The 70,000-nt window shown below is 37.5% G+C and overlaps 1 protein-coding gene across 1 annotated transcript; it reads left to right on the top strand.

Moving 5' to 3' along the window:
• Nucleotides 1-27,087: 27,087 nt before the first annotated feature.
• Nucleotides 27,088-65,455, top strand: LOC136826884 (SET and MYND domain-containing protein 4-like). Its single transcript, XM_067084416.1, has 5 exons — nucleotides 27,088-27,241; nucleotides 40,785-41,675; nucleotides 46,370-46,491; nucleotides 62,335-62,814; nucleotides 62,952-65,455. The coding sequence occupies exons 1-5, from the start codon at nucleotides 27,217-27,219 to the stop codon at nucleotides 63,477-63,479; spliced, it is 2,046 nt and encodes a 681-aa protein (XP_066940517.1). The 5' UTR covers nucleotides 27,088-27,216; the 3' UTR covers nucleotides 63,480-65,455.
• The last annotated feature ends 4,545 nt before the right edge of the window (nucleotides 65,456-70,000 follow it).

Below are 70,000 nucleotides of genomic sequence, written 5' to 3'. Positions count from 1 at the left end.
TGAGGAAATTGTCCATATATAGATGTTGTTAGCATATGCCGTCGCATAAGAGTATTCCGTATAAGATCATTCTTTGTTAGCAATGAAATAATAAAGAAAAGGAAAATTAAAAAGTATCGTTAATTTTGAGTTAATTGTCTTGAGAAAAGAAACTCATGTTATAAACATTTTCATAAAGGATATTTCTCTCTTCGAGGCATTCAGAGGAGAAGCATACTGTGTAATCCTCGAAGACTGTGTCATTTGTGTGCCAGATGCCTCAAAGTCAAGAGTGCCAAGCTGTCAGCACAAAATGGGTTAATGAATCATGCATTAAAAATGGATTAGTTAAGCGGGTCTGCGCAATTCACAAATAACAAAAGTTAGTTACTCATCTTTTCGGGATATTGCTATCTCTAAGAAGGAGCTATTGTGTTCATTTCTAACATTCGTTCTTTACTTCCACCAGACTTTGTATAAATACTATTCAGTTTTATTTTCCAAGCACAAAGACCTTTACAAGTAGCAGTCTATACCTATATCTAGCCAGACACGAAGAGAATCTGGAGAGGAAAGAGAGATAAGGACAGTAGGACTTAACCATGAAAACAGTAGTATACTTGCCTTTTAAAATAAGACAGGTTATAAGAGCCTGGAAAAGCAGAAACAGGAAGAGAACCCCAAAGTTGGGAGCAAAAGAAAAGAACCGTCTATTCTGAGGATCACCAATCTCAACGTAATATATTTTTGAGAAGGGGGCGAAGGAGCCATCCTTTACACGCTGCTTAACGATGTGTTCTTTGTGTAAATGTCTTCTAAGTGGTGCATCAACTTTCTCCCATTAAGAAGTAAGTATAATGCAGTTTTCATGATTCAGTCATACTCTTCTTATCTCACTTTGTGTTCCGGTAATGAGCAAAACTTAATTTCTATACTACGACGATTTATTAAATCAACTTCTGTGAGATGTGTTCTTTTAGTGACTGGTTAGAATTAGATCTGCTAAAATGCAGTCTTTAAAATTATGACTTACTATTTAAACATTTTCTATCGATATCAAAAATTAGAGAGGTTCAAGATATACCACACATCTGAGATGTCAAGAAAAAACGAAAGCCGAAAAACTTCCGATGGATACTCTCTAAGATAAGATAAGAGTCAGGGGTATGGGATGGAAGTGTTACCTTTGTTCGGATGTTAGACCATTAGTAAATTTAGCTTTACTAAATTAAGAAAAATAGACGTTAGGAATTCCTTCATTTAGGCTGCATAGTATGATCCAAGACGCTGAAGCAATAAATCTCTTCTAATTGCAAACCTAGTCGTTATTATTAAGATTGGGCTTGACTTGTTGAATAGTCATCCAATTTTTTTTTTTACTTTATTTATAATTTTTCTTTAAAAAAAGCCTCATGATAATGATGACACAAATATTCAGAAATTCTTAGGCTTTCAAAAAGGCCCTCAACAACCTGAAAATTTAGTTAAATCATATCTTGACATTATTATGATTTAATATTTGAAAGAGGACAAAATCTGACCTTCATAGCAAAAACTAAAAGTTGTAAAAGGTTCCAACAACGCTCGTTAAGTATTTTGCTTAGCCTATTACAAAACATCATTTTTTCAAAAAGCTGATAACAGGGCAGGGTACGAAAATTGCTGCACTTCATTAAGAAAATTTTATCTTGTTATGGAGGAGTCAAACGCCATTGATTCATGTCATTAAGAGGCTCTAATTCTTAAGCTGAAACTTCGTTGCCTTTGAAAAGTTAAACCAAAACTGTCGTCAGACTTCCGGAGGCTGCTTTGGAGACTGCAAATAAAGTTGAATGAGAAATTTTATATCAAACATTTGAAGAGAGACTTCTTGGAGATCAAGCAAAGGAATAATAAATATTAAAGATCTCTTCTTCTCCGCTCTCTCTCTCTGTTGTACGTTAGATGTATTCCCTTTCCTCGCAATGACTTTATTATACATTAATTCCAAGTAATAGCTGAGTCTCAGAAAATTCATGTCATTAAGAGTATATACGAAGAAATCATATTTCTCCGAAGAACTGAATTTTGATAATGAATGCAATACAGCTGAGTTTGTGATCACAATAATTATCATTCATTGCTGTTGAGGGAAATCTTAATCGTTGAGGGACTGCAACGCCAAAACAAACCTGAACATTTGCTTCTCTCCTGTATTCAAACTTTATGCTGCGACGTTTCAGGCAAGTTTCCATCTTCGGGTTCTGTAAAAATTAAGAACCAACGCATTAATATCCAAAAAAACATAAAATTAATACAATCAACATACTGAAAATGATGAAAACAAATTAAAATTAAAATACTTTCCTTCTAAATGCAGAGTTATCTAAATTCAAGCTCGGTTTTAGTTTCTCTATATAGAACGTTGCTAGCTCGGTGTCAAACCGAGCTTTCCATAAATTACTAAAATCAGAAAAATTTTAAAAATTAAAGGGCCCTTGAACTTATGCCTCTGTGATCTAAAGTTCTGATAGACAACAATTTCTTTGAACTACCCACATATTCCGAAATACACTTCGAACACAAATTTGTATACAATCGTTGAACATAGTTCGGTAGGCAATGACTCTTTTGACTTGAACAGATTGCCAGTTTTAAAATTATTCAAAAAAACCATTCAAATCTTTACATCTTTAAAAGTTATGTCTTAGTCGTCTGTTTTATTTTTCTTCCTGTTAAACCTTTGATTTTATTTGATACACGAAAAAATCTGAAATATAATACTTGGTCTTTTGTTACTTTTACCCCATTACAATTTCTGATGCCAAAGAAAAAGTTCGTTTATCTTCTGTAAAATTGCCTATCTGGGTAACCGTTGTTGTTATAGAATGTCTTCAACAACGTTACTTCTTTGTGAAAAATAAAGTAATTGAGAACAAACTGTAGGGTTTGAAAATTCAAGTGCTGATATTATTTGTATCTTATACTACATTCACTTAGGAAATTTAAGCCGAGTCCAGAGAAAGTGGGTTTTCTATAGCTTTCTATTTCCATGTTACAGTCAATTTTCTTTATCAAGAGACCTAATTATGGCATCCATCCATCACTTGCCTCCTCCATAGTAAATTTAATATTGTTGTTTTGAATTTAAATAGTTCAAGAATTTTATGTCATCACTTTTTTTTGTTTAAAAATAATGAAGGTTTCATAGACATACCTCAAATATAAGTTAGGTTTAGAACTTAAAGAACAGTTCCTAGCCATTCAGTCTCATGAAAACATAAGAAAACATTGGCCAGAGTAGCTGATATCGGCTTACCCATTGCTAGTCCATATTGTTCTCTATATACTCCTTATTAAAAATAAAAAATGAATCACAAACGGTGAGATTCAAAAGAACAATAAACATGGATTTACTTAGCCACCTGAAGTTGTTGTCTCCACCATACATTCTGTTTGCCACCATTTCTATTATCTCTTTTGTAAGAACGTCTATATGACTCTCAGAGTTGAAACTTACCATATAGTAACTTTTCTCAAGTTTAAACATTTTCATAATTGGAATTGTTTAGAGTATATTCATTGCTGTTGCTTTTGTTGTTATTATTTTCATGACTGTTGAGGTTCACGCACGCTGGTTTATTAATAATACAAATAATGAATGACGTGAACAACTCTGACCTTTCTAATATAAGCGATATCTACCAAAACTAAAGTTACTATGTTCTCAAAAATATCAAACAGCAGATAATTATTACTTGCCCTTACATAACTGATGACATTTGTTAGAAATGGAAATCAAAGAACCGCATTGTGAAACTGTTACATGAGTGTAAAGAAAAATATTAATTTGTTTGTTTGTGTTGAAGTAAATTTGGTGTCCTACCTTTGGTGGTTATATAGGAAGAGATCTAGCATGTAAAACATTAGGTGAAAGTAGAATGATTAGCAGAAAAGCAAAGTTCTTTAGCAAGTCAAGTACCTGAATAGAAAAAAATAGAACCAAAGGTCCAATGCAAAATTGACAAAATTACTTATAACCAAGAATGTAAATGTTTCAAAGATATCCTGAGAGTAATACTCCAATCTTGCAAATGGAGTGTGAAATGTAAGGAAACAGAAAAATCAGGGGCAAACAAACATTTTGAAATGAAAATCATCAAATGATTTACTCCCAACTATGAAAAAAAAATGTGAACTGGTAATATGGAACTTTTAGTTAGTTCCATATTGTTATAGGCTGGGGAGTAACAGGGTAGGGGGCATGTCCAAATAAGTGGTCCTGGTTCAGTCTTTTATTTTAGTGCATTGTTTTGTTACCTATACTATCTCCAGAGCTGCGCACAGGAAATAGCTAATCCCAGGAGTCAACTCCATTCTGGTACTCTACCAATGCTTGAATGCCCACAGCTGATGTAATGAACATGGTCTACTTACATTTTTGTTAATGGGCCATAATTCTGTTTTCTTACTAGAATGTAATGCATCTTCCTGCTAATTTACTGTAACTCACGGCTGAGAACATTAAGACTCAAGTAAGGCAGTGGTTTCAATTTCTCTTTGTTTTTACGTGTGTGTGTGTGTGTGTTTAGCGCTTTTGGCCGTGGTGCATAAAAAAACTGAACGTTTGTCTTTCCCACTGAGCCCTCCCACTATTGCTGAATACGGTCTGAAATTTCTACCCTCCGAAATATTATTACTTTTTTTTTTTTTTTTTTGGTAAGTGGGATACGAACCCAGATCTTGAATATGAACGCAGAAGGCTTCATAAGGAGTTAACTGTAATGATTAGTCTTCTTTTCTATCTTTTTGTAAATACTGTCACACCTATGTTCTGCGGAGTACATTATACTTTATTGATAAACAAATTTTCACAAATGCTCATTCATTCCGTACTAAGTTAACTAAAATTCAGTGCATTACAACCGTAAAACTGTATACATAGCTGAAAAAACTGACAACAAAATAATATTCTGAATGAGAAAAGCTCCATAAAAAATGATCCTGCCAGTATTATAAAATACCGCACATTGTACACAGCAAGAATTTCAAAAGAAATACAAAATCTCAAGAAAAAGGCTTACTTAATCTTTTTTTCAATGGAATGGCCAGCTTTTTACAGGTTCATACTCGTAACTTGCATGATAACTATGTTTTCAGTAATATTCAAGAAAAATGTTAAATCACAAAGACTCTGAGCTAGTAGTGGTTATGTGTATTTCCGATTTGAAAATACAAGATCAACAAAACTAAACGAAGGAATGCCATCAATTCAATGGCTGCATCATGTTGGCACACTAAGTGAAATGTATAAAAAGTTTCTTATGGTAAGTTGAAGTAAAGCTCTATTTTACTACTTTAGTAAACTTACCGCTTATTCATAACAGGCATATGGGTCTACAAAAATATTTACAATAAAAAAGAGTATTGGGAAAAATTGCATTTTTTCAAGAAATCAAAATAATTACATATTCTGGAGACATGTAAGAATCTGATGTCTTTGTTAACTGAAACTCTTAAAACATAATGGCCTGGAGGTCTCCATCTGACTTTCTTATAATAAACAGAGAAAACTGTCGATCATTTTTTTGTCTTTATATGAACTTTATTTTAGTACTTCAAATTTCTTAATATAAAGACTTCTCATTTCGTAACTTTTCCATCCACCAAGTTTTGATGCTCAGCCCACATTTTCTTCGTACTTCCTTTGGGAATATTTGGTAGGCTTGTAGCCCATAAACATATTAGAGTATGGTCCGTCTTGTATCCTATATTCGTTCTTTATCGTTGTGTTTTTCACACAGAATCCCGATGCTAAAGTTACTGTGAAGTTTATATGTGATAAGTAACAGAAATCGACAGAGCATTCGCCAAGAAAAAGGACCATAGAAATCAAGATATATTGTCCATTCCTGGCGAAGAGCCATAGACCCTTCTCGGTGAGGCATTAAAAACAAGTGTTAATCCCGAGGAGAGAGAAACATAGAAGACAGAAGTAGGTTGGTCCTCACCCTCTGCTACATGAGCACTCATGACCATATGTGATGCAACTAACACACACACACACACACACACACACACACATATATATATATATATATATATATATATATATATATATATGTATATATATATATGTGTGTGTGTGTGTGTGTGTGTGTGTGTGTGTGTGTGTTTTGTGTATGTATGTGTGTATGAGTATGTACATTGAGAGAGAGAGAGATGTTACTAATTAGATTTCAAATGTTAATCCGGTTGGAATTACTACCCTTCTTTCAAACATCATTACATTTCAGCGATGGGTGTGCATAGCATTTGGAGGCAGTAAATTTTGCATAGCAGCTTTAGATTTCTGCAGATAATTTAGAGAATCTGGGACAAAATAACCTTGCTGAGACTTCTTATCAGTTCAGATTAAGCAGCGCTTTAGATTTTTACCAATTTCCTTTTTGAGCGAAATTTATTAAAGCTTATATGTTTGGAAAATACGTGCTATATAATGAAAGAATGATTAAAGATAAAATGCTTGTAAAGAGGAAGTATATTTACAAGTTTTACTACAAATGTACATGTTCTTTGTATATAGGAAAAGGGGCCAAATTTAATCTATTTGGTTTCATGATAACTGAAAATGCTTTCCGTCAAATCCAATAAAAATTTCTTACATGAATACTGCCTCCGGATTAGTTCCTCCTCAGTTTGAGTATCTTGAGGTCAACATTCATCCTTTAGCACTGCATGTCTATATGTTTGCAAGAATGAAATAAAACAAAATTTTAAGATAAATGAGCCTCTTTTTCAAAACAGTAAAGCAGCAAAGTAAAGGAAAGTATTCGTTCTAATCACTGTGCTTATTTGGAAATCGACTCACTTGATCCGCTGTGTAATTTAGTGTTTCAACAATCTGAAATAGGTGAATAATTTAGTTTTCTTCCTCTTACTTATTATTCCCGGCTCTTACCCTTTTCACATACGTTATTCTTCACTTCTACTTAACTTCTTTTCTTTTGCATACCCTTTCAATTCGATTTCTTTTATCTTTCCTTTATGACGCTTTTCTTTTGTTATATCCTGTTCTAATGATCCATTGTGATTTCCCCTCCACTCTTCTTTAAGTTGCAAAATCATTCTTTGTGCAATTCATCTTTAATGAACCTTTTCATTTTCCCCCAAAGTCACCTTGTCATTATTCTTTCCTATCCTAATGTCTCATTAAAGGGTTTATGAGAGCAAAGGACAGACAGATGACAGTGCAATCTCTAAAGTTCAGTTTTAGGATTCATCAGCTAGAGCATTCATAAAAAGGTCCAACGACGTCAGGCGAAGTTTTCCAAAGATACATAGACTCTGGTATCATATTTTCATCTCTCCAAGGGAAAATCATCGTATTGCTGTAAGACATGTATGGGGCAAAATCGCTTATCCGTTTAAAAAAATTATTAAGTAATTAACTTCTCGGGAGTGGAGGTGAAAAATCATCTAGTTTTCATGGATGTCTGTATTGGCGTTATAGATGAAAATTTCCTTGAAAGACGAGTTCATTTCCTTTGCATAAAATCTGGTTTTTCGTAATGAAGGCTATCTTGAGGTAAAAGAGGCAACAAACTATGGAAAGTTGCTGTAAAAAATTAAACTCAAATAAAAAGTATATGTCAGCTACGAAATAGATACATGATTACATATATTCTTTCCAACTGGGATCTGGTTTTAACAGTAGCTTGGTTCCACCAATGATAATTTTCTCTTGCAAATTGTATCGAATTTATTGAAACAAAAATTCCTATCACGTTGATATACTTAATAAATAATAATGAAAAGGTAAAACGAACAATTTACGTAATCATGAACATGACTTCAGTTTTGAATAAATTATCTTATAACAATGAATTTCTTTATGCTCTTTAAGCAAGAATAAAGAATTAAGCTGTTGTGCTGTTTTGAAGTTAAACACCTTGGGAAGAGTCGAGATATGTTTTGGCTCTTCCATTCAAGGGCATAAAATATAGCCTTACTAAACTTTATTCATCACAGAAAAATAGACATTTCACTCAATATAGTTTTAGATTGGCAGTCTAAACTTCGAGAGTAACAGTCCAAGGACTAGAAAGGGTCGCTCAAAAGTCTTCAATAACCCCCACCCCCATAGTATGTCGGGACCAACTTCAACTCACGGAAAATTTGAGACTGTCAGTTTAGAATGATTTCCAAGACGGCACAGGTCACATTTGATAATATCTGTCTTCGGCTATAGAGACGAGATTTCATTTTGTCCTTTCATATGATTCCCAGACACCCGTCGATCAACTGTCATGGACAGTTTTATCTTTCTCCATCTTGAAATACCAGGTGGCCACCACATTTTATATGCACTTCTTGTCCTTTCAGTGTTTATTTATCCTCCGTATTTAATCTTAATAAAGTTACAATATTTTGATATTTCAAGGCAGCTTTAGAGCAATTATACATACTAAATCTAATTAAAAACCCATTAATTATTACTAAGGGGTGAGATGAAGATAAATGGCTGAGAGAAGACACAGCACTCCTCATATACATGCAAAACTTAAGCCGACCCAGTCACAGTTTTGGATTATTTAACCATTTATAAATATGTGCTGTCAAAAGTTTAAAAAAGCCTGCAAACGTGTCCTGGTGGTTGGAAAACTCTGGTTCTGGCATATGAAAAAGTTTTCATTTGTCAAATTAGTAATTCACTATTTGATATGCTGATACAAATCATTTTTTACTGCAAGGTGAAAAGTGTTATATCTCAAGTTTGTTACTAACACTGAGAGTATTGTTATCTCCACTATTTTTCAAATCAAGACAGAATCTACCCATACATCAATACCACTATAGTAAGGATTTCCACACTCCACAAATAAATCCTTCAAATTCTGTCACAAGATCCTCAGGAAAATCAAGATGTATCCTAAATGAGGACGGACTGCTGAAAATTATTTACTGGTCTTACTTTCAGATTTAACTCTATACATTTTTCTAATGTAAGGCCTTGGCTGACTTGCACTGAATTAATGCATATGGAACTAGTATTACCAAGTTCACTCTTCTTCAGTTTATGTGATATTAAACAGTCTTTCGTTATTTTCTAAAGCAGCTTTTAACAATCTGTAATATTAAAATCCGAGTGGATCTTGTTTGTCCTCCCCCAGTTGACAGCAGGGGAGACGTGACACAGCCACCCACCCCCTGCAAACCAGTTTGTCCGCCCCAATTGGGAACGGGTTATGTCAGGGAACGGGAGGGTAGGGGAGACATCCGCCCTCCTCCTGCAACCTGTTAGTCTTCCCTGGGTGGGGGTGGGGTAGGTAGGGGATCGGAAAGGGTAGGGGAGACAGCAGCTCCTACGTGCGCCAACAAGCTTGTATGACAATATTAAACTTGTTTGATGAAGAGGTGTGAAAAAGTCATCATGTCTAGGCTTCAGGTATCACTTTTAAATAGCTATGTTTTTGTTCTTTGGCATATGAGAAAATATTTCAAGTATCAAATTCTTTTTGGTCAAAGTACAAGGCTGATATACTGGTTTCACTATTTTGCAGCAGATATAATGGCCCTCAACTACGAAAACAATTTTCCCTCACTTGAATCTTCTTTGCTAAAGCATGTAAAACACCTCACACCATTCACTCATGTTGACCAGCTGTGTTATTCTCTCTGCCGATGAAGTTTTTAAACTAATTAACATTTTGAGTTGGGCCCATAACGCGTAAGATTTTCTCTCGACTCTTGAATTTTTCTTTAATATGATTAACCTATCACGTTATACTGTCAGTGCTGAACGCAATATTACAACTCTGATGTGTAACATGTTGCATATATTTTTATGGTTCATGAAAAACCAAGATGATTTATATTAAAAGATTAATACAGGTGAAAAGTATCACCCATAGATATAGAAACCTAGATGCCTCTTTATACTAGTACTTCACCATAATTGTTCGATCTGTATTTACTCACTGGAGGGAAAGAAAGTGGTGGAGCCAAGGATTACAGGAACACTATCTCGTAGTTAAACTTGGTTTTCCTTGTGTCATTTCCACGCAAGAGAGATAGGTAATTAGTATGGTTACTGGTTTATTGGCGCAATTGCAACGAGGCGTTAAAGAAGGGCGGTTTAGGGCATCTTATCAAGTGGGAGAGCGGTCCGGATCGTTATAGGGAGGTATGGTTATTGGTGTTGGGAGTTCCAGGTACAAGTAGTCAAAAGGAACGACTCTTGCATGTTTTGGCCTTTGTTGGCCCCTGCGAACATCTTAATGGCAACACCAACGGAGTCTTTAACTGTGACATTTAGTCATTCTCTAGTTCCTGGGTTTAGTAAGGGTGTGGAAATCAATTTGGTACTTCTATTGTGTTCTGGCCAACGTTATTAGGCTTCTTACATAGCTGGATATAACAAAAACTCTTCGCTCTAGTAAAGAACGGTCATGGCAACCAAAACTATGATTACCAAAGTCAGGATACTGATTGAAAACAAGAGTTGTTGAGTATCCTGTCAGACGTCCATTGAAGTCGCCTTTCCTTACCTAAATGCCTACCAACTATTACTTGGTTAAAATTAGGATTACTCTGTAGATTTTATCGACAATTATATTCACAGAAATGTTACTGTAATATAATGGATTAAGAGGGATAAAATCTCAAAAGAGCCGTTGTAGCCATCTGGAAGCATATGAGGCAAACCATACATTGATTGATTGCAGAGCATAAAGATAGTGCACAGAATTACAAATACGATATATTCATTTTGAAGCACTTGTGCCCAAAGAGATCCATAAATAAAGACCTAATGAAATGTACGCTACTACTCACCTTCCAGGCAAATGCTTTATCAAGCATTCCACACACATACGACTATAAATGCCTAATAGTATACTGAATTTTTACAAAGACTGAACCATTCCTGTTAAACAATGAATTAATTTGTTGGTTTTCAAGCACAACTTATTAAGGCTTGGTACACGCAACATTAAAAAAAGAATTTGTGTGCATTCACAAATAGCAATAACAAATAGAATTATATTATACTGGTAACGTTTGTGAAAGATTAAACAACAAAGGAAGAAACTTGATAAGGTTTTTCTGTAGCGTCCCTCGAACCCTCTCCCTAAGTCTCATTTGAAGCCAGGCCAAACGATGTCTCACGGAATATAAAGAAGAAGCACCCGATGTGTTATCAAAGAACAACTTACATTCTCTCGGTTTTATGATGAACAAAACTGTGTCCCACCCAGTAACATAAATTGGGAAGTATTGTATTCGTTCATCCTGTTTCTTAATGGAAAAATGGTACGATATTTATGTTAATTTACAGGGATATCGATAGATGAAATGAATATTTGCTGTGCTTATGAGAAATAAAAATATTTTATTAAACATTTCACCATAAAAACAAAAGCCATATTTATAAAAGTAATAATCACTAATCGTGCCGCAAAACATTGGTTCATTTACTTGTACAATTGCACAAAAGCAAGTATGGATTCAGGAGAAGGAAGAATGGAGATATTGACAAATAATTGGATGATAACATAAAGGTTGTAAGAATAAGAAGTATGGACTTAGGAGAAGGAAAACTAGAGGTGTTGACAAATTGGATGATAAGATCAAATGTCGTACGAATAAGGAGTATGCATTCAGAAGAAGGAAGACTAGAGGTGTTGACAAACTGGATGATAAGATAGTGGTCGTACAAATAAGAAGTATGGATTCAGGAGAAGGAAGACTAGAAGTATTAACAAACTGGATGATAAGATTAAGGTCGTATGAATAAGAAGTATGGACTCAAAAGAAGAAAGACTAGAGGTGTTGACAAACTGAATGATAAGATAAAGGTCGTATGATTAAGAAGTATGTATTCAAGAGAAAGAAGACTAGAGGTGTTGACAAATTAGATGATAAGATAAATGTCGTACGAATAAGAAATATGGATTCAGAAGAAGGAAGACTAGAGGCGTTGACAAATTGGATGATAAGACAAAGGCCATACTAATAATAAGTATGGATTCAAGAGAAAGAAGACTAGAGGTGTTAACAGATTGGATGATAAGATAAAGCTCATATGAATAAGAAACATGGATTCAGGATAATGAAGAATAGAGGTGATGAAAAATTGGATGATAAGATAAAGGTCGTATGAATAAGAAGAATGGACTCAGAAGAAGGAAGACTAGAGGTGTTGACAAACTGAATGATAAGATAAAGGTCATATGAATAAGAGGCATGGATCAAGAGAAAGAAGACTAGAGGTGCTGACAAATTAGATGATACGATAAAAGTCATAGGAATAAGAAGTAGGGATTCAGAAGAAGGAAGACTAGTGGTGGTGAAAAATTGGATGAGGGTCATATGAATAAGAAGTATATATTCAGGAGAAGGAAGACTAGAGGTGTTGACAAACTGGATGATAAGATAAAGGTCGTACAAATAAGAAGTATAGATTCAGAAGAAGGAAGGCAACATATGTTAACATATTGGATGAAAAGATAAAGGTCGCACAAATAAGAAGTATGGATTCAGGAGAAAGAAGACTAGAGGTGTTGACAAATTGGATGATTACATAAATGTCGTACCAATAAGTAGTATGGATTCTGGAGAAGGAAGACTAGAGGTGTTGACAAATCAGATGATAAGATAAAGGTCATACGAATAGGAAGTATGGATTCAGAAGAAGGAAAACTAGAGGTGCTGACAAACAGGATGATAGGATAAAGGCCGTACAAATAACAAGCATGGATTCAGATGAAGGAAGAGTAGAGTTGTTGACAGATTTAATGATAATATAAAGGTCGTACGAATAAGAAGTACGGATTCATGAGAAGGACGACTAGAGGTGTTGACAAATTGGATGATAAGATTAAGGTCGTATGAATAAGAAGTATGGATTCAGGAGACGGAAGACTAGAGGTGTTGACAAACTGGATGATAAAATAAAGGTCGTACAAATAAGAAGTATGGATTCAGAAGAAGGAAGGCTAGAGGTGTTGGCAAATTGGATGATAAGATAAAGGTCATACAAATAAGAGAAGGAAGACTGGAGGTGTTGACAAATTGGATGATAAGATAAGGGTTTTATGAATAAGAAGCATGAATTCAGGAGAAGGAAGACTAAAAGTGTTGACAAATTGGATGATAAGATAAAGGTTGTATGAATAAGAAGCATGGATTCAGGAGAAAGAAGACAAGAGGTGTTGACAAACTGGATGCTAAGATAAAAGTTGTACGAATAAGTATGAATTCAGATAAAGGAATACTAGAAGTGTTGACAAATTTGGTGATAAGGTAAAGGTCGTGCAAATAAGAAGTATAGATTCAGGAGAAGGAAGACTAGAGATGTTGACAAATTGGATAATAAGATAAAAGTCGTACAAATAAGAAGAATGGATTCAGGAGAAGGAAGACTAGAGATGTTGACAAATTGGATGATAATATAAAGGTCATACAAATAAGGAGAATGGATTCAGGAGAAGGAAGACTAGAGATGTTGACAAATTGGATGAAAAGATTAAGGTCATTCAAATAAGAAGTATGGATTCAGAATAGCTAAAACAAGCGACAGCAAAATCCTAAAAATTGCTGTTTGAATAATGGAAGTCCTTCACGGAACAAACTTCACATGCTTTTAGAGGTTCTCTTTGGTAATGTAAAGCCACAAATTTCACTTAATTTAATACTTAATTCCCACTTATAAATGAAAAGGGCATCTGTCCTTCCTCAATAATATGTGCCTTTTGGCTGTTAAGCAAGTTGTAAGTTGGTATCCATGGGAATTATAAATGAAAAGGGCATCTGTCCTTCCTCAGATTCGAATATATATATAATAAATTTCTGACTCAGTGGGGATCGAACCCAGGTCTCTTGGCTATTATAAAAGAAGTTGGAAACCTGAGAGCAACTGCACTCAAGGAATTACCTGGGCAAGCTAACTGCTTGCATACCAGCGAGTTTTCCCAACTTCCGACTCAGTAATGACCAATAGACAACATTTCATTCAATTATCCCTTCTGAGTGAATAAGATAAATCATAACACACAATCACGTGTGGAACAGAAATAAATTTCTGACTCGCTTCATCGAACCCAGGTCTCTCAGGTGGAAAGCAAGGGCGTTATCACTCAACAAGTCTAAAGAAGTTGGAACCTACATTAAATGGGCAAGCTAACTGCTTGCATCCAGCGAAGTTTTCCCCAATTCACTCAGTTCAACATTTCATTCGAATTATCCTTCTGATGAATAAGATAGAAATCATCAACACACATAACAGAAATAAATTTCTGACTCGCGTCGGAGGATAGGTGGATATTATACTGGGCCACACAAGTCTAAAAGAAGTTGGAACCTGAGAGCAACTGCACCCAAGGAATTACCTGGGCATATATATGACCCATATTTCATATATAATAAGATATCATCAACACACAATAACGCCCTATAGAGACCTATATAGTCAGAAATTTATTTCTGTTCCACATGATTGTGTATTGATGATTTCTATATACTCATATATATATATTTTCATTGCTGATCGGATATATATATATATAGGTAATTCCCTTGATTGCTCAGGTTCCAACTTCTTTTAGACTTGTGTGGCCCAGTGGATAACGCCTTGGTGTTCAATAGAGACCTGGGTTCGATCCCCGACGCGAGTCAGAAATTTATTTCTGTTCCACACGTGATTGTGTATGATTTCTCTTATTCACTCAGAAGGGATAATTCAATGAAATGTTTGATGAGCAACTTGCTCTCAGGTTCAACTTCCTTAGATCACAAAATCTGGACTCTGAAATTTATTTCTACCACACTAAAATTACAAACAAATTGAAAATGCCTGAAGGTCATTCTACTTCAAGGAAAGTGCTTTGATAAAACTCTGCGGTTAACTTAATTCAGAGACTATGTTTACAAAAAAATATGCACATCATATATATATATATGGTATATATATATAATTCTGGAGAAATGAGGTACAAAAGATTGAAGCAAATGACTCTGGCCTTGGGTAAAACAACAAAATGCCTGAAGGGCTACTTAAAGGGGAAAACTCTATACTATATTTAAAAAAAATATGCACATCAGAAGCATGGTAGCATAATTCTGGAGAAATGAGGTGAAGCAAATGACGGTAAATTCCAGGGGGGAATATACAGTAAATGGGTTGCCTGCTTCAAAGTAGTTGAAAACGAAGTAAGGGGGGCTGCTATGCACACAGATGATATGCAAGTCCATAGTGGAACACTCCTAACCTGCAATCAAACATTTACAGTTAGTTCACCGACTTTAGCACTGTGATGAAGGAATCGAGGAATCGCATAGAAGATGCCTAAACTGAACTCGATTCCTGTGACTCGGACATCAAATGATTACGTTACTCTTCTCGTAAATGCTTTGCAAATTAAACAGCACAAAATATAAGCAATACAGGTCTCACTATGATTACATCGCACTGTGAAAATAAAGGAAACACAGTCGGAGAATAACAGGGAAATGTGGCTGACGAAAACCTTAAATCCCAGTACATTACCTTTCTTTATGAGCTGAAATTCTCTTCTTATGAGGGGGCCAGCGAAGGAGGGAATTAATTCACATCAAAAGTTACTGTGCTGCCAGCCACGTGTTTGGCAATGGCAGAATGGAGCAAGGGGCCATAGCTTTGGCGTCCGGGGTGTCGCCGACAAGTCTAGGGCCAGGTGTCATGTCCCGGGTTCTTTTATGGTGCTGGAAGTTACAGCTTTCCCTTCCAGATGGCATTGTGATCACTCTGCCCCACATGGGATTGGCAGGCCAAATGGGTTCAAATTCAAGATAGTGGAGTGCATGAGGTCCGGCCACCTTCTGACCAGCCTCGGTCGAGGATTAACTCTGGCAGGGATTTGCAACTGGAATTAAGGATATTTCGACAGCACATTTGGACAAGGAAAGGATTTAAAGGGGTTTTCCCCAAAAAAGGCAGTAGGGAGAGGTTGTAGGGGCGAATTCTCATAGTAAATCATGCTACATTTGCTCTATTTAATTACTTAGTCCTTTTACTTTAAATTCAGTGTAAAAAGGGGGCGTAGGAGGTAATATTCTTAATACCTCCCCTGCCTTGATGACATTTACACCCTTTGTCGGGTTGAAATGCCTAAAGTTACGCTACTGCAACAGGCAATAATTTCTTTCTTCACCACCTTTGAGATGCAATAATCTAAAATATAATATTCCTGCTAAATATCAGTAATCAGGGTCAATTATAACTAAAGAAATCACCTATGTTTTACCTTACATTACAGAATAAATTTACGCTGCTAGCAACAGTAATTATTTTACTTTCTAAGGAATGATAATAAGCAGCATTTAGTGAAATAGTAAACAGCTAGATTATTTCATAATTGGAAATAGAACTGAACCTACCATCGTGAGGTTGATATTGTTATACTCAGGAAACTTCATGCACTTATTAGTAAAACTTTTAGTCACAAGTTCATGCAGTTAATATACCTTGAGGAGGCAATGCAACGAAAGTATTCGTGGGGTTTGCTAGGTGTTGCCACGATTTTCAAGAGCGACGGCTCAGTGCCATTCGGGGCACTGATAACAGTTGTGCCAGGGGCATATATTACAAGTACATATGATGTATCAATACGTAGTTCTGGCTATGGGAGCCAGAGGTTATAAATTACTAGGAAAGAAAAATAATAAAAGAGATTATCTCACTTTGGGAGTCACTGATAAGGCATACCGGCAACGTGGCACTGACCTTATAGGTGCCTTGTGGCACTCATCTACGTACATGAGGTATACCATTGTGTGTAATTCACACAGTTGGAGAGTCTGGGACTCAAGATCCATCACAAAAGAATAACAAAAGCGTAAATGACAAACACAAAGTAATTATTAATTGTTGTAAACGGATGATGATTAAGCAGGCCAAAATTATATTCCTTAGCCTATGGAAATGGCTAGGTTCATTCTTTAGGGCAAGAGGCCTCAAAGGGAAGTCATAGGACTCACCAGATTGTCAATTGCACTCTGCATTAGTAGAGTGAAACAAAGTAAAATATAAGCCTTATGTGAGGCGTAAAATATGAGTAATGGAACAGAATAATGAAAGGAAAGAAAGTGTTTAAGGAAAAGAAGGAAGTACAGAATTATGAGAAAACTAAATAGGGGAGGAAACCTGACACCCTCTTCTGGATAGAGGTGCCAAGGTTCTCTTAAGATAGAGGGATGGCACTGTGCCAGGTTGGCGCTAGTGCCAAAGGACCTCAACAGCTCTCTTTAGGGTATCTGGAGATGCCTACGCCCATGATTTCCTTCTGTGGATCGAGTTGTAGGGAGATGGTTTTCCTTGGTATGGGAACCAGGCAAACCTAGTCTGAGGAGGACAACTTAGTGCCACCCGGGTCGGCTTCTTTGATGGCCGGAGCAGGGGCATTACAGGCTCTGCCCCAAGTCGTTGCAGATGCTTGAGTTCATTGGCCAGTGGAGGCGTGGCAGAATCCTTACTCACGCTCGTGCCTGCGGAGGACTGGGGAATGGAGGGAGATGTTCTGGAGGGTATGGGAGGCTCGCAGGTTGCAATGACCAACTCAGGCACGGGTTGCGAGGCCGCACCTTTGAGGGAGTTTCCGCTATTCTTCTGACCATAGCGGAATCTCCCCCACGGGTTGCGAGGCAGCACCTTTGATGGAGCTTCCGCTATGGTCAGAAGAATCCATCTCTCTTACCAGCACTGGTAGCGGAGCCAACCCGGGCGAAGAGAGGGGATCCAACGTGGGATCTCTTGAATGGAGACCTGGGGCGTGTGCTGGCACTGGCACTGGCACTGGTATAGGATTTGGAGTTTGCTCGCCCCTTCTGGATGGATGGAGCTTGGCACTGCTCAGTGCACTCAAGTGGCACTGGCAGAGATTGAGAATCACTTTGGGATCTCCAGGAGGGAAATTGTCTAAAAAGACTTACTTGCAAGAATCTGAAACTCTCAATTGTTCAGAATGAATGAGAATTGATATGTCTGAATAAGACAATTAATCAGTATGTCTGAAAAGACTTGTTAAAATTTAATATATCTGAGTATGACTTGGTTGTTTGTGGGCAAATGAATTTTAATATGCGGCTCGAAAGATGTAAATGGATTTTATGTCACGCATGGACTTGACCGGCTGTAGCGTGAAATTAAGACGTTCCTGAGAACTTAGGGTTTGTGCTAAATGAGCGATTTGGGGTCTCATAAGACTCAAAGTTGTTCTAATTAACTAATTCAGTATGTCTAAGAAGACTTAAGGTTGTTCAAATGAACTGGAATAATCAGTCCCGTAAGGACTTGGATGTGTGTGAAATGCACGAATATAAAGTCTCAAAAAGGACTTGGATTTTATTTATTGAATGCAAGCCTCAAATAATGATTTGCAGAGAATTGTCAGAGCTTGTGGAGTTAACTAACAGGCTTACGTATTGGGTACCACTTAATATGATTTGAATTTCCTGGCTCACATAAATAGTCATAGTGCCTGAAGGAACGATTTATGCCGGCGGTGGCAGCAAATATCATAAAATTGCTCTGGGCAAATGGGAGCGGTACTTCAAAAAATTCGCTATTAAGTGCGAGAATGAATGATAATATTGGCAGTTCACCAAATAATATAAAATTGTATTGCTCTATAGGCAAACAGGGAAGTTCCCTGTAAATATACGCACTTAAATGCTATAGACAATGTAGCTGGCTCCTCGCTAAGATAGAGAGACAGAAAAAAAGAAGATATGAATAAAATGCGACGTGAAAGAAATGTGCTTATTTTAAAATGTGAAATTAAAACTCGGAAGAGTATGATGAGTACTAAAAATCAAGACAAAAGATACTTAGGTTACCATGCACGAACAAATTTTCTTTCAATGATTTTTCACGTAAAAAACAAGAAAAGGAAATATTTACTTTATTCTAGAGACCTGATTATGGTTACTTTAGTAATCCCGTGGGACAGGGGGTTCAGCACGGGGTTGTGAAGAGAAACAACGAACAAATACAGGGAACAAATACAACGCAGTCTCGGCATCGCTACCTAGCCTACACTTTTGTAATGAATGAACGAGGGAAATTTCGCTAAAGTTTATTTCCTCCCAAAATGCGGCAGGGTGTACGGATGTATGGATAAATTAGTGAGCGAAAGAAACGGATTTATATATGCGCTTTTCTTTTATAGGCAATTTTAACAAATGCGGGTACTAACCACGATTTTCGGCTCGCATGGCCTGAACAGATTTTTACGGGTTTATAAGATTTATTCAATAAGGAAGAATAATGTCTTTGCCTAGCGAATTCCTAACCTCTAGAGAGAGAGAGAGAGAGAGAGAGAGAGAGAGAGAGAGAGAGGAAAGAGAGATTAAACTCTCTGAATACCAGCGATACGGAAATTGCTGATGGACCCAAGTGGGATCTAACACATGTTCCTAGCTACACAAGGAGGAAATACATGCACTATTTCCTTTTTTATTTTCAACTCTTCTTAATTCCTAGCTTGCCTATGTGAAAACATGCAAGCCCTCATGCAGGGGCCATTAAAACTTGTGTAATGGATGCTAACTCTCTCTTCTCGATTGCATGCACGTGTTCTGACAACTCCTACTCTATTTCAGCCATGGTTTTGTACATGCCTAACAAAGAATAAACACAATAACATGATACTTACTGTGGAAATGGATCACTCGTGTGCTTATAGGGGTTACGCTAATTAAGAAGGTTCGTTTCTAATTATGCAGACCAGCTTAGCAGTTGCTATTCCGCTGATAATAAAAGCATACTCGGCAACAGGTCGCCAGTGTTGTAATTTTAAAGCTGCGGTTTTTTTGCAGTTTTACTAAATCAATGGGGCATACTAAGATTGATGAGCAACTTACCTTAGATAACACAAAATCTGGACTCTGGCCTTGGGTACAGCTAAGATTACAAACAACAAAATGCCTGAAGGGCTACTTCAAGGGAAAAAGTGCTTAGATAAACTCTGCGGTTAACTTAATTCACTATATTTAGAAAAAAAATAAACTCATCAGAAGCATGGTAGTGTAATTCTGGAGAAATGAGGCAAAGCAAATGACGGTAAATTCCAGGGGGGGAATATCAATGGGTTGCCTGCTTCAAAGTTGTTGAAAACGAAGTAGAGGATGGGGCTGCTATGCACACAGATGATACGCAAGTCCACAGTGGAAAACTCCTAACCTGCAATCAACATTTACAGTTAGTTCACTGAATCTAGCACTGTGATGAGGAATCGGGGAATCGCATAGAAGATGCCTAAACTGAACTCGATTCCTGTGATTCGGACATCAAATGATTACGTTACTCTTCTCGTAAATACTTTGCAAATTAAACAGCCAAAATATAAGCAATACAGGTCTCACTGTGATTATATCACACAGTGAAAATAAAGGAATCACAATCGTTAAAGGAATTTTTTAAACAGCTTGCCTATGGGCTGACCTGTTCACTCTCGCCAGAAATCAACACTTCATAAATCTCCTCCTTCGTAGGAGGGTTTAATTCAAGTAATCCACCAAAAAAGGACATTGTTAGATAAGCCCCATCCAATTAGACTTCTACCAAGGGCTGGACAGAAGCTATTGCCCGCCTATTGTGGGATGGGCATTTCCTTTCAGAAAACCCTACAAAAGAGAAGGAAGAGAAGCAGAGAACAGAGAAGAAGAGAGAAAAGCAAAAAGAAGATTGAAGAGCCTTAGTGGATTGAGGTCGCAGCCTCACCAGTTGTGGGTTAAGAAGAAGCAAGGCTCACATGTCGATTTGTATTCATACTACTTAACTTGTATATGTACAGTGTTATTTTTAATTAGTGTGTTAATGAAGTAAGAAAGCTGCACTGTGTCTTCTTAAAGCCTCCTGGGACTCAAATGATACTATAACAACCAAGTCAGAAACGATAAAGCATCTATAAAAGAAAATAATAAACTTCTTTACATGGGCAACGAATAAAATAAATCATAACAAGTTGAAGGTGGTAAAGAAACATCACATAAAAAAGGTGACATAAGCATCACATGACAAGTACTCAGTGAATGTTTAGTGAGTGTTTAAGGTTTAGTGAATGATTTGTGAATGTTGATGTTTAGTGAATTTTTAGTGTGTAAGTATTCAGTGGATGTTTAGTGAGTGTTTAGGGTTCAGTGAATGTTTAGTGTGTAAGTGTGAGTGTTTAGGGTTTAGTGAATGTTTTGTGAATGTTAGTGTCTAGTGAATGTTTAGTGTGAAAGTGTTTAGGGTTAGTGAATGTTTAGTGAATGTTAGTGTTTAGTGAATGTTTATTGTGTAAGTATTCAGTGAATGTTTAGTAAGTGTTTAGGGTTTAGTGAACGTCAGTGTTTAGTGAATGTTTAGTGAGTGTTTAGGGTTTGGTGAATGTTTTGTGAATGTTAGTGTTTAGTGAATGTTTAGTGTGAATGTTTAATGAGTGTTCAATGAGTGATTAGTGAATGTTCAGTGACTGTTTAGTGTTTAATGAGTGTTTAGGGGTTTAATGAGCATTTATGGTTTAGTATTTAGTATTTAATGAGTGTTTGGGGTTTAGTAAGTGTTTAGTGTATAGTGAGTGCTTAGTGAATGTTTAGTGTTTAGAGTATAGTGAGTACTTAGTGAATGTTTAGTGTATAGTGAGTGCTTAGTACCATATATGTTTAGTGAGTGTTTAGTGTTTAATGAATGTTTAGGATTAAGTTAGTGTTTAGTGAATGTTTACTGAGTGTTTAGAGTACAGTGAGTATTTAGTGAGTGTTTTGTGATTTATGAGTGTTTAGTGAGCATTTAGTGTATAGTGAGTGCCTAGTGAGTGTAAAGGATTCAATTGAGTGTTGAGTATTCATTGAGTGTTTAGTGTTATGGAGTGTGAGTGTATAGTAAGTGTGCATGTTTAGTGAGTGTGAGTGCATAGTAAGTGTGTGTGTTTAGTGAGTGAGAGTGTACAGCATGTGTGAGTGTTTAGTGAATGTATAGTAAGTGTGAGTGTTAGTGTTTAGTGATTGTACATAACTGTTTAGGTGGTGTTTAGTGTTGTATGCAAAGAAAGTCCTGTAATTTACAGGATCTATTTATGCTAGACATTGCTTAGATCCAAGAGCAGATGCTTAGGCCTTGACAGCAATGGTTGGAGTGCTTAGGCCAACCTGTTTTTGTAAGGTATTTTTCTCTGAAATTGGGCTAAGTAATAATAATAATAATAATAATAATAATAATAATAATAATAATAATAATAATAATAATAATAATAATAAGATAACAGTTTGAAAAAAGATAAAAATAATCATAGTAATAAAGTATGGTACTATGAATTTGGCCGAGACCTTTCAATATGGCCGCCCAAGGTCACACGCTCAGCAGGGAGATTGCCACCCCATGTTATTGACACAATACGGTTATATTTTGATTTGAAAAACCTGTACATTACTTTTATTTAAAAAATTATGTCCTTTCAAATCTATAAGCATTTTGTTAATAGTACTCACTCTTGTCACATTTTATTTCATCATAAAACATGGAAATGGGAAGAGAAATAAAGGGAAGAGGGAAGGAAAAGGAGGAGGGGAGGGAAGGGGGAAGGGGAAGGGGAGGGAAGAAGGGGAGAGGAGGGGAGGAAGAAGGGAGAGGGGAATGGGGAAGGGGAGAAAGAGGGGAAGAGGAGAGGAGGGGGGAGGGAAGGGAAGGGGGAGAGGAGAGAGGGGCGAAGGGGGAGTGTAAGGGAAGGGAGGGACACACACACACAGAAAGGCAGCCAAGGAAATTGATATAATAAAGGGGAAGGGGGGAGGGACACATACACACACACAACACAAGGAGAAAGGCAGCCAAGGAAATTACTGTGCAGTTAATTCTTCCTTTTTAGATAGATCACAGAGGGGGTGTTGATATATCAGTGATTGGATATGCTTTTCTAAAGGGATATACAGATGCCTTTCCAAAACTCAGATTATCAAAAGTGCCTCTTGATCAAAAGTATTGTCATTTTCATCATCACCCTTTAGCCCACGAGATGCATTGCAAACAATTCTAACACAACCTTCATCGTCATTTTGTGATATAACACCCCCAGTTGCAATATTATTAGCATCCATAGTTACTGAAAGGGCCAGCCAACAGTGCATCAACAGTGCATCGATTATCACAGCCATTTTTAAATTTGTAAAAGCTAATTCTTCTACAGGCCACCATTTAATTGCCTTTTTTTCCTTTAACTTATCCAATGGCTGAGCAATTTGACCAAAATCCCTGTTAATTTTCTATAAAACCCAACAAGCCCCAGAACACTTGTTACTTCCTTCCCCATTGTAGGGTGTGGGAAAGCCCGAATGGCTTCTATTTTATCTGGACAAAGCCTAATTCTCACAGGGGTTACCATATGACTGAGGAACTTTACTTCCCTTTGAAACAATAGACGCTTTTTAAATTGAGTTTCATCCCATTACATTTTAATGCTTCTAATACTTTAATAAAATTCATTTTGTGCTCTTTTGCCATCCTCTCTTTGACTATATCATCTAAATAGATGAACACCCAATTCCCAACGATTGATGACAAGACTGACATCATTACTCTTGAAAAAAATGACCGGGTTCATTTTTAACTCTGAAGGGGAGATACAGAAATTCATGTAACTGATCATTCATGATGAAAGCTGTCTGTCCTCTACTATCCTCCTGAACCAGGATTTGATAATATCTGGCCTTTAAAAGCTGAGAAAAACTTATCATCACAGACTCTGACAAGCAATTCCTCAGTCAAAAGTAATGGATAGGCATTGTCTTTTGGAATTTCATTAAGTTTCCTGTAATCTACACCCAACTGTAGTGAGCCATCTTTTTTTCTACCAAAATGATAGGGGCACCTGGGGGACTCACTATCCTGAATAATCCCCTGACTCTTTAATTTCTCTATTTCCCTCTCTGAATCCCTTGGTAACACAGACACACTACAAGGCCTCAGATGAATAGGGTAATGGCCTCCTGTGCAATTCACTATGGGAATTAATTACCCCTCCCTGGGGTCTCATCTCTGATAGCCATGACATTAGTGTAGCACTTGCAGGCCTGCCCTAGCAGCTCCCGTACACACCACTGCATGCAGTTTGGAAGGGTGACAGCTCCTTGGGTCTGACAGTGTGCTCTCCTCCAAATCACACACTGGATTCCCTTCAAGTTGTATTACGCTGTCTGTTACATTAACAACTAGTAAATTAATCCTTCCCTTTGTTATGCTTAAAATCACTTCTGAGATGAAACCCTACTACATAGTATGGTGCTTGACAAACAATAGCATTTCTTCGGGTAGGGGTTTAGGGAACATAACAAGCAAACTTACCATCTTTCCTGCAGGGACTACATACATCTCAAGCACGTCCAGACTTAAAGCGATGCTCACAGGCACTCCATGAGTCACCTTACAGGGATCTCCCCATTGCCAGGGAATGCTTTATTCAGGTAATTTTGTCCGGGATATTGGCTGAAAAGTCTTGAATGACTATTCTCAGAACACACCAAATGCCCTCAGTTCCCAGACATGGGACAATAAAGAAATTTTGGACAATTCTTCTAGATCCAACCATATTTTACCGTAACTCCCTTTGCTTTGAGCACAGCATATATCCCCCAGGGGTGGTGAGCATCAGCATCCTCTTAATTCTCCTCACCCACAGAGGAGTAGTCCCACCTTTCAACAAGGAGATGTTTGCCCCTGCATCTCGGAGGTCTGGCACTTTTCTTGTTCTACCTGCATGGACTAAATACTGTATACACCCACCTGGCTGGGGCTGTAGGCAGGGGAGGCTGGTCCATACCTCCTATTTGCTTCACACCCTTCAACATGTCTACACTTCTGACAAGGCAGATGTCCTTAGGGGAATCCTTCCCTTTGCCTTATATATGAATGTCAGAGGGATACTTACTTGATTCTGGGAGGCAACGGATGAACGCAGGGAGTTCCTTATTTTTATTACACATCTGACTCAGTATTAGGGCAATTCGTAAACAAACAAGGGAAAATCGGTGGCTTAGGTCCTTCTTCATGTGAGGGAAAATTATGTAAACTCAAGGTTTCTCTTAACTGATTATATTTACATAACAAACACAGATTCTGTTTCCTTCAGTGTGTGCCGCCGTTCTAATCCAGAACCTCTCTTACAGGAGAGACCAGCCACTCCATTGCACTCTGTGTCCGATAATTCTGACTGCCATTCAAATCCTGAAATATTCCTGGTCGCCGTCTGATTACGAAAGTCCGTTGTGGCCCCCAAATTTTATATGAATTAATTTCCCCATCCTGGAGTTCAATCCTTCGCAGCAATTAACTAAGAACCTTTTAATATAATTTTGGCCTAACCAAGTTATTATTATTATAACGGGAATAATTGTATTGTACATTGGCCCCTTATTAATTAGCTTGCTTGTTACCAATCACTGCAGTATTGCTCACTGTATATAATTAATGAACCTGCCCATTGATTACTATTTTGCATTCTGTTTTGTTTCCTTGCTTAATTGCTAATCTCTGTAAATAAACCCCTTTAAATTGTAAAAGAATTCTAATTCCAAATGGCGACCTTACTCATTTAAGTGTAAATCCAGGGAAAATCTAAGGTAATTTTTCAAATAACTTTTCCTTTGTTCATAATCTGGGCTCTCTTGGTTCGTTGGCAGCATCATGATAAACCTTGTTTCAATTCTCTCCCCAACCAAGACGACCAGTTTATGACAATATCTATATATATATATATATATATATATATATGTATATATATATATATATATATATATATATATATATATATATATATATATATATATATATATATATATATATATATATATATATATATATATATATATATATATATACATATATATATATATATATATATATATATATATATATATATATATATATATATATATATATATATATATATATATATATATAAATATGTATATATATATTTATATATATATATATATATATATATATATATATATATATATATATATATATATATATATATATATATATATATATATATATATATATATATTATATATTATATTATTCATTCCTTTCTCATTAGAAATTGCTATAGGAAGACTGTCACATAACAATATATATATCTATTTTGGGTATTAAGGAGGAATGTTCATATTCTTAAAATTATGTATATATATATATTATTATATTATATATATATATTATTATATATATTTCTATTAGAATATATGCTATATAAGACTATATACAACATAACATAGAATCAGATCATACATTATACATATATTGGTGAGTATGTATATATTCTTAAAATTATGTATATATATATATGTATATATATATATATATATATATATATATATATATATATATGTATATCTGTAGTATATATATGTATATATATATATATATATAATATATATATATATATATATATATATATATATATATATATATATATATATATATATATATCTGTGTGTGTGTGTGTGTGTGTGTGTGTGTATAAATTATATAATTTCCAGAATGTGAACATTCCCCGTTAACACCCAAAATAGATCTGATTCGATTGTTAGTCGTGACAGTCTTTCCTGCAGCAATTTCTAATGAGAAAGGAATAATAATAATAATAATAATAATAATAATAATAACCTCCCCTATAATAATAATAATCCAGAGGATGACCAACGAGCTGGTCGTACATGTCGAGTTTCATTTGAAGGCTTTTAATAATAATAAGTTTCATTTGAGGCTAATCCCTAATCCCACGTCACCTCAGACACATTGTGAACTCGTGCATAAAACAAACTACCACCAGTTCCCCTTTCATTTTAATCATCATTAGTTGTTCATTCAAGAGCCATTTGCTTGATTGTTTTGATCAAAGCAATGGAAAGTTGATACATATGACTTATATTTCCTTTTTGTAACTTCTATAATCACCTGGATAGCACTTTCTATATCGGAGAACGAATGAATCAGAAAAGTAAAAAAAATGAAGGAAATAAAAAAAAACAGAAACTGATTGAGGTTTTGTTTGCCATTTTATCCTTTAAGAGCCAGTTAAGGATTTCCGAACGGCTTTTCGATTGTTTCCTGACTTTATCTAGCTAGAGAGGAGCTTCGTGTCTCGGGCATTTTGCTGTATGATGAAACCAGTTTCCCTGTAGCCCTCTTGCTTGTAGGTGGTAATTCGTTGTCTTCGCTATTTTACAGCCGTATCATAAATGGCGGAGGCCAATCCCGAAGAAGGTAAGCTTATTAACTTTTGGCGGGGGTGCCATTTCTTTACGGTCATTATCTCTGTCGGAATCAGTTCTGGAGTTTAATGCAGTTTATTATCTCCTGTTTGACCGCGTTGCTTTGCCTTCTTTTAACTAATTCGTTACCAGTTGTTCAAGACCGTGAATACACAAGGCCAAGCTTTCGCATTGTAGTTGCTTCAAAATTCTGTACTTTGGGTTAATAACCTTTTAATTTTCTTCAATAACGTTTCTTATGATGATTGACAGATCTATCTCACCGACTACTGCAAGAATGCCCATATACATTTCAGGCATTATTGCGATATTTCAATCCCACTAGGCCCATGTTATGTGATCAACCTGTTTCGGCAAACTCGAGATAGTATGAGCTCTGGTCCTCAAGGTCCCTGGCACCTCTTTGTCTGACACCTGATTTTCCATTAGCATAATGGAAAGGGAAAGAAAGAACGGAATCTTAATAGATTATTACAACTTGAATAAGAAAGATCAGGTAGGGCGTTACAAATAAACGGTCAGGATGAGGTGACAGCATCTCTGAAGTCTCGGTAAATGAGGGCTGGATGTTAGCTTTATTCCGGAATTTTCTGAACTTAAAACACCTGGTTGATTTGTTGATAAGTAACAAGACAAGGGTCCGATAGTCGGGGCACCGTCACTGATCCATTGTAATTTTACCTGAATACCCCTTTTTGGATAGTGTGAGGGTAATCTGATAGCCCATACAAACCATGAGAGAAGGACATCCGTATATTTGATTGATTTTTGTGCATCATTTAACCTTGACATTTGAATGATTAGAAATTGTATTACTTGAAAATCTATCATACATTCAGAATGCCGAATATGCATTTGAAAAGTTTCCAAGGTTATTTGGATGTAATGTGACATTAGTGGGACTAAATATGATGAGAGAGTAAAAAAAGTTCTGTGCTTTGCCCAACAAGAAATGTCTCAAATGCACAAAGCACAACGAACCAGGTTAAGAAATTTGTTATACTGGTACAGGTACTTGGAAACCTGTAAGTTTTGCAATTATGAAAGGTGCTTATTGAAATAATTGTAGTTTGTGGTAAATTTGGCCTTTAATATTTTTCATGAATAAAATCAGTTACAACCCTGGCTCCCTGGCTCCCTATCGTCTTCAATAATTGGGGTCACAATGGGAGATTGAGGTTTCTGGATGGAGTTAAAAGTAATATCAGTTTAATACACGGTTGCATCCGAACCTAACCTTGGATCTTACCTGACCTTGAGACAAAACCACTACTTCACCAATTCCCCACCTAACCAGATCTATGGCACCATAAATCATAGTGAAATGAATGGATACATTCTAGCCTATCTTTCCCTACCCTAGGTTGCGAAGACCGAACTGACCAGAGAGAAAAGGACCCAACTTAAACTGAGCTACTAAGGGATTCAGAGCCGATGAAACCGGTTTTTCAGCATCAACTTTTTATCAAAGCATTGGACAAAGGTGAAAGTTGGCAAGTGTATATTTTTAACATTACCTAATTTTTGTAAGTATTATTTAGTACCTAAGTTCGATCATTTTGATATTTATAGCGTAACATGTAGTCGCCGATGCCGGAACCGAGAAAATCACAGACAAGGATCCTAAAACAATTCGTGACGTAAACATAATTTGATGTCATGAGGCTCAGCCCATCCACCTGGTAGGCGGTGAATGGATATGTTTACACAGTCTAGGCTTCAACAAATTCGATAATGGCCAGCAGGATATGGAATTGTCCCCGTGGCTGCAAGACTGCATTTGTGCTGCGGCTTGCCACTTTGCATTCAAGCGAGAAGACCTGTGGCAAGATTTACTATACATTGAATAGGCAGTTATTTCTATAGTAGGAAATAGTTACTTGGCAACAATAGCTGTAGTGTCGTAACCTGAGGTAAAACAAAACAGATTGTCTCTGTATTCCTGCTCTGAACAGATGTAGATGTAACAAATAAGCTATAAACTGGTTTATTATGTGGATGAATTACATGCATTGAATGATTTGTAAAGTAGAAACAATACGAATATCAAGAAAATGGAAGAATCCCAAGCTTACAACTTAGTCCCAACAACCGCTGTGGAAGTTGCAATGAAACCTCCACAAAATTAAGTATACCTTATTTTAACCAGACCACTGAGCTGGTTAACAGCTCTCTCAGGGCTGGCCCAAAGGATAAGATTTATTTTATGTGGCTAAGAACCAACTGGTTACCTAGCAACTGGACCTACAGCTTATTGTGGAATCCAAACCACATTATAAAGAGAAATTAATTTCTATCACCAGAAATAAATTATTCTAATTCTTCATTGGCCAGTCGGAGAATCGAACGCGGAACCAGCAGAGTGCTATCTGAGAATTAATACCCACCCATCCAATGAGGAACCTGAAACCTCCACAAAATAATAATAGTAAAAAAAATAATAAAATTGAGAATGATAATACAATCAAGGGGACAATGACAAATCCTGCTCTCCAACATTGATATCAGTGAAGTCTAGGATAGGTACTAACAAGGCCAAGAGAGACAAGGTCTTCCCAACTGGATGGAGTCGCCTCCCACCTTGGGTAACTACATAGACGATGACGTATTTTAGAGGCACCTGCCCATTACGGCAATTCACCTGCTGACGCAATAAGGAGGTAAACAAAGCTCCACCTACATGGGGGATTTAGGGGGAAGTGAGCAGACCTCTTTCTCTTGGCCTTGGGTACTGATATCAGTTAGTGAATATGTCATTGACATGTGACCAGAGCCACAGTGAAGAGGCGTTTTCACCGTATGTATACTTCTCTTCATTGTGGGTGGAGCCTCATGATGTCATAGGTTAGCTTCACTACTGTGTTCAAAATCCTTACCTGCGATTTTGATGGCTCGGCCATAAGAAACACACTTTTATTCTGATAAGTACCAGAACCATTGAACTTAGGTACTAAATAATACTTGTAAAACTTAGGTAGGGCTATAAAATATACACTGCCCAACTTTCACCTTTATCCGGTGCTTTGATAAAAAGGTGTTGCCGAAAAACCATGTTTCATCGGCTCTGAATCCCTTAGTAGGGTGCATAGATCATTGAGAATCGATATTTGCTTACATGACCAAATTATTTATCTTTTCTGTGTTATGTCCTCGTCCCTCACTCACCCAAATCTCAGGATGATAATAATAATAATAATAATAATAATAATAATAATAATAATAATAATAATAATAATAATAATAATAATAATAATAATAATAATAATAATAATATCCTTTATTGCAGCTCAGGTCCATATACATGGAATATCCAAATACAATACACACAATCTAGATACATAAGATAACGTGATAAAAACAATAATTGGCACTATCGCCACGGTTGCTGAAGTAGAAAAAATAGAATTCATAATAATGGTAATGACAGTAATGATATGGAGAATAATAGCAAAAAAAAAATTAAAAATGATAAGTTAAAAATACAGATTGCAGACAATTTCCAGTTAGGGACCTTAGATGGTCGCATAAGTCAGGTCCAGAAAACTAAATACGAGAACTGAAAATTGCAAAACTCTACAATGATATTATTCACAGTAGTAATGAAAAAGGAAAAATACCAATAACAATAAGAAACGTAGATATAATAATAATAATAATAATAATAATAATAATAATAATAATAATAATGACAGATTCTGGAGATGTCTCTTCACAATTGCAAAAACAGAATAAGTCATTTAAGGAACAGCCACCTCATTATACCGTCTTTCCCACAATTTAAATCTTCTTGCTTCACTGCTTAGGACGCTTTGTATGAGTGAAATGCTGCTGTTTCTCAGTCTGGTGATCAGACTGGACATTGTTCGCCTAATAATGATTTTCAAATTATTCAGGCAGTTTTCTATGAACATCTGTGTGGCGCAGTGATAGTGAGGAGTGTTTGTGAGGCATCTCAGAATGTCACTGTGAACAAGAGTGATACGTTTCATGGTCTCTAGTCTAGGGTATAGTTCGTCCAAAGGGAACACCCATATATACTGTAGCAGTACGAGCGAAAGAGCAGCAGTTTCGTGTCTCGGTGACAGAAGGCAAACCTCCTTGCAATCATGTTGCTAGTTGCACATAATTTACGGCGCTTCTGTTCTATGTCTGCCGTATCTTTTAGGTTTTCCGTGGTAATGTGGCCCAAATACGGAAATTCATGCACGAATTCCAGACGATTTCCAAGAAAAATTTGCGGTTCTGATATGGTTAAGAGATCTCGTGAGCAGCGAGATACACTGGGTCTTGGTTTTCATTGTATAGGATATCAAATTCCTCTGCATATTGGCGGCAAGTGTTGATGAGCTGCTGAAGACCTTGCACCGATGGGGAAATCAGAACCATATTGTCGGCATAACAGTGGTCGTTTATTGTTTCGTTGATAGTGCATCCGATTGGGAGTGACTTCGGTTTGTCATTCAGGGCATCTGTGTACGTGTTAAACAGGTATGGAGAGAGAATGCACCCTTGTCGGAGCCCGTTTGGAGAGCCGAAGGTGTACGACAATACGCTATGCTGTGTGGAGAACCAACAACGTAACATGCCAATTAAATATAGAGGTGTGCCTCGTTTGTGCAGCTTCAGGAAGAGCTTCAGGTAGTTTACTCGGTCAAATGCTTTTCTCACATCTACAAAACAGGAAAACGGGGGAGGCTGATGATAGATAATAGTTCAGCAATTTTTTTAGGATGTAGATGCAGGTGTCAGTTGAGTGGTTTGCTTTAAACCCAAATTGGTTGTCAGTAGTGTGTAGAAAGGGGAGAAGTCTCACTAGAAGAACAGACTCAAATATCTTCGACGCAATTGTAGTAATTGCAATCGGGCTATAATTGCCAGAGTCAGCTACATCCTTTAGCCTGTTTTTTTTATTAATGGTATTAAGTGAAATAAGAATAGGAAGTTTGAGAGAAACTGGTGAATTATGTACACATTGCATAGAGCAGCTAGCAAAATGTAAATTATGGGATGGCAGAATTTGAAAGCTTCAGCAGGCAGACCGTCGCAGCTGGGCGATTTATTATTAGGTAGGTTGTTTATGGCATCGCTGATGTTACCTGGCAATATACGATTGGCAAAATGAAACAATGTTATCAGTAAGGAAGTTATCTACATCCATCCGGGAGTCTTGATCTTTTATACAATTCAGGGAAGCGCTGAAGCAATTGCCCCACATTCTTGCGATAGCCTCGTCACCGACAGCATCTCCTACTCTGTGATAGCTTTTCAGTTTTGGGATTTAGGGATTGAATGTCTTTCCAAATACAGGGGTAATCTCCAGATTCTAATTTTCTAGACATAGCATCAGCTCTTAGTTGCTTTTCATTCTGTCTGCAGTGCTTAAGGGTAAGTTTGAACTGCTTTCTCGCTTGCCTCATTAGCAGTGCATAGTGTCCTTCCCTCAAGCTACCATTTTGCCTCCACGGTAAAAACATTTCTCGTGAATGTGTATATAGATTCTTAACCAAGTCATTCCATCCAGGTATTTTACGATAGTTGCCTTGACGAGATCTAAAGGTATCCCTGCCGGAGGCAAGCATAGCGGAAATTATGTTTGAATAGAATTCTTTCAGATCTCTCCTGTGATAGTCATTTCTACATTTTGGGTTAGTGCACAGTAAGGTGTCTGTCGGTTGAACTATTGACCACAGCCTGGTTTCCGTGGTTTCCCTAAAGGATCTGGTTTCCTGTTGGTTTTTGATATCCCAGTTAACAGCAGGTGGGCGATCAGTTAGGGGGTTCACGGTAGGGAGGGATGGGGTACTGAATGACATCCGTAAGGGAATGTGATCATAGCCCATTGCAAGATTGTGTCGAATGTTACAGGTCACAATAGAATCAGGAAGTTGTGGGGACGTGATGCAGTGGTCCAGCCAGGAGGTTGTAATTGTGTCCGTTCTATTTTGTACATCGGTATAGGAGGAGGGAGGGAGGAGCATTACATCGCTATTTGGAGAGAGTGATTTTGACAGAAACGAGTAAGTTCATTTTAAAATTGTTTTGTGGGATGAGAATTTAGGTCCCCAATTATACAAATATGATCAGTAGTAGAAAAGTGAATAATGCTGTGTAAATCACCTAGGATCATGCAGTATTGATCAAAATTGTTATTTTCCTGGGGCAATAAATATTAATTATTGGGATCTTGGAGTCCCCTACTGTCACTTGAAGCCCAGCAATCTCTCACTCCTGTAGGTCAACACATTCACCATATTGTCTAACGATTTAAGCCACAGGAAAGAAAGGCCCCCTTTCGGGCGACTGGCTACGATGTGATCTGTAACTTGCATCAGTGAGGTCGAGAAAGCTCTGAAGTCTTTATGCACTGAATTGCAGATGGCAAGGTCATGAGGCCAGAGGAGCATTTCTTGTAATGCAATGATGCCTTTGAAATTTTTGCAGAACATGTTTAGGGGAGGAATGTTCCGTTTGAGGCCAAAAATATTCCAGGAGATTATATCTAATGTATCCATGGCAACTCACAAAGATGGGAAATGAATGAGTTGATCATTTGGGTGGATAGGGGATTGGCTAGTAGGGGTGGGCATTCACTCGCCATGGAAGGTTGACTGGCACTTGTGGTAGAGGGCGAGCCTTTGCCTGAACCCCTGCTCTGGGTGTCAGTAAGTTCCTCTGGAGGGTGGGGGGGTTGGTCCCGGATTAGGTTGTATCTTGAGACTTTTATATTAGGACCGAAGTTCTTGCCTTGAAGAACATCGAGGTGTTGAAAAATAGGCAGGTAATCCTGCAGGCAACTTTGTTTAATTTTGCATGGGAGTTTGTGGGAGATAAGAGGGTCGGAGCCCGTGAGAAACTTGACTGTCTCTACTATGGCATCTAGCTTCACCTATGAGCATAAATTGTGAATTGCAATGTGACATCTCTTCTTGTGAATCACCTCACCCGAAACCTGAGTGTTGGGCTTCTTTCCAGTGGACAATCGAGATGTTCTTTTCTTTTTTTTACATGTTTGTGTCTACCAGCCCCCAATCCCCTCATGATCATTCACATCCTCATCCATGATGGGGGGTTGGGTAGGGAGAGATAGGGTTGGAAGACTCATGAAGGCTGGTGATCGTCACTGAAGATCTATCTTCCACCGGAAGCACTAGGGGGGGCTGGGGAGAGAAGGTTGGGGGTCCAATAGGTCTATAGGTGATGTGGACTCTTCATCCGAGGGAGAGAGGGCAGTTCCCTCATGGGAGGGTATATCCATCTCAACTTAGCGTCACACCCTCACTTCTCTCGTGTTGTTGGGAGGCAAGGAAATAGTAGATGCCTGACTCAAAGGAGTCTGGTGGCTTGCTGTGCGACTGTCTAATGATTCCTGCATTCCTTTGATCTCATCCCAGGTCTGTGAAAGATTACTATTTGTTTCCACAGTTTTAAGACTGTTGAATGATTCCTGTAATCCTTTGATCACATCCCAGATCTGTGAAAATTTGTCTTGTGCCTCAATTTTTTCTGAGGTTTTGTCAATTTTTCTGAGAGGGATTTTGCTGTTAGAAAGGCATTTTCCACTGTACAGTACACTGCAGGTAAGCTTAGATCAGCAGGGCCCTTTGGGAGGCAGATTGTAAGGGTCATAGGGGTAGATTTCCACTGAGCAGGTCCTTAGCCACTTACAGTAGTGATATATGATATTTTCTTGAGGTTAAACTTATTGTGGGTTGCTCCTGGAGAATAGTTTCTAATATAAAATTTTAGCATTTTGTATATGCAGCATTAATTTCCTCATTGGAGAAGGTTGCACTGACAGATTGTATAGCAGACTCGACGTCTGAACTGTTTGATTGGTATTGTGTAAAGTAATGACAATTGTTCGCGAGTACAGGGCATAGGTATTGTTAGGTGCCAGGGTCACTGGCACTACGGTTGGAGATTGGTCAGATGACATTTTTGTGGTAAAGGGAAGGCCAAGCACTAACACATACGCAGTACTCTATTACCCACTTCCCAGGGCCAAAAGCTTCGAGAAGTTGAGACTTGAAAATTTCAAAGGCACTGACTGGCAAAATGTAGATTAATATATCTGTAATTACACAACACTAACTGGCTTACACGCGGTATTGCGTAGAGACACCATTAACACATTGCCTTCCATGAGAGGTATAATCACCAAGAGTGAAAAACCCTTCTTTTCTGGCAAGAGAGACTTCCAACATGTCCACCCCTGACACACAAGCTAGTATTATGAATAGTGTCCCCAGGGGTCCCTCATAAAGTTAGACTAAAGGGGATATGTGTAATGAACTCACCAAAAATTCCCCACAAATGTCAGATCTGATAAAGCTCTAATTTACATTTAAGTAATTTTTCCTTGGTAAAAACTGTTTTCAGATTAGGCATCCTGCCAAACATGATGTCCATTCCTTGTCAAATTCACAAAAATTCACATTTCAAAATTCCAACCCATTTTCACGTAATCACAAGTCTCCAAATACTTCCATAAGATGTTAATGAAGTCGAACCCTTTCTACCCACCATTAATGCATACCCCACTAAACATGCATAAGTAGCCTGCTGTATTGACTCCAAAATGTAGTGGTATTGTTTTGATAGGTGTCTTGAGAAATGGCTCTCCAATCATGACAGCTGCTGAGATGTTGCCAAGTATGTTGGGTGGAATCTTTGTTACCAGTCCCATGAGTTTACTTCCTTAATATCCTGGCATAGCAGTAATTCCTGAACCTACTGAAAAATCCCAATCACACCCATGTGTTTTCCCCTACAGTGAACTCATTGGTTTAGCTCCAACTTTCATTTATGCGACGAAATAATGCAATCTTTCTATCACACTGCAGAGGCCCAAGAAAGTTATTCTTCTGAACAAAATGCTATTGAAACCATCAGCAGCCATCATACTACTGTCCAACATGTGTCATAATATTAATTAGTGGTAGCTAGTTGCACTGCTAGGTGTCACTGGAGCACCTCTAGTCAAGTAGCTTAAATCAATACAATCACAGGTATCCACTCTTATTCACCTGCACCTTTGGATATAGCGTTTTGCTTAATAGATTTTAAATTGCTGAATAAGAAGTCATTCATAGCCCTTTGAGAATAAGTCCACATTAAAACTGATCCACTGAGAAGTCCAAACTTGAAATTTTACGTAACCTTTGATATAGGAAATATCTTCCCCATCCATGGAAATGTTAACAATGGAAAAGGAAGTTTCCTTAAGGAAGATTTGTCAGAGGACCACCTGTAACAGGTACATAACCACCTTGGCATTATCCATCGTATAGAATGACAGTTCGTAACAAAACTTTGTATACCTGCAAGAGCATAGCTTCAGTACAGGGTTGTCACATGCTTGCAGAAAGCATGGGAAATTGCTAGGTACTGAAGACTAGATGAAGGTGATTAATTTGGAGAAACCTCATGCTTCATGCCATATCAAGAGTGGAAAATAATAGACTTTAGACCTACTCTTAGTGTAAAACTAGATTTACCACTTGTCTGTGATTTACTGTGTATATACTGTGTATTGTAGACCTTGCAAACATATTTGGTACCTTCATGGACAAGTCAAACCTTTTGATGTATTTATAATTCTATCACTGTAGGCCTTAATGTTTTCACAGCCAATTTTGTTAGCTTCTTGGTGATGGCTGGTGTTCCACTGAGGTTGAACCACAGTGACTTTAGTCAGGATCTCTAGTGCATCACCGGGAAATCTGGATACCATACTGACAGGAGGCCAGCACTAGTAGTATGTTCCTCGTGGAGGATGAGTTATTGTTCACTAAAACTGAAATGGAGAATGAAATACAGGAACATTAAATTAAGTATCCAGTTCTCATTGGAATACCTCTATAGAAGAAGTGGGTAGCCAGAACTAGTTTCCTTTATGCATATTGCCAGCTATGGTAAGGATGGCATTAAACTTGAATATGGTGGTGGTGGTTTTCCACAGGGCCTGAGACCAACTAATAAAAAAAAAACAAGAACAACCAGAATCATATTCTGTGACACTTTAAGCCTACTCAGTCTAATTCCTAAATTGCTCTTGTTTCTCACCTAATATTAAAGTATTGGTTATGACAATGACTTCACAAACTTGGTGTTCCTGCTTTAGGAAATAATGCTTCCTCGTCTCCTCTTATAACACATGGCTTATCTTTAAATCTTACACTTTACAGTACTTTGTTTTTATCTTGCTGTATTACTATGGGTCTTATCTATTGAGGAATATTCCTTTTAGCCCTGTATAGCTAGATTTATAGTCCTAAAAGAAAGCCCTTTGGTGTTCAGTCTTCATCACTGGACACAGACCAGGATAAAATTAATGGAGGTTGTATTCGTTTTTTCATGTTTATTCACAACGTACCACCAGCAATCCCATCAGAAGGTTTCCTGTACCGATTTTAATTTTATGTTGAAAGGAAATTAAGAAACTAATGAAATTAGTCAATTTAATCTTGTTGTATTTGTATCAACTTTCAATTTTAATATTATACAGTACTAATCTGATGACTAAAATCCTTAATGCCAAACTGGTGCTGAATATTTACAAACAACAGGACTGCTTTTACCCTTGTTGAACAAAAGGCCATTTGATTGTTATCACTGTCCTCATAAGCATATGATAATCTGCATGAGTTTATCTTTATGAAGATCCACCTACCAAATTTCTACCACCATCTATAGCACTCTACTGCAGCTAGACAATTTATCAGTTGGGATACTTCAATTGTATTTACATAAGCACAGAAGGTTGAGTGAAGAATGTTAGGCTACAACCAGAAGGACAAATAAAGGGCTGTGCAACTGGTTTCAACTGCAAATGGCTCATTAGCCCTAAAGGCTTAGGATTATTAGACTCAAGCTCCTTGGTGTCATCAACATAAAAAATTCAGGATAATCTGGAAATAGTTATTCAATTTAGTGTAATGGCCCCTTTCAGTTTAATTTAACATGTCATTGAAGATAGCATTTGACAAGTGGCACAGTTATAACTGCCTTCAACAAACTGAAGAACTGTCTTAAATGCCAGCTAATACAGCCGTACAGGTAGTCTCCCAGCTGGCCTTCCTCTTCATCATTATTGTCCTTTTTACAATCTAGTACCACACAAACAAATGTTGCATTTTTTTTTTTTTTTTTTTTTTGCTTTCTCAACAACGTTTTACCAAAGTCATTTATGCACATTTTGTACCCTAGGCATTTTCACTAACAGTGTATACTGTTCCTTACAGCAGCTAAGTCTCTTAGTAACATTTTTTTTTCACTCCTTGTCATTGGCCTTGCACTGTAGATAGGGTGTTGGGCTCTTTGGTACCAGAATGTGCTCCTCAAAACAAGGTGTCAAACCATGAAAAGATTAGTAAACAGCAAGTTTTCTTAACAACTGCCTGCTAGATGACTGTTCTTTAGTTCTTAGTTCAGTTATCCACCCTTTCTTGGTAAGGATAACTACAGTTTGTTGTTCAGACATTCAGTACCAATTCTTAAAAGACTGTTATACCTACAGTTTGTTTCCTTTTATATATTACTTACAGATGAAAATAAAAAAGGAAAAAGGAATGACTGACCCCAATAACCTCACTTATAAATTGTAAGGGAAATGCAGTCAGCTTTTCAGAGGTAAGCGTTAACTTTAATCATACCTAAAGCTCATGATCCCTACTACAAACAACTTAATCGCCAGCCACGAGGTGCCTTAAAGTCAGTTAATCAGCGTGTTGCACAAAACCTAATGGGATGACCAAATCATAAGTCACTGATGGAAGCTGTACCTGAAGTACAGCCAAAGATCTACAGGACAAGAGAAACATGATTTCCTGAAACCTACAATCAAAAACCTCTCTAAAAGCGACCTTCTCTGGTTCAGTGACAGCAGAAGCTGATTAGCTTAACTAGTTGGTTGGATGGCGAGTAAACCAATAAGAGTATCATCAGTGTGCAAGAAAAAATGTATAAAGTCACCAGATAGAAAACTATATCTCGAGTGGAATAGGATATATTTGGCCCCGTGGATAAATATTCCGTAGATTAGTCAAACTTTATACTGTGGGAAATAATTTATTAATGAATATCACGTCAGTTAGACATGACCTTTTCAAAATAATCTCGATAAAATTTAGTTTTGGCCAGAAACAGCCCAAGCTATTTGGCTAATTATTTCACTGTTCAAAGTTTCTGACCAACAAAAATCTAATAACAGTGAATAAGGTACATCTAATTCTTCCTGCAGTTACCAACTCTGAAGTTGACTGTAAAATCAGGCTTTCTCCTCTTGGAGGAATAAGTTAAATGTAAATCACGCTCATATTAGTCTGCCCAGTCTCCTGTCTTCCTTCTCGCTGTACGTATGGGGCATGCATTAATCTTCTACAGCCTGATATTTCGGTTCCTCCAACAAAGAATAGTGTTAAACTCTTAGCACCTAGGTTTATTTATAGGTATTTCTTTGGATTAATGAAGTGATATAGTGAATTTTTTTCAAATCATCTCAGTGGCTTTCGAAGTTTAGGTGTTTGGAAACTTAGATCTTATACTACCATAATGAGCTAATAAACCTCTGTGACACCCATGCAAGGATGGCCCTTCACACTTACACTGGTCTTTAACACACTAACACTATAGATAATTGCATAAATATTCAATCTCTTGGGGACGTAACAAGGACGTCGTAATCAATATTTATTTATGGCCGGTATATCACTTTTAACTCCCACTATACTTTTAAAACAAAGTATAACGAATGCCAAGAAATATTTTTTCTTCAGACTTGTTTCTGACGAGTTTGTTTCTAAGATCAATTCCACAATTATTTAGGGTTCTTTCTTTACCAGATGAAGATTAAGGAGAGATAGAACCTTGTATAAATTATTTATTTCTTTTCATTAAGTTGAATAGCCGTAATTTTTTATCTATTATTTTGGCCTCGTTGGTTGAAAGACACTGCTTGTGGAATGCCCTAGTTTTGATTGCCTGAGAAGCCATTTCACCTCCAAAAATTGGAACGGGATATAGGTGGTAATTATTTTGGTTCATGTATATTTGGAGAGTAAGCTTTTAATACCCGTGATATTTTCTAAGAGGTTTATAAGAGGAAGTATTTCATGAAATTATCTTTCTAAATCACAAAGTTTTTTATTCATTTTATAGTTTGGCAAGGTGGTCAAATTAAAGTATATATTTGTTTTATTACGTGTAAAGTACTTGGATATGTAAGGTAAAATTTTATAATGTCTTTAATTAGGAATGTTATCTGAAGTTTGTATTGGAACTGATGTACTAGCAAATTATTTTAATCAAATGTAGTGAGCGAAACCTGCTTATCGATTTTTTTTTTTTGACCGACTGGCTTTAAGTTAATCGCTTTCACAGCTTCATTTTCAGTACTACAATATATTTTTCAGACAAGACAGCAAATTATAAATAAATCATTTTAAGAATATCGGTCCTTGTCATTTTGTAATTTGAGTGTCAATGCAAATAATTGTATACTTTGCCATAACCCTAACAAGAAAATGTATTTTCAGCTGTTACCAGGACAGTCAGCAAATCTTTAAGGGATTTGTCGGCATGCTTTATATGTCGCTTGAGAGAGGATGAAAGTAAATTTGCAGAAGTAAGGAAACGATTCACTGGTGGAAAGACGCTTCATGAACTGTTTGCCAGCATATGGGATTTAAAAGAAGCCCATGAAATGCTAACACCAGTGCTTGAAAAGAAAGAAAAATCTGCGGCATTAGCAACTGAAGAGGGTAGAGAGGGGAACAAATTTTACCAGGAAAAAAATTATGCAAAGGCATTAGAGAAATTTAATGTAAGTATCATGACTGCTCCACATCCCACAATTACACGACCGGAAATATCTACCACTGGTGAAGGAGACAACCTTGGGGAATCTCCACCGATTAATCCTGAGTGGTATACTGGCAATGATGCTGAAGGAGCGGATGGAGCTTTAGCAATAGCATATGGAAATCGATCAGCTCTTATGATGAAACTTGAACTTTATGAGTTCTGCCTAAAAGACATTGAATTAGCTCTGAGGCATAGTTACCCGGAAGACATAAAACATAAGCTATTAGACAGAAAAGAAAGGTGTCTTGCTGCCAAAAGAAAGCAAGAACTCGAAAGGCAAGCGTCTGCCTCACTTCCAAGAAATTCTGCAGATAGTGTAAGAAAGAGAGGAAGCGGAAGCAGCGGTGAAATGGCGGCCGATTTTCTCAAAAGGATGGTAGACAACTTGACTCTAACAGCTGCAGAGGTTGATCCACTAGGAATTAATGGACAGTTGTCATTTAGAAAAACACCTGTGATTAACAAGAAAAATTCATCATACCCTTGTTTCAGTGATTCAGTCAAGGTATCTTACCACTCGCCAAAAGGAAGATACACACTTGCCGTAAAGGACATTTCACCAGGTAAGTTACTATCCATTTTATGAATTTAAAAAAATGGGAATCAAGTGTCGTGATTTCTTTCTCTCTCTCTCTCTCTCTCTCTCTCTCTCTCTCTCTCTCTCTCTCTCTCTCTCTCTCTCTCTCTCTCTCTCTGTGCAAGAAGCGTAAGTTTAGAAATACGAGGGGATGACTGAGCAAAGTATTCTTTTTGAAAATGGAAGGCTTTGTGCCAGAATGGAACAAACGCGGCTAATTCTAATGAAGAGCTCCGCACGGAGATATAGTTTATTAAGATTTTTTTTATTGAACAGTACAAGTTAGATAATTTGGAGAGTTGTAATAGCTACCAAGAAAAACGATAAAGGGCATCTCGCTCGGATGTTTTTGAAAATTGTCAAAGTTTTTAGTTTAAGTTAACAATGTCATGGGTCTGGAGCTCTGATCGGATTTTGTTGTGCGAGTGCCTTGTGGCTAAGCAAGGATAACGTATCAGGAACGTCTGCTCTTGGAACTGCGAGTCGGTGATAAAGCTGAAACGTGACTGGTTGTTTTGTTATAAGTTTCAGAAATTATGTAGGATTTTGGAAATTAGACGTTCCTTGAAAATTCCGGCTTTAGTTTACTACTGGTGCCTTCGATTCACCTGTGTCGTCCTAGTTCCTGGATTATTTTGGATGTATTGCTAAATTCCTTGCGAATTTAGTCTTCCTTACACACAGACGCTCTTGTTTTTCCTTCCGTAATATGTTTTACGTAATTCTTTGCAGTCTCAAGTGTAATTCTTCCTTTAATTATAGGAAAGGAGGCATCGTTTATTAGTGACTTTTTTTGACGAAACAATTTAGAAAAGGGTGTATGTGATGCAACACTGTTGAGATCATTTGAGAAATTTACCGAAATAATTGTAGAAATTTACCCACTTTTGTTTGATTTTACGTCCTCCCCGAGGTCTGGTACTAAACATCAGTCAATATATAGGGTCTGTTCAACTCAAGCGGTGGGGGCTGAGCTAATACTGTGACGTCACACGTCACAAGCGTAACGCTTCCGGGCTTATCTATTGAATTAACCAAGAAACCTTTAGTTTTCATACATTTAATCCATTGCATGGTGCGTTTGATAAAATTTGTAAAGAGGTTACCTGCATGGTTATTTTCTAATACCCATTCTCTCATTTAGTCACCAAGCCTTGTTCTATTTTAACATAGAATATAGAAGATTTAACACACACAGCTACTACGGCTTTCTTTACATGTTTATTCTTTACTTATTCACATTTGGTGTATTCCCCAAGTCCATTGTTTATAACATGACAATTGCTCTCTCTCTCTCTCTCTCTCTCTCTCTCTCTCTCTCTCTCTCTCTCTCTCTCTCTCTCTCTCTCTCTTAGGTAGTAATATCATTAAGATTGTAAATGATTAAGAAATGTCTTTGAGTCTGTCACTGTTTTCATATCTCATTTTGAAAAACAAACTTTTTTTTTTATTTACGATAACGGTTAGATGATAGGTTAATTATATTTTCCAAATCTTATTATGAATACTAATTGTTATACAATAAATACATAGAAAATGTGGATATAGGAAAGTGTAAAAAAAAGTCAGTTGCATTTGCATGACTTGACCACAAAAAATAAAACAATATTAAAAGTATATGAATTATATCATACTGTACAGCATGTAAGGAATCAAAGGAATAAATGATGAAGAATATGATACAGACAACACATTGTAGGCAAGTCTCTCATTAAGACTCATCTCATAAATATACATCCGAACACGTAAGTTTACATATGACACATACTGTATACATAAATGTGATAATTATACATGCATCAAACGATTATAATATTTTCGGGAAAAGGTACGAAAAGGTATTTGCATTTATTTGATTTTCCTTCATAAGAAAACAATATATAATAGATAGTCCTTGAGGGAATAAAATAATCAAACAAATGACAAACAACTCACGATAGCCTTCACTTGAACTATTTTTGTATGACATAAAGAAACATTCTTTCAAGCATTGTTTTTTAAAATTTCTTAGTTAACATTCGCTTAGTGCTATTCTCTTTTTTTCTATGAAATTTTTTTTATTTTAATGCCAGATTTTAAAGAAAATACTAATTTTAGCAAAGATGTGCACAATTTCATCAGGCAAGGATAATTTATCTGATTTCTTGAGCTGCGAAACCAAATTCACTGGGCAGTCTTTGCGGTCCTAGTGTCTCGCCATTTATGGTTTTGAATAATTTTCTCATAATAAGTAGTTGGGAATAGACTTGTTCAGATGGATAGTACAAATTCCCTCGGCTGACACCTTAATCCATGTGTTGCTATCAGTAGTTGTGCCATCTTTTGTTCCTAGATATGGGTATCTGGTGATGAACTTTCTTGCCTTATATCCCCCATGGGATGTATCTTAAAGATTCTTCAATCTTATCACCTACATCTGACACCGGGTTATAAAAATTAAGGCACATATCACATACAGTTGTTGCATCATCACCGTCATTATCACTTTTGCGCTTGATGCAATGCACGAATTGTGAGGGAAACACTCGCATGATGTACATGGATTAGGCCTACCTGAAATACTGTTCCTCGTTGGACGGTTGGGTACTATTGTCAGCTAGCATTCTGCTGGTCCCGCGTTCGATTCTCCGACGGGCCAATAAAGAATTAGAGGAATTTATTTCTGGTGATAGAAATTCATTTCTCGCTATAATGTGGTTTGGATTCCACAATAAGCTGTAGGTCCCGTTGCTAGGTAACCAATTGGTTCTTAGCCACGTAAAATAAATCTAATCCTTCGGGCCAGCCCTAGGAGGCTGTTAATCAGCTCAGTGGTCAGGTTAAACTAAGGTGTACTTGACCTGAAATACTACCACTTGAAACACATTCCGTATTCTCTACAATCCTACTAGAATTACTCTCTTCACTCATCAGAGAGACATTCTTGCCAAGCAGATATTTCCTGAGTCTCTACCGAAATTGGACGGGGTCTGGGTGATCTTGACTCCCTGCCATTTGTCTGATGCAGCGCCAAAAAAAAAATGCTCATTACAATCCTGATTGAGTCGTCTTGTTATTATGTATTCTATTTTTAACAGTCTTTGCAACATCTCAAACAGCCCTTTTTGGAATGGGTAAAGACTTTTTTTTTCTTTTTTACTTTTCACTTTCATTGCTTGCATCATTTCACTCATCCTAGCAAGTATCCCAGTTTGTGTATCAATTTTAACTCCTAATGCATTACGTGACTCGATGTCTCCGTATTTTCCATACGAGCTCATGGCATCGAACCAGTCATTAACGAGTAAAATACTGTAAAGTCTGAGGTATGTGCCCAGTCATCACCTTCTAACGTACCATTCTCACCTAAATAACTAATTGAAGCAGAGCAAGATCCTGACACATTTAAGTTCATCTTTAGTTTTCCGTATTTCTTGAATATACCGTGTTGATACATACTTCCCAGTGGCTAAAACAAATCCTGAGTCAATTAAATGGTTTCTGTAACTCAAGCATATGAGGAATAGCTCACGACAATGAGACGGAGTCAGGCTATCTGTATTGGCCCTGCTAAACATGGCGCCCTGCGGAAGCTTCGATAATGTAAAAACATAAGATTAAATTTCTCAAATGATCTCGCCTGTACTGTATCATAAACACCTTTTTCTACTTGTCAAAAAATTTCATTAATGAAAAATTATATCTGCGAAACTGTCTGCATGATGCCATTGGCGTAATAACTGAATTGTTAAGGAATGTGGAGATGCGTGGAATAAATGGTTAATTTAGCAAGGATTAGTGTAGGTGAAATGAAGTTGCGTTCAGAGATGGATTGGTAATGGGTTGAGAATGGAGGATATGTTCTTAAAGTTGTATATAAAGCTGACGTTCTGGAAGGATGGTGGACAGGAAGACATAGATGGAGTATTATAATGTTAGGATCTCACGTCCAGAAAGCGAGAGATAACGCAATAAGTCCTTAGACCGAGGGTCCCAGTTTTGGGGACGTGTCAACTGGGACATTCCTGTAGTTAAGTTTCCAGCTGGTCCTGGAAACAGGTGTGAAATTTTATTAGTTTCGCATACATACATGATTTTTACCATTGTCAAAGTAGATATTTTCCAAATCTTTCCTTTCCGTATTATATTAATTTACATACATAGTTGAAATGTAAGAATGTGAGCTTAGAAAATATATAAGGAAACAGTTTCTATTTTGGGTAAATTTTTTCATTAGGAAAAATTTAATGATCCTGAAAATACCTATAGCATAAACAGTATACATAAAAGCAGTTTTGTTTAAAAAAGCATTGTTCCCTATTTTCGTACAATTTCGCATAATTCTCTGGAAGTTTATATTTCGATTAATGTAGAGAATAGTATATAGTGTAATTTCTCTCCGTGTTTTCTGTAAATTTTGACAAACTGGTGACATTTTATTTTATTATAAATGGGATTTATTCTTAACAGCTCTTCGTCTACATGACACTTGAAATAAAATACCAATGTTGGGAAAATAGCATTAATACATCTGACAAGCTAAGCTTGTCTTGGAATGGGTGCATTGCCAAGTATTTTGTGGAATTATTATGAAGAAAATACAAATTGAGTATTTTTGTCGTGAAATCATGCTGTTTAATATAAAATAACTTTCTAGTTAATCCACTTTAGTAAAACCACAAAATGATTGTTAATTTGCAGGTGAAGTAGTTGCTGTGGAGAGGGCATTTTGTGCAGGCTTTATTGAAGAAAACAGTACACTGCTGTGTGGACATTGTCTGAGATTCACCTTAAATCCTGTTCCTTGCCCTGGATGTACAATGGTAATCTTTTTATTTTGCTTCAGTAGCTTGTTAACAATATTGGTGCTAATCAAAAATTGAAGATTTTACAAGTGTAACATTATTAGTTGGATTTTGTTTGCAAGAGCACATGCGCAAAAGTATTTATATTTATTCCTTATAAACTGGTAATTATCCAGCGCATGTGCACTGTTTGTACATGTACATTCTTTGGAAATACTATCCTACACTTTATCTAGGTGTGATCAAGCGTCATTTAATATTTAACTTTTAAAGTAGTAGCTTGGTACAAAACTTATGTAGTATTGCCCTTTGCAAATGTAGATGTTCAGCTGTCATGTTGATTGATTGTTCAATTACGATACCTGTTGCAATGTAGCTTGTCCAATGACTTGGGTCACTGGTCTTCTTTAGCTTCATAGATGTTGTGGATGGCATGTTGTGACATTTAGGAGGCCTCAAACAACTCATTTGCCTTCCTCAGTACTCCCACCAATTTTGTTCCGTATGTGATGGAAAGGGAGGCCCGTATGTTGGTTGGTAATTGGCAGAGCCATATTTCCCCTTCGACTTTGGACCACCGTGTCATGCTGAGGGTGTTCTTGACCCCAGGAAATTGTTCCTAGGCTCCTGTCCAAGAGTCCTACATATCTTATTATTTATTAATTTGATTTAATTCTTGAGTAAATTTCCATTTTGGTAAAATTTATTAGACTTGATAAATGGGAAAAGGTATCATGGCTGGAACTGGGGTTTATATCCGAAGCTAATAATAGGAACTGTGGTAGGATCGTCAACTACCTGATGATGTTTGATGATGCTTGGAAAGGGGTATCAGTGGGGTTATTCACATTGATACCTCAAAGGGTGGAACCATTCTGCAGAGCTTGGATTCCATATGGTTCTCAGGATAGGACTTGTGGCATTCTGTCTGGCTTCCAATAATATGAAAAAGGATGGGGATGATCATATTCTGGATTCTGCACCACCTTGTCATGCTGGGCCCTTAGGCTCCTGGTCCTATTCCAGGGGACCTGATAAATGGTGTGGTTCTAATAATAGGAACTGTGGTAGGATCGTCAACTACCTGATGATGTTTGGACTTAAGGGGTATCAGTGGGGTTATTCACATTGATACCTCAAAGGCGGAACCATTCTGCAGAGCTGGGCCATGGATTCCAGGGGTGGTGTGGTTCTCGGGATAGGACTTGTGGCATTCTGTCTGGCTTCCACATAATATGAAAAGGGTGGGGATGATCATATTCTTGGAATGCTCCCTGTCCCAACAAGCAGTTTGGCTTACACTAGAGCTACCCTAATTGTGTTGTGCCAGCCTGTGGGGTAGGGCAGGGAGTGGACTATTGGGAGTCAGCTCTTACTGGTGTCATTGGTAGAAGAATGACCCCCATGAAAGACTGATGATGTCTTTTTAAGATTTTCAGGTTTGTTTATTTACTTGCTTTTCTTTTTTACTTCATTCTTTGAGTAGTAATAAAGAAGCAATTATCCCTAGAACCTTTTGATGATACCCTTTTGGCACATACCCTTTTGCCACAGATAATGGCACCGGGCAAGAACATCAATGGCAATTCCCTTTGTTATTCAAATGGACCATTCAAATGGACAGGTCCATTTGAATAACTGAAAAGATAATGGAGCAACTTTCCAAGTAAGTGATCCCTCGTTACTAATGATACTTGTGATGATAATAATAATAATAATAATAATAATAATAATAATAATAATAATAATAATAATAATAATAATAATAATAATAATAATAATGTTAAAAGTAATACATCACAGAATATGCCCAACACTTAAAAACTTAAGATTCTTCATGTTTTGGAAATTCATTTAGAACCTGATTATGAGATGCTGTGTGAGACTTTTAAACATATATGGGACAATTGCTAAAATGAGATTGAATCTTGATATCTATAACGAATAGTGGAGTGCTTGGATATTTTTAGCAACCAAGAGGAAGCTTTCAAGGCATGTTGCAACATTAATTTCAAAAATCTTAATATAAACATTAGTGGCGCTCTCAGTGAAAATTTTCCTAATGGCTTGGGTGTTTACTGACCTGCAGACTGTACCAAAAAACAAATAAATTTGAAAATGGATATACTCTCAGCGAGAAAACCTAAAATTCCAGTGTGGCTTATTTCAACAGCAGAGAGGATAATGGTAATTACTTTAAAATGAACAGAAAAGGCTGGAACAATAAAATCTGGTGATATCTCCCGTTTTGAACAAAAAACTGTCCTCATTCATGCAGTCTCTCCTACAGAGTCATATATGCTTTGCAGCTACAAACAAACAACAGTGAAATGGTGATTGATACCTAACCCCATTTAAATTTTAGTTATGGCAGGAGCGTAACCTCCATCAGATATCTGTATGCATTTGCCGCCATAGGGGGTTAGTGCCGTCAGTGCACCTCACGTGGTGCACTGTAGGCATTGTTTAAGGGTCTTTGCAGCTTCCCTTCGGCCCTAGCTGCAATCACTTTCATTCCTCTTACTATAGCTCCGTTCATAGTCTTTCCTCCATCTTACTTTTTACCATCTCCTAACAATTGTTTCACAGTGCAACTGCAAGCTTTTCCTCCTGTTAAACCTTCCAAACCTCCTTGCTGTCAATTTCCCTTTTTGCGCTGAATGACGTACTGTAATAGGTCCCAGTGCTTGGCCTTCGGCCTAAATTCTATATTATATTTTACCTGTATTCTATTCTATTCTGTATGCATTTACAGAAGAGGAGATATTAAGCTGTGCCCAGTAGAAGTGTGGAAGGTACAATAAGGTTCCTAGGACATCTATGGTTATCCATACTTTCAAAGGGTCTGTTGTACCCTTCCATGTGAATATTGAAAATGAAAGAAAAGCAGTCAAACCATTCAAACAGAGACCACTGCATTGTTCCAGTTTCAAGTATGGACACCCATCACGGATTTGTAAAAATGAAAAAATGTGGTACTTGCTCTATGCCTGGACATGGAGATTGTGCGCTAGAAGCCAGGTACATAGACAGCAGTATGAATCATAAACCTAATGATAAGAATTGCCAACAATATTTCCAAAAAGATTGCAAAATAAGGTTGAAAGTTAACAGAGGCAGTGACAACAAAAGAAAATTTAAAACCAGAAATACAGCTTCGTTACCCAGCCCTCTCAGGGTAAATGTGCTGCCCCTTATTCGTAAATATAAGGAGGCCAGTGCATCACTTTGTAAGGCCGTATGCAGTGCATTCCCCAGTCCCTCCTTTCCCAAACAGAAGACTCCATAAAGCTCCCAGGCAACATCTTTTCCAAATCTAAGGGAAGCTTCACTCAGCATATGGCTACTATGTGCACAAGATGTGCAGCTGTCTAACCATGGTAGCTCAAAATTTAATGATCGTAAAAGAGGGAGACCACCATTGATATCTCCCAGATAAAAAATTAAGCTCATCAACAGAAAATATCCAAAACAGTGTTACAAGATCCACAAATTATTTATAGTCAATTGAAGTTGATGTTGAGATCCATCATGCTCCCCAGTGTGCACCCATAAACAATGCTATAAGCAAGAAAAATGGCAACATTCCAAAGATCTCAAGACCTCCATTATCCAGTGCATATTCAATTGTTTTAACAAATTTTAAAATCTTAATGGGAAGACCTCACATAGAGAGCCTCCCAGAAAATAAATCTTATTCTCTCGAATATACTTCTCTGGAATTGTCAGGTCTGAGAGCTAAATATGAAGAGCTTAAATAACTTCATGAGTACTCTCCCATAATTGTGTCTACAGGGAATATACAAGGTATAGGACTCCTTTGCGGCCAACATCACCCCTAAATACCTCTTACTCTATGTACTCCTCTGCAGGCAGTGGCTGCATAAACAGACAGGCAGAAGATATACAATTTGCTCTCTCTACTTTCCTCCAAACTGTAATTTTTCATATGATGATACTGTATGATTGACGTGATTCCTCAGCTCCTCACCCTTTCCTCCTACTCAGATATGAACTATACGTCCTTTGACGGGTGATGCTTTAGCCAACACAAGGTAATTTTGTAACATTTATAGAAAATGTGTGACTTCTTGATATAGGAGAGCCCACACACTCATATTCAGACAGGTAAGCTATCATGTATTGACCTTTCAGTTGTAAGTTTTAGTTTCCTTATTGATTTTGAGTGCAGAACACTAGATTATTGGCATGCAAGTGAACATGCATGAATTATCAATGCCACCAATAAAAGCCCACCTATTCAGAGATCACAATGGTTGGTTGAAAAAGCAGACGGGACAAAATTCCATGATCTCAGTGATATAGATAGTAGTGCAGATGAATTTCAAATTGCAGATGATTCTGTTGACTTTTGTAGTGGAATTTACTCTATCCCCAAAGCTACAGGACTGTTTCAACAGTGAACAGTCCCTTGGTGGTCATTAGAACTAACTGCCTTGCATCAAGCTACAGAAAGGACACTGACTCAGTGCTGTAGACACTGCACAGAAGAGAAAGTAACTGCACAGAAGAGAAAGTAATCATCTATAAGAAATGCAGAGCACGATTCCATCATCCAATTAAAGCGGCTAGATGTAATTCAGTCATCCTTTGTTTCATCAGTAAACAGTAGAACCCCAGCATCTACTGTTTGGAGGAAAGTAAGAAAAATAGCAAGCAAGTATACACCAAACCCCCCACCTACTTTAAAAGTGAATGGTCAGTACATGACAGGTGCATCTAAAGAGAGGAATGCCCTTGTTGAACATTTTTTCAGTGTCATGTAAATCTGAAGTTGCTCCAGGATACCAGCATAGATATGCAGAACAGAAATTACTGTACTCTATTTCACAGCAGAAAGAATCTTACAATCTTCACTTGACTGAAAGAGTTTGCTTCAGCCTTGGAAACTTGTAATGATAAAGCCCCAGACCCTGGCAAGATTCCATATGCAATAATAAAGTATGCATCTGTAAACATTGGGAAGTATATCCTTTTTCTTAGCTTTTTTTTTTTAAACCTGGGAAGGATAGTTTTTTAGCTGTAAATTGCCAACCAACTACTCTGACAGCTTGTTTATGCAAAATCACAGAAAAATGGTAAACACAAGATTGTTCTGATTCGTCTTGAGTCCTCCATATGTGAAACATTTGCATCCAAGCAGCATCATGTGACTATTTTTATTTTACCTGGAAAAGGCATATGACAGCTTGGAGGTTTGAGAGAAGCATTGCCTTTGTTCATCCTGGTATTTTTGGCACTAAGAGTTTTCTAAGTCCAAGTAGGCAATACCCTATCTGAGAGAACGTAAAGGGATGTCTTCTGTTATTCCCTATGACATTTTATGTTGGAAAACAAATGGCAATGGTTGAAAGGAAAATTCAATTGTTAGTGGATAAAATTAAAATTATTCCCTGGGCAGAATTGAAGGGTTTTAAATTTCCTTCTAGTTAAACTTTTAGTTCTGTTTTCTTGTACATATTTATAGAATACATCAAAGGCCAGCAAATCCCATATGTAGAAGCAACTGGTTCTTAGGATTAACTTTTAACCATAGGATGACGAGGATTCCTCATTTTAAACTGTACACACTGGCATGATGGAAATTAAAATTATATAAAGGGAAACTTATGGGTGTGTCATCATCAGCCACAGGTGCTTTTAGAACTCCACCTATTCCAAGCTTTCTAATAGGTGCTTGCTTTCAGACAGCTAATAATGAAAAGTATTTCATGCATTACAAGTCACACCATAGATCTCCAAAACCCTATAGATATAGAGTAATACAGATTTTGATTAATCTTCATGTTGCCAAGAATGAGGTGCTTCCATTGAAAATAACAACCAACCATCCACAGAAGTTAATTGAGATAACATTTGCCATTGCTTTGCTGGTGACAAAAGTAATATGACATAGGTGAAAACCAGCTCAGTTTGTATGGAACATGTTGAAGAACATTAAAACTCAATTTTCATGTTTACTGAAGGCTCAAAATCCAGTGCTAGCATTGGAATTGGAGTATATAGTAATGATTTGTATTGTAGAAGTTCATTAACTGTCATGACATCTATTTTTAGTGTGAAACTATTTTTATTTTAACTGCTTTTAAGGGAATAGCAACTATTTATGAAGGAAATTTTACCATTTTTGGCAACTCAAAAGCGTTTACATAGTCTAATTGCTTCTAACTCTACTAATCCATTGGTTTTAAAAATTCAAAAGTGGCTTTATTTAATGAATTGTAGAGAAATAAACAAAATTTTGTTGGGTCCCAGCACATGTAGGAGTGTCTGGTAATGATAAGGATGACAAACTAGCAAAAGCAGCTGTAGCTGATATGCTTCCAAGGAAATACTGTATAGACTTTATGCAATGACTCTCCCAGATATCAGATCACTTGTTAAGAGTATATGGCAGGAGCACGGGAATACAGTTGGGGAACACAAAATGAAAGAAATTAAGAGTGTTATATTTCCTTGAAAGTATAGCAAAAGACCAAGAAAATTGGCCTCTACAATGTGCCATCTAAGGATAGGCCATACGGGCCTCACATAAAGTTTTTAGTAGTAAATGGAAACCAACCATACTGTGATGACTGACTGATCCTTTTGACTGTCAAAAACATTTGCTATTGAATGCCCCAGTATTAGGTACCTCAGGGGAAGCCTTCTCTCTGAGGCCCTGGACAAGAATGACCAATACATTCTAGCCAAAGTTCTTCGGGAAGAAGTTGTTTGCAATACCATTGGTATTTTTAGATTTGTATCAGAAGCAGGTCTTCTGCAAAATATATTATGTCTTTATATTTATAATCTAGTCATCATGCCTATAGATTTTATGACCTTTGTCATTCTTAACAAATGATATTGGCGTCAATGATCTTAGTTGTCCTGATACTGAAGAACATTAAATCAATCAATTGGAGCCATGCTTCCCTTGCCAGGTCAGCTACCTTGAGCTTCTCATTGTTGCCAAGTTTTGGCAATTTTAGGAGGGACTCTAGTTTGTTCCAGCATTTCCTCGCCTTTATGTCCCCCTTCAGTGCGTTGAGTATGTCAAGGATTCAACAGGCACAGGCAGTTGTGGTACAAGGGGATGGAGATCAGGAGCTTTAATAGCTCAATGTATTTGATCCCCTCATCTAAGGGGTCAATCCAGCAAGTGTCTGACCTTGTTCTTGCAAGTTGGAGTAAAGCCAGAGCTGAGATCCAGTATTTAGTCTGTTAGTGGCTTCATTGTTGGTAGTGTAATATTTGTTTAATAATGATGTTGTTACTACTAGTGGCTTGATATGTCAATCGTCCTGACTTACATTTGGAGGCTACCATTCATTTTAGGACAATTAACTCAGATTAGCCTACACATAACAATTCAATCCTGGGCATAGGCTAATACAAGTGTGATACACCGGCCTAGGTTAATAAACCTAGGACTACTCTTAGCTTGCACTAGTACTTGACGTCGTAGACGGACGAATCTTCATTTCTGGTTAAGGTTGAGGGAAATGCTGGCTCACACGATTTGTTTAATGCTTCTTAGTAGGAGGATACATGGTGTAAACAACTTATTCCTAATGTTCCTTCCATAATTGTTACAACTGGTTCCTAAACAGGTTCTTATACTGGTTCTTAAACTGGTTCTTGTACAGGTGCTCTATACTGGTTCCCTGTAATACAAAAACGTTCATTTAGGACAGCAATCTTGTGCCAAACAGCATGCAGTCCTTAGCCTAGGCTATGCTGTACTCATGCCTAACCTAACTGTTACATTACACAGTTAGCCTGGCTTTACATGCATAACAGGTGGAATTTAACTCAAGAATTGATATATTCATAAAATCATGGAAGAATATCGCACATCTTAGCCTACGGTTGGTGGCACTGCAACTACATGCAAGCTCATCATGGTGCAACTTACGTAACATTACCATAACAACTCTTGGTAATTTTCTGTTACATCAAGGTAAAAATACACAAGAACACTATTAAGTGTTATGGCAACATGTATAATATAAACTAAGAAAGATAAGTGCATACCTTTTACAAAGGAAAAATATGGCATTTCAAATTAAAATAAAGGGAGCTACATTCCTTTCCCCTCTCAAGTAGCCAAACACATGCGATTTGAGCTTATGCAACTACACACTTGGTTGAACTAATGCACTTACCCATGCACACTCTATCATAGACAATCTCAATTTCGAGTGGTTAATTCAACTTCTTGATAAGATGAAAACCAATTCGTTTTTCCAGTCCACCAATTATGAAGGGTATTGTCATTAATTCAAAAGAAGGATTTCCCTCATTACAGTAGGGCCTGTCTGTATTTAGTCCATTTGTTACCAGGGGTTGTGTAAGAACCATGCTGATCTGTCGATCATTCTAGGGTCACCAGTGTAAGGAAACCGATTTACAAGATGCAGGACACAATTGACTAACTTTATTAGCAGAGTTCTGACAGTTTTATTTTGGCTTGCTTGTCAAACAGGAGTTAAGGTCATCTCTCAGTCAGTGGTTTGGTTAACACATGTTGGTGAAGCAAGTGACATGGGCACGTGGCTGACAGCACTTTGTAAGCGGCTGCCAAATGAAGGCAGTTAAATAAAGTTTCAGAAACAAAGCTGGTGAGAGTATAGGTGAAAGTAAAATTAATGACAAATTATAGAAAAAGATGCTTCACAAAATGAAGAGCGGTATGTAATGTTGATAGTGGTGTTAAATTTAAGGTGAGAAGATGACAGCAATAATTGTAAGAGGTAGTCAAGAAAAAGTTCTTGAAGTTTTGGAGGGATACATGAAGGGAAACACATGAAGGCAGTTAAATAAAGTTTCAGAAACAAAGCTGGTGAGAGTATAGGTGAAAGTAAAATTAATGACAAATTATAGAAAAAGATGCTTCACAAAATGAAGAGCGGTATGTAATGTTGATAGTGGTGTTAAATTTAAGGTGAGAAGATGACAGCAATAATTGTAAGAGGTAGTCAAGAAAACGTTCTTGAAGTTCTGGAGGCATACATGAAGGGAAACACATGAAGGCTCAAGTTGGTGAAGGTGGTTTGAAGGGAGGGCAGCAAGAGGGAAGAGCCAAAGGCAGAAATAGGGAGGAAGTGCCAAAGGCAGAATTGAGGAGGAACAGCCAAGAACAGAAGTGGGAGGTAAGCAGAGCTTGGGGCAGAAGATAGGAGTAAAATTGCACATAATACTGATGATAAGGTACATTAAAACTATCACTACTAAAACTGCGTGAGTGCTCTTGCTGCTTAGTCACTAGCTGTGGTACTGGGTCATTCATCACTGCAATAATTCCTCTCTTGAATATAGTAGAATGTTTCCACTTACAAATTTAAATAGGTGAATTTTCTTACAAACAGCAAATCTATAATGTCCTACCAATAAATTATGGGAACATATGCAAAATCAGCTTTTTTAAAGCTATCTGCATGTAATGCTATTTTATATTAAAATCATCCATACCCGTTAATTTTTCAGTTTATACTACCATGCGTGTAGCTAATTCTGTCATTGTTTGAAATTTAAACTATTCTATCTTTGAAGCTATTACCTCCTGATTAACAGGGTACCTACAATGAATTGTATCCAAACATATTTTCTTGAATTTGTTGATTAACAGGGTACCTACAATGAATTGTATCCAAACATATTTTCTTGAATTTGTTGATCACTTTGGTGCTGTCAGTTTTTGCTAGTTGTTAAATTCCTTATGGACCCTTTCTCTTGGAAGCATTTATTGCATCCCAACCTGCTTCAAAGGGAAGGTGACCACATTCATACTATTTCAACTTCCATACCCTCAACCTTGCTACATAATGAATCGTGCAAATTTCTACTGTAAACCTATTCACTCTCTTACAGATGTCCTCTGATAAACTGTCATCAAAACTTCCAGCGTGTGACTTCACTACTCTTTGAACTCGTCTGTTTTCAATAATAATTCAAGTTATTCTGTACTATTTACTCTTTATCGGAGATCTCAACTGTCTCATCTACATACTTATGCGGTTGACTCTCTCCCTGACGCTCCACAGATCTCAGACATCCTTTTGTAGTTTTTTCTTGGACATTTTTTTATTTTTTTACCAACTAAAATCTTGAGGGCGCATGTAGAAAGGAGGGATTGAGGTTTAAGGTTTAATGAAGTTCAACTACAAGATGGTTTATTTTTTCAACATTATATTTCATTTATATAGATTTTGTGTACTGATATCATGATGACTGAAAAAATTTATCTTAACACTTTCAAGGTACAGGTTCTAAGTAGAATATTGTTCAGTTATGTAAGTCTTGACCTGAAGAAGAATTTTGTTTCAATGCCAAGTGAGTCTTATTTCAATGTCATGAAATTTTTGTTAATGTTAAAAATAACTGCCTCACTGTTCTCCTTAGACTAATTTTGTTGGTATCAAGGTGAAGATAATTTATTTGATTTGCTGTCGCCCTCTTAAGTTTCTCTTATTTAATAATTCACGACTAGATGGTGACCTAACTTGTTAATTTGCAAGCTGTTTCAACATTTTGGCTTAGTTTGCTGGATTCTTCTGTCCTAGTGACCAGCTGTGGAATAAACTCCAGTAACTTTGTCCTGTTTTGCTGGAATTGTTTCTTCCCAGAGATCAGTTGTGAAATTAATGCCAGCAACTTGGTCACATTTTGTTGAATTTAGTAATTGTTGAATTTACCCAAGGTACTGTGTTCCTAGAACCCCTTCTTTTCTTCTCACATTGTATTTCCTTTTCCTTCAGGCTAGGTTTAGATGATTTTGGTTACCCATCTTATTAACTCACAAAGGACAGGATCGATCTTTTTACCCCCAATAATTGCATCTGAAAATCTCTGATTCGGATCATATGATTACTGTTATTTTGTTCCATGATATTTGAACGAATTTTGCGGAAACGTGTTCCGACCACTTGAATGGGCCATAAATGACTACAGTATATGGCAACACTTTGGCAACACACTCACCTCAGCTGAGTCAGCTCATGATACAGGGAGAATAGTCTAACCTAAGATGATATGGAAAAATGTACTACGTCTCCCAGTCCCGGTACATCTTGTATACATTTGCCAATAAAAGTACTCAGGTATGTCCCAGTACATCTCGTAGATATTTGTCCATAAATATACCTAGAGATTGTTGCTGATTTTATGTGAGCTATAATTATAATTTTGCATAATAAAGTAAAGGGAAAATGTTAGAAAAAACATGTATAACTTGCTAAAATTAGCATATTGGCGTTCAACTTCCTGTGGAAGGTATAGAAAATTTTATAAACAGAATTTTTTCATATACCATGTACATTTGCAAATCATCCTCTTTCCAGTGATGTGCTTTTTTAAATTGGCCGACCTTAGTTTGCCTGGTCTCTGGGTATTTGATGTATAATTATCCCAGCCTGTAAGGGCTAACCGACTCATCAAAGATTACCTAACCCCTGTCGATAATATTTTTCCGCTGTGGCAACTGAGATCTCTGCAGCCACATGCAGAGCATTACCTATCACAACCAAATGAGCAAAACTTAAATCAAGAGAGGGAACATTAGGGTACCTAACCCAATAAGGCCCTTGAAGAAAGAAAAGCTGTTTTTATTACATGCTTTTATTTAGCTTCACTTCTGTGTCTGTCTTTCTCTACAGTCTGTTTGTCTGTCCTGAAATCTTGTAACAATTTTTTACCCGTCCCCTTCGTCCAAGGGACTTGAATTTTGCATGATTACTCAATCCAGGTGACAATACAACCTTAAATGATCAGTAGGTCAGCAGTAACTTCTAATGACCCTACAGTGACCTCTCCCAGTATCTCAGGATTTGTAAGAAACACTTCAGATTTTTCACAGCTTCTTTGACTTGGTAGAATCTATCTTCCATATAACGCCTCTCCCTTCCCTCGTCCATCCCCCTTCCCCTTCCCTCCCCAGTACACATCAAGTGTTAATTTAGATGTCTTCCCCTACCCTTCCCTCTTCCCTTCCCCTTCCTTTCCCTCTTTTCCACTTCCCCAACCCATCTCCCTCCACCACCGCCTTCCAAAGCACATGATCAAGTGTTAAATTTAGCTGTGTCCTCCCCCTCCCTTCCCTCTTTCATCCCCTTCCCTCTTCATCCCCTCCCCTTCCAGTGCATACAATCAAGGGTTAATTTAGCTGTGTCCTCTCCTCCCCTTCCCTCTTCTATCCCTCTCCCCTTCCATCTCCTCCACTCCCCCTGCCCCTTCCAGAGCACACTATCAAGTGTTAATTTAGCTGTGTCCTCCCCATCCCCTTCCCTTCCTCTTTCCATCCCCTTCACTTCCACCTTCATCCTCCCCTCCCCTTCCTTCGCCTCTCTTCCCCTCCCCCCCCTCTCTTCCCCTCCCCTTTCCAGAGCACACGATCAAGTGTTTATTTAGGTGTGTCCTTCTCTCCTTCCCTCTTCCACCCCTCTCCGTCCCCTCCCCTCTCATCCTGGAGAACACTATCATGCTTAATTTAGCGTGTCCTCACATCCCTTTCCCTTCTCTTCCATCCCCTCCACTTCCACCTTCCCTCTCCCCTCACCCTTCCCCTCCCCTCCTCTCCCCCTCACCCTCCCCTCCCCTCCCCTCACCCTTCCCATCCCCTCACCCTTCCCATCCCCTCACCCCTTCAACCACCCCTCTCTTCCCCCTCCCTCCCTTCCCCTCTCTTCCACCTCCCCTCCCTTCCCCTCTTCCCCCTTCCCCTTCCCCTTTCTGGAGCACACAAGTGTTAATTTAGCTGTGTCCTCCCCTCCCCTTCCCTCTTCTATCCCCTCCACTTCCCCCTCCCCTTCCCCTTTCTGGAGCACACAAGTGTTAGTGTTAATTTAGTTCTGTCCTCCCCTCCCCTCCCCCTCTTCTATCCCCTCCACTTCCCCTCCCCTTCCCTCGTCTATCCCCTCCAATTACCCCTCCCCTTCCCTCTTCTATCCCTCCACTTCCCCTCCCCCCTTCCCTCTTCTATCCCTTCCACTTCCCCTCCCCTTCCCTCTTCTATCCCTCCACTTCCCTCCCCTTCCCTCGTCTATCCCCTCCACTTCCCCCTCCCCTTCCCCCTTTCTTCCCATTACTCCTCCCCTCCCTCCCCTTTTACCTCCCTTTACCCCTTCCTCCTCCTTTTCCCCTATCTCCTTTTCATTTTCCTCCCCTCCCCTTCCCTCTCTCCTCTTTTCTCCTTCCCTCCCACTCACCTTCCACCTTACCTCACTCTTTCCTTCCCCTTCCCCTTCCATCCCCCTTCCCTTCCCCTTCCCTCTTCCATCCCCTTCCCCTTCCTTCCTCTTCCATCCCCCCTTCCCTTCCCTTCCTCTTCCATCCCCTTCCCCTTCCTTCCTCTTCCATCCCCTTCCCCTTCCCCTTCCCTCTTCCATCCCCCTTCCCCTTCCCTTCCCTCTTCCATCACCCTTCCCCTTCCTTCCCTCTTCCATCCCCTTCCCCTTCCTTCCCTTCCCCTTCCCCTTTCCCTTCCCCTTCCCCTTCCATCCCATTTCCTTTCCCCTTCACCTTCATATTCCCCCTCCTTCCCTCTTCCATCCTGCTCCCCTTTCATCCCCTCCCCTTTCATCCCCTCCCCCTCCCCCTCCCCTCCTCCCCTCCACCTTCACCTTCCAGAACATTAATTTATCTGTGTCCTCCCCTACCCTTCCCTCTTCCATCCCCTCCCCTTCCCTCTTCCATTCCCCTCCCTCTCCCCCCTTCCATCCCCTCCCTCCCCTTCCAGAGCACACGACCAAGTGTTAATTTAGATGTGTCCTCACCATCCCCTTCCTCCCTCTTCCATTCCCCTCCCTATCTTCTCCTTCCCCTCCCCTCCCCTCCTCTCTTCCCATTCCCACTCCCCCTTCCGGAACACATAATCAAGTGTTAACTTAGCTGTGTCCTCCCCTCCTTCCCCTCTCCATCCCCTCCACTTCCCCTCCTTTCCCCTATTCCTCCCACCCCCTCCACTGCCCTTTACCCCCTTACCCCTTCCTCCTCTTTCGCCTCCATCTCCTTCCCATTTTCCTCCCCCCCTTCCCCCTTTCCTCTTTTCTCCTCCTCTCCCCTCACCCTCCTCTTCCCCTCCCCTCACCTTTCACCTTCTCTCACTCTCCCCTTCCACTCTCCTTCCCTCTTCCATCCCCTTCAACCTCCTCCCATTTCCCTTTCAATTCACCTTCCTATTCCCCCTCCCCTTCCCTCTTCCCTCTCTTCCCCCTTCCCTCACCCTCCCTCTTCCCTCGCCCTCCACCGTAAACGGATATCAGTTTCGTTAACTGTAATCATAAATCGGTTACAATTTTGTCAAAAATAAAAAGCATAAAATAAAAAAATATACAAAAATTCCTAGACATACATTTATTAAAATGCCCTAAAAAGTAAAAAGCAATTTTTTTGTTACACCAGGATTTTCTTACAATGAATCATGTCTACAAAAACAAAAGCGTGGCCGCCAAACATGGAAGGAAATGCTACAAGAAAAGAAATAGGCATTCTTTTAATTTCTTGTAGCAATTCCCTCCATGTTTGGGGACCACGCTTTTATTTTTGCAGACATGATTAATTATAAGAAAATCCTGGTGCATCTCAATTTTTTTTTTTTACTTTTTAGTGCATTTTAATAAAAGCATGTCTAAAAAAAATTTTATTTTTTTTTATTTGGCATCCAAGGCAAAATGATACACAATCAAACTTACTGGTCACTCATACCAGTGTGTCAGGTCTATATGTTCCTACGATTTCCTACGATTTCCAAAACTGACAATGAATCTACTTCAAGATTAGCTTAAGGCGGAATCAACGAAATGAAGCACATTTATAATACAGATAGAACTAATAGTGATGTATCTGGGCCTTTCTTAAATATAAGAAGATGCAAGTTTCCTGACTACGTCTTTCATTAAAATCTTTTTATTCCTTTGCCCAGTAGCAGTTATTTTATGAGGTTCTCTGTTCTTCATAAGGCGCTGATTCCAGTTTTTAGGAAGGAACAAAAAGGACTTTATCCAGTGCAGAATAGCACTAGTTCTTAGCATTCAACGCTATAGTCCTGATGCTGGGATAAGGAGCCTAAGATTCTTGGATCGACACTTTAGTTCTGATGCTGGGATAAGGAGCCTAAGATTCTTGGATCGACACTATAGTTCTGATGCTGGGATAAGGAGCCTAAGATTCTTGGATCGACACTATAGTTCTGATGCTGGGATAAGGAGCCTAAGATTCTTGGATCGACACTATAGTTCTGATGCTGGGATAAGGAGCCGAAGATTCTTGGATGTACAAGAGGTCGTAGGGGCCTGCAAATCTTAGATCTTCTGTTACCTCTTAGTATTGAGGACTGTAATCCACAAGTTGGAATTTTAAGGTCATGCTGAGTATGCCTTGCCACATCACTACCTGTTCTTTCTCTGTGTGACTGTCGAAGGAATAAATTCACGCGAAGCAAGAAAATTGTGGTTATTGGCGACATTTTTATCAGCTAAAGTATTTCATGGTCATTTATGGTCTATTCAGTACTGCACAAGTAGTACTCGCCGTAATCTTAAGTGTTTGTATTATGAATATCTTTTTTTTTGGGGGGGAGACCCTGAAATTCAGAAGTTAAGTCTTTCATAGGCAGATGTCTTACTCCGAAATACAGTAGAGGATTATGGTTGGTATGTTTCAAGAATCAAATTAAAGAATTTACAGAACTTATTAGCTTTAGAAATTTAATTTATATTTCATAAATTAAACAAAATGTTTATTCATGTAAAGCATTCTCTAATATACTAATCTCGACATTTTGTAACTCTCATGCAGGCATGGATAATGAATCCTTCCTCTATACGATTAATGTATTATTGTTGTTCACTGATTTATGAACAGGTTATTTTCTGCAATGATGACTGCCGTATCAAAGGCCTGTCTGAAGACCACTGGTTAGAGTGCAAGTTGCTTCCATCGATGATAAGTTTAGACTTTGGTCCAATGTGCCCAGCTTACAAGATGCTAAGAAATTTCACACTTAAAGATATAAAGGATTTCAGGAAAAAGCTGAAAAAGGAGAAGCCAGAGGACCCTGTGAACTTGGGCTGCGACAATAAGGGGATGTATAACTCTCAGTCATATCGAGCAGTTTATGGCCTTATGGGTGATGAGGAGACTTTGGACGATCAACGAATTCTCATAAGTTGCCAAGTAGCATTTGTTATTACAAAATTACTTCATATGTCAGGAAGATTTTTCGTGAACTCCAAAAGGGAGCCCTTCACTCCAACTAGAGAAGATTTCATTGCTGCAGGATCGGTGATACTTTCTCATACCTTCAAGTGCCATTTCAATCTCATCGGAGTCGCGGATTCCAGAGTAATTATTAATTATTATACGATGTATAACATTACCATGACTTCATTATCTTGATTTTCATATTTTATATATTAGCAATGCTACCTGAAAAACAAGACTAACCTGTTTCTTATTTGAAAATTTCCTTATTTACCCAGATGGAGAAGGATGTTGGTGCCGGAATTTTCCCTACATTAGCTTTAATCAACCACTCCTGTGATGCGAATCTTAAGTTCTACACAATTGGAAGGAATGTGGTCGTAAGAGCAATTAGGCCTATTAAGGCTGGAGAAGAACTAACTGTCGCTTACGGCATTTGTTTTGAGAACAGTAACTTAACAGAGAGGAGGAGAGCGTTAGAGAAGTACCAGTTCAATTGTTCTTGCGAAGCGTGCGTTAATGACTGGCCTATCTACGATAGACAGGATCGGATGAAACTCAGGGAGACTAGACTGACACCTCGTGTCCGTAGGGGTATCAGCGAAGCTGTGCTGAAGGCTTCGGCTATGGCATTACAGATCAGACGACTGGCCGAAAGCGATTATGAACTTAACGAACAGGATTACAAAGCAATGTGCAAAGCTAGCACATTGGTTCACAGAGAGCTAACGAGAGATTGCCAATACGCAAATGACGTAAGGCATGCCCTTTTATTGTGTTTCATTAAAGTAAGTACCCTCGAATAGTCGGTTAAAATGCGCTGACAGGATAGTAATGTAATCGGATCTCTGAACAAATACAAAATACAAGCTCAGTTATTGGAAATACCACCACTTATGTGCACTAATGCTGTAGTTTGACTTCAGTTAGCAGTAACTTGCAAGTCTTATTAGTGTTTCATTGTGGTGCGAGCAAAATCCTTTTTTTTTTTTTTAGTGAGTAACAGCACTTTTACAGAGTAATGATTTTAATAACATTTAATTAACAAAATGTTCGTAGGATTATTGGGTGCAGAGGTTGGGGCCAGTCCTTTCATTCGATAATTTGTACAGCAGCTATAGCCTACCATACGTGGCTTTCTGTAGGCTATTGCTGCTGCTTTCATTCGATAATTTGTACAGCCTACATAAAGCCACTTATGGTATTCGAAAATGTGTTTCCTTAAATTTTGCAGTGGCTTACTGTCAAAAACTTGAAATCCCAGAAGAATCTAGTTCAGATTCAGATTTTAAGTAGATATTGGTTATAATTTTACTTTTTAATCGATGCAGCAAATTTTCATTTTGAAGTTAGTCTTGTCACTAAGAAATCTTTAGTTTTCTTCTGTTAAATGTTTTAAAAGTTTTTATATGCCATATTTTTAATTCATTTTACCTAGTAATATTAACATTGTAGAGTATAAAGGCTGGATATTTTAAAGCTTCAAAATCATACCCAGTAATCTTAATGTTTTGTTTCTAAAACTTTTATTACTAATTAATTAACTGCAGATTTAGTTTTAATCTCGGCCACGATTTCCAACTCTCTCTCTCTCTCTCTCTCTCTCTCTCTCTCTCTCTCTCTCTCTCTCTCTCTCTCTCTCTCTCTCTCTCTCTCATGCCAAATTGCAATACTACCAGAACTAATTGCTTGGTAAAAAGGACAAGGCTTTTTAATAGCATCCACTGGATAACCTCGGTCTTTCTGAAACTGTTAAATTTCCTGCCATTTATAATTTCAGTCAAAATGACATTGAATTCGATAACTAAAAAGTATCTGAAGCTTCTGATCGAAAAAAATAAGAGTTGAAGAGAATAGATTGTGAATATTCCATGTAAATTTCAGTAACAAAATGTAACAGGGCCAATAAAAATCGGGCACAGTCTAAAACTGGTGGCATAATTGGCCAAACTAGAAATCCCTAGAGATCATAAAAACTATTATACTCCACGCTGCGGTAATAAAGTATTTGACTGAAGGGAGAGTGCTCATCTACAGGTGACAGCCATTCAGGCTTATCATTTATTGAAATAACATTTTTAAAGTGTGGTATAAAACTAGAGCAAGACAATACTGGACGTTTTGACGGAGAGAAAATGGGGCCGGTTGAAAAGTAAAGGGAGGCACAATTTTTTATCCTTTCAATATGTATTCGGGAAATTTCGTGAAGGTTAACTGAACTTTGCCGTTAAGAGTCTTTGCTAAATCAGAGTTTAATCGAGTCTATTGAATTACAAGGGATGGCAGTCACTGAAGTGACAGGAAGTAATGAGTCAACTCCGTTACAGGGTGGTCGTAAAACCAGGCTGCTGCGTTGGTTCCGAGATATGTTCTTTGCTTCTAGTACTTACTCGCCTTGTTACTTGTGATACGGCTTTTGTGATGCATGTCATAAGTAGGAACTGTATTTGAGGATGACGCACTAAATAGGGAATGTCTTTAACAATTTTTGTTTGGTAAAACGGTTATGACTAAATTTTTGAAGTTTTGTTATATACCTTTTATCGAACATCTCACGATTAGCAACTCATGTGAAATGCTAATGTGAAATGCTTTAGTCGTTCAAGCATCTTTGCATTTTAGTGGTATTTTGTATAATATTCGTACGTGTGGAGACGCAAGCAGCTGGGTTGATACATACTTTAATTCTTACGAGTTGTTTTATGTTTAATATGTGTTGATGTCAGTGAATGAAGGTTACTTTTCAATAATAAAATGTGTTGAGTGAATGAAGGTTACTTTTTAATAATAAAATGTGTTGATGTGAGTGAATGAAGGTTACTCAACTCTAAGTAACTTCCATTATATTTATTACAAACGTTTACTTTTAACATAGAAAATTTTGCGAAAATGCACAACGCAACGGAGTTTTTGAATTGTTAGGTTTATGAACCTATCCCGCAGTGATATTAATGGCAGTCGCCGTAATGAGTCAAGATTTGCTGCTTGCGATACATTGCGTCTTAGGGCTTGTTCCTGGCTACTTAGAATTGAGAAATTGTCTTAAGGTAAGACACTTAACTGTGGAATACTTTAATTCGGAACTTCCAGCATTAATACATATAGTTCAGCTTTCAGCTCGAATTCTTTTAATAGTCGTAATATCTCTGGAAGAGTAGTAAGTTGAATTCATTGATATTCTGGCTTTTGTAAAAATTTTGACGAAAAATATAGTTTTTGAACAGATAGATAAATTTGTCTTAAAATGTGGATGTAAACCAATTACATTTTTTATTCAGAAAAGATAGCTCATGTATTTGATTTGGTGGCTTTTGGTTTCTTAAAATTCGACATTTTAGGGATTTTAATATTGCAGGGCTCGCTGTTATTACATATTACCTGTGCGACATTTACTTTGTGCTCAGTCACAGAAAATATGAAGACCTTAGACATATGCACATATTTTACAGATTTTTATAATTCAATTACTCATGTAAATAAAGTCTTTAAAAAAATTCTAGTTTTTCTAAGTATTCCATTGATTGTTCAGTAATCTCTATTTTTCTCATGGCTTGTTTGTTCGGTAAACCGAAAACTGTAGCCTTATCCCCACCTCGAAGTAGATTGTGTGGTATATTCTCTCTATATAAAAGTACACTGACAAAGTACCTACATTTTCTTGATGGTAAGAAGTGACAACAGGGCAAATACATAGTCAGCCTTTGATGGTTAAAAAATATAGCTGTAAAATTATCAATCATTGTTTAAAAATCAAATAGTTGTGGATCATGAAATCTAACGACTGCAAATGTATACTTAAATATCTAATAGTAGTTTTCGTAGCGGTATTTAAAAATTGGTTTTATTTCAGAATACACGTGTATCTATAGGCTCTTTATTTTGTTTTCCTTAGCGATTTTCTCATTTTTAAATTTCTAATAACTAGATATTTGCAGCTGCATTTTAACTCTAGCGGTTTAAGCTGCTTTACTGATTACTTGGCATGTATTCGAATATGGTTTTAATAGTTTGTAAATTATGAATAAAGGCGTTGGAAAATGTCTCCTGAAGTTGAGAAATGTGGTTACACTAGACGAACAGTTTATGCTAAGTTCCACTTCGTGTGCTGGCTCTAACCTGGGTCCGTTGACGCCCCTTAATATTAAGGACATCAAGTATCTCCAGATATAAACTTAAGACTCTGGTAGTTAGGTTCATCTCATTGAAAGGCATGCTCATGTTTCGAAGGGAAATGCGTTTGACTTTTTGATAACTCTGGCATTATGACACGTAAATCTTCTGATGTCAACTTTTTCAGATGTGGAAATAGCTGTGCTCTATTCTGAAATATTCCCTGCAACAAAAGAAACATAGTCCCACGTGGAGCACTGCGAGTCTTATCCAAGATGGAGCTCGAGTACGTAAGATACTGGTAAGAGGCAGCATTAACCGATTTTGAATTCCTTTTGGGAATTAATTACTGTTCAACGTTTTGTCAGTGTGAATATCAGACAAACACAATATATTACTGAACTGACGCAGCTATTCACTATAGAGACATCCATGAAAGCAATGTCATCAACATCAATGAGTAATTGACTAAAATGACGGTTTAAAGTAAGTTGATTAATTCTTCGATACGCTATAAATCAGAATAAACACTTCAATTAAAGTGAGCAGCTTACAGAAAATACGAAGTTACTTGTTTACTGAGACGAAAAGAATGAAAGTCGATCTTACCCACCTTCAGAAAGTTAAAAAACTAGCCATATCAGTAATTGCATAATTCAAGCAAATATGATGAAGAGGTCCCACCAAAAAGGGACGAATACACATTAATGGATCAAACAGTATGTTATGTACCAAACAACTTGAGTGCTCTATCCGGTTCAAAACTATCAAAACTGCTGACATATTGCTACAAAAATTCAACGAGCTTGATTTACTATAAATGATGGTGCCGCAAGAACAAAGGTCATACCCAAACACTGATACAATCGCGTCTACCATTTCAATTTAATTGCATCACTTTGCAACTAAAATATTGAGTCACGTGCTTTATCAGGCACCTAGACAATAAAAATGAGCCGCCCTCTCGGGAAAATCGACTGGGTGAATTGGTTTTAACAAATTGGCCCCAGAGCTGCCTCGATCACCACCGCAATGGAAGTCTGTGGGGAAGAGCATTAAGGGAAAGTGATCTTTATTTTCTTTACTGTTCAGGCTACAATAGCTAAATACTCATTGCATTCAGAATACATCCTCACGGTATTTTGTAATATTCCTATAAAGATGAATAAATATCTAAGCATGTAGTAGTTACACTACAGATTTAGAAATTTGGGGGAGTATGAGAGCTGATAGTCAGCTCAGTGGTCTGGTTAAACTATTTTAATAATAATAATAATAATAATGGAGAGTAATAGATGCTTTACAAGTACTGAGCAAAATGCACTATGAAACCCTTGAATGATTATGCACTGTTGCCAAAGAACACAATCATACAGGGTAAGAATAGCGTGAAATTAACTGCTAATTGGCCACTCAATCCACAATCATCTCATGGTCTAGCGCGAGGAACCTTAAACAAGTGTGTTGCCAAGAAAAGCCTCCCAGGACAAGACAAAAAATATGAATGGTATAGTTTTTTTCTTTTGTCAGAATCTCCTCTTTGGTACCGTCAAATGAGAGATTCTAATGGTTTGCTTCTGGGCTTCTATTCAAGTTTTGCTAATCCAAGATTTCTATGATTTTTGACAATAGATATTAAGTGCGATAAATACGGGCAGAGACAGCTTTTTTTAAATTAAATGTTATTTCATAGTTATTCAACCGATGCTTATCACTACACACCTTTTAGCATTTCAAAACAGATAACACACAATGAACATAAATGAGTCTAGCTATAATTTAGCAATGAAATTAGCAAAATTGGTCATGGTTAAATTAACAGCCTCAGGCTTTGACCCTGGGACCGTTTGATATTTAAAAGTCTGAGCCTAGTTCTAGCCATCATAGTCACAGTTGTCCCGTTAATTTAACCCCTTTCCACAGTCTCATCCCCGAGAAGTCTCATTGTTTCCTGCGTATCAACATCCATTGCATAACGACCATCGACGTTTCCGTAACAAGGCCCCGGCGTTTAAGTCATGGCGATCGTGAACCAGCCGTTATGGTGACTTTATAGATAGTTAGTACTTAACTTTCCTATTTTATATAATGTAGCCTTAGCTTCGTAGGCTGACAAAATTTTTGTCAACAAATTCAAATGCTTGGTGTCCTGGCGAATTATATAAATGACTGAATGCCTTTCAAGAGATTTGATAAATCTCTCTCTCTCTCTCTCTCTCTCTCTCTCTCTCTCTCTCTCTCTCTCTCTCTCTCTCTCTCTCTCAACGGAAGCACTTTCCATTTTCTATACGTTCATAAAATCTAGATAATTCTTGACGTTGAACCAGACCTAGAAATTCTGTATTCGAATGTAGCCATTATCTCAAAAATACAATGTGCATGCTATACTTTCAACATAGACGATAATACTCTATTACTGAGATTCCAACAGTGTACACTATACTTTGGCCTCGATACACTGTGTTATGACCGATCCAGCATTAATCTTGTTTTTAATTTTGAATCATGTATTCACTGTGTCTGAAAGGGTTGAGATATTTTAATCACGTATATTAAGTTTTTGTCATTCATTTAACCATTGTGTGATAAATCTTGAACTATTACTATCATAAATTCATGTAATTAAATGGACTTATAACATTTTAAAATCATCTAATCAATTTACTTTAGTAACGTACTGACTTTAGAGAAAGAAAATGCACCACAAATGAATCCACCTATGAATAAAATTTTAATACCCATTATCATATGAAGCTCTTTACCGTCGAGATTCTATGCCTTGCCACGAGAAGCAAACCTTTCCAGTGACGGGGAACCATATTCGTTCACCTCTATTTGATTTTGATGGCTTATAGTCGACTGATAGGGTAAATGTGATTTTAAAAAAATCTGTTTGGAATCAATTGTCTGTTTCTAATAGTCTAACTGTAAAATTGGTGAAAATATATGATTTTGATGACTCTCCAATCAAGAGGGAAAATTTATCTTAAAATTTAAAAATTTTACCTTCCATGTAATTAGTAGAACATAATTTACACTTTCATAAAAGGGCCAAAACATAAAAATTTCAGTCAAAAATATTATTGGCGAATTTTCTTATTTAACAAAACCTATTAGATTTACGAAAGACAAATGTGGATACTTAAACCACACCGTGAAACCACAGAAGTAAGCTTTGCAAATGAAAACTATCAAAATGTTATAGTACTAACAGCCA

The sequence above is a fragment of the Macrobrachium rosenbergii genome, chromosome 41 (assembly GCF_040412425.1).
Source record: "Macrobrachium rosenbergii isolate ZJJX-2024 chromosome 41, ASM4041242v1, whole genome shotgun sequence".
In the NCBI taxonomy this organism is placed as follows: Eukaryota; Metazoa; Arthropoda; class Malacostraca; order Decapoda; family Palaemonidae; genus Macrobrachium; species Macrobrachium rosenbergii.
This window is presented reverse-complemented; position numbering and strand designations above follow the sequence as displayed.

Bases quoted from the DNA above. Each gene is read 5' to 3' on its own strand.
- LOC136826884 (XM_067084416.1), top strand. From the start codon at position 27,217: ATGGCGGAGGCCAATCCCGAAGAAG. The intron at 27,242-40,784 runs GTAAGCTTATTA...ATGTATTTTCAG, and splicing joins GGAGGCCAATCCCGAAGAAG to CTGTTACCAGGACAGTCAGC. The intron at 62,815-62,951 runs GTAATTATTAAT...TTATTTACCCAG, and splicing joins TCGGAGTCGCGGATTCCAGA to ATGGAGAAGGATGTTGGTGC.